Raw genomic sequence first — 63,110 nt, 5'->3', positions numbered from 1 at the left:
CCCCCCCCCCCCCCCCCCCCCCCGCCCAGGTCAAACTTGCAATGTTGAGCCATGCCTGAGACTTAAGCAGAAAAGTGGTTTCAGGAAGAGAGGTGTACGTGGTGAGGACATTAGAATGCTACCCCAGCTGTTTCTGCAAATTTTACCAGTGATCAGTGACCACCCAATCTTAGGCATTGGGATATGGCATAAAACTTGACTGCCATAAATCTTAAGTGTGGGGCCTATACACCAGTATTTTGGATCCAGATACAGCAGCCATATCTCATTTTGTTGCACTTTGCAGATACTGTGGGGGTTTGTTTTGTTTTGTGTTTTTGTTTTTTTTTTTACAAATTGAATGTTTGTATTTTAAACTTAATTATAATTGTTATGGCGACCTGGGATCTTTGATGTTACTGTAATTGTTTGGGGTTCCATAAACCATGACCATGTAAGAGGGCAAAATTAATGGATAAATGTTACATGTGGTCTGACTGCTCCCTAACTTGGCTGCTCTGCACCTCTCTCCAGGCTTTCTTGTTAGGGACTCATGCAGCTGGTGACTCTCGGTTGAAACTGGTGCTCACCAACCATTCTGAAAATCCTAGGGCCCTTTGGAGTAATGCTAAATGTACTCTGCCTGTGCTCTGTGCTCTCTAAGTGGAAGAACAAAGCCTGGATGACAGTACATCTGTTTACAACATGGTTTACTGAATACTGATGAGACCTGCTCAGAAAAAAGTTCCTTTCAAAATATTACTACTTATTTGACAATGTTGAATGCATCTGGTCCACCCAAGAACTCTAACAGAGATAGACAAGATGCATATTATTTTCATGTCTAACACAGCATCGATTTTGCAGCCCATGGATCAAGGAGTCATTTCGACTTTCAAGTCTTCTAACTTAAGAAATGCACTTCATAAGGGTGGCATAGTGATTCCTCTTACTGATCTGGGCAAAGTACACTCAAAACCTTCTGGAAAGAATTCACCATTTTAGATGCCATTGAAAACATTCATGATTAATGGGAACGGGTCAAAGTATCCACATGAACAAGAGTTGGGAAGAAGGTGATTAGAACCCTCTGGAATAATTTTTGAAGGGTGTCAAGACATAAGTGGAATCTAAAAATGTGACTAAACTGCTGCCATCTCCTAATAAAATCTGAACGGATGAGGAGTTGCCTCTTATGAGCAAAGACAGTGGTTTCTTGAGATAGAATCTATCCCTGGTGAGGATGCTGTGAAGACTTGAAATGACAATAGACTTAGAATATTCCATAAACTTAAACTCTGCTGCTGTGCATCAACTAAGATGGACTCTAATTTTGAAAGAGGTTCTAATGTGGATAAAATGCTAACAGCACTACCTGCTAACCTTTCATTGGAAGGAGAGTTGATGTGGCAAACTTCATTATTATAAGAAATTGCCACAGCCATCCCGACCTTGAACTACCACCACTCTGAGCAGTCAGCAGCCACCAGCCACCAACATCGAAGCAAGACTCTCCACTAGCAAAAAGATTACAACTTGCTGAAAGCTTAGATGATAGCATTTTTAGCAACCACATATTAAGGCATGTGCGTTGCTTTTTTAAACACAATGCTATTATACTACGTTGTAAATGTATGCACTAGGAAACCAAAATAGCCATTTGACTCACTTTACTACAACATTCACTTTATTGCAGTGGTCTGGAACTGAATCCCCAGTATCTCTGAGGTAGGCCTGTATACTGAAATAGGTTACACTATATTTATAAAAAGCTGCTCCTTCCTTGAAAATGGTCTTTGGGAATCAGGTCAACCATGTTCTATGAGCAAGTCCATCATTCTGCACTTGATTCAACCTCTTCAAATCTTTTCAGCTTGAGACTGCCCACTGAATTGGCCCACTAAAACACTAACAGAAGTGTTAATAAGGGCTGGCAGCTCCTTAGAAAGGAAATTTTTAAATATTCCTCAAAATGGTAGAACTAAACCCATCTACCACTCTTTAGGACATGCAGATCTTTAAAATTCTGTATGCTTATATATATAATTTTATACTTAAAGTGTAATTCTACTTGACAAAGATTTGAAGCCACTAAATTGGTAAGTCAATTAATTGGTTGGTAGGTACCAAAAACTAGTCAATATATATTGCTGTTTGTCTTCTATCACACACAGTTTACTTCTTCCCATCCCTAACCCATTAGCGCCAGATGCTATTAGGCTGTTTCTCTTCCTCTTGAAAACTTGTCTTTGGTGACTTTCAACAGTTACCTTTAGCCTTATATTTTTCTAAGTATTTCTTCAAAAATGAGGCTCCCACGCTTAATGGTGACTTGTTTCATGAAAAGAGCGATCATTCCTCAAGTTTTGTGTACATAAGACCCAAAACTGTTTTCAGAACCCAAGGTTAAAATGAGGTCAATCTGGAGGGGAACACAAACTCAAATTACTCTACAGCTTGTCTTAGACACTGAATTTTGCTGGACACCGATAGCAACAATTCCACATTTTGGGAAAGTGAGCAGTATTAGTAATACTTTAAAAAATCAACACTGAAAATAAAAATCTCAATGTGTGGGCAGATGACAAGTGATAGGAATTTTAGAAGAAATTTAGAAGAAAATTTTAGGAATTTTAGAAGAAATCTAAAGGAAAGAGATAATGTCCTAAGGAAAAAAGGTAAAAATCAAATGAGAAAATTGAAGAAATGGAAAGAAAAGACCACTTAAGGATTATAAAAGTTATATTTATTCACGATGCTACATTTATTGCATTCCCTTAGAAAAATGGAGAACTGTTTATGTACCCAATTTGCACATATAAAACTTTATACAAATTATGTGTAGCACATAAAGGCCTCTGGTACAGCTAAAATCCTGACACTACAATTTGGGTAAATCCTGCTTCAGGGTCTCCAGTTTATCAAGTCTGTTCAGAGAAAATAAACACTGGTATTATACTCAATCTTGCCATTCACACTTAGAAATTATTTTAAAATATAAAATTTTCACTCTAAAAACTCAAAAAAGGTAAACTGGAAGGGGACACATTTTGTTACCGATTTCAATTTAACAGTATGACAAATTCATACCTTATTTTGGCTGGGTCTTTTTAAAAAAAACTATCACCTTAGTTTTGACATTCTTTCTAAGTTGTGGCTGCTTCAAGAAGGTAGTATGTCAAAACATTTACCAAACAGTAAAAATAATATTCCTTTTACAAAATGGTACAATAACACATTACGGAACCAGAAAATACTAAATGTCTTTGGCTATACAACTAAAAGGCCAGTCTTCCAACAGAATAGGGCATATTCACACCTCAGAACCAACTACAGACACAAAGCATAACAGAAATATGCATAGAATTTAAGGATAATTTGTCTTGCCTTTTTTTTCCATTCTACCCATATAATAATCAAGGAGAATGCAATTTACATAATCTTCCCAGATGAGACTCCATATCGCACTACAAAGATACCCAAATTTCTGCAAAGGCAAAGTGAATTAAAACAATTACACAACTAAGACCAAAGGGACAAATGTTTGTTATCTGCAATTTTAGTTGTTTGCTTGTTTTTTTAAGCTTCTTTTTTTAAGCTTTGAGTGTAGAAATCATAGCTGATAAACAAAAAGTCACAATCTTCACAAATGAAACTATAATAGAAAAATAAATCAAATGAAACATTTATTAATAAATGAAGCCTGTTTTATTACTTCAAGTGTTAATGATAAAAAAAATTTCAGCACAGCTGTTGCATTTAAAAAAGTGAAACTACATACTATGTTTCTAGCTCAGTAAACAGATGAACCTGATGTCTTTGAATGACATAACAATTGAGCATTGTACAGTACATCTTATGAAGACCCGTAAATTAACGAACTACTGGTTTAAAGTTAGTGATTATGAAACAAATATGTATTCATAGTTTCAGCTTCTTTTTTCTTCCTCGACCATCAGGTGCTCCATCCATTTTACGTTTCTGTGTCTACAAATGAACAGAAGGATTGCTTTTCAGCACAAGACAACAAAGGTAAAACCTAGACTATTTTTACTTTAATAACTGCTACATAGTAATATGTATTTAGCCTTTCTTACCTATTATAATCTTAATACTCCAAATAGTCTTATCTACTCACTTTACTAACACAAATTTTATTGCTAATGAAATGATTTACAATAAGCAATAGTGAGTCAACACATCAAACCAGTATAACATGCCCTACCAAAAGAAAGCAGTACTAATTACTTTATGAAGTTACATAAATACCAAGGACATTAGAGGCATTCACTTATTCATGAATTTTTAAATTATTACATCTAAATAAAAATATGACATTTTTTTCTCTTAAAATATCTGTATTCACAGTGCTAAGATATCACTGGGACAATAAGCCAAACCTTGGAAGTTTACATATTCTAAAATTGTAACTTGTACTCCTCAATGTCAACTGTAAGCTCCTGGCATTCACAGGACATGCCTTCCTAGGTTTTCATGAATGCCCAAATTATGAACTACCATCCGATTACCCACAGAATGCATAAAAGCAGCTTACTTAAAAAAAGAAAAAAAAAAGGACTAACACCTCAATGATAGCTAATGTTCAAATTCTTACAAAGAAAAGTCTTCTAAGAATGTTATTTACATATTCATAAATACTTACAGAAGGTTTTGGTCCTCTCTTCTTTTTCTCTGCCTTCTCTTTTTCTTCTAGTTCCATGTTTTCTCTTTCAATCAAGGTAATTAAGGTGTTACACCTCCTCTGGAGTTCCTGAATTGTAAAAATAAATTTATATGGTAAATATGTATTTTCCATTGTTTTCGTGATACCCAAGTTATAAAGCTATAATGTTTTGGGGCGCCTGAGTGGCTCAGTTGAGTGTCCAACTCTTGATTTCAGCTCAGGGTCGGGCTCTATGCTTAGCACGGAACCTGCTTGAGATTCTTTCTCCCTCTCCCCCCCCCTCACGCACTCCCTAAAATAAAAAGAAAATTGTAATGTTTTAATGTAATATAAAATCATTTATGCACCCCCCATAGATAAAATGTATAAAACAGACCTAACAGCAACTGAATCACTCTTTAATTATATTTATAATGCATTTATAGTGCAACGTTTCCCAAACAAAGATACACAAGACAAGAAGATGCCCTTAATGAAAAATAACCCTTCAGAGGTCAAACACGAAAAGACTGTGCACCATCCTCCATCTTAAAGAGTGACAACATAAATACGCTGAGAGAAATCTTACTATGAAAGATGTTTAAATTTTGCTTATCCCTGTATATCCCAAACCTAAAACTACAGAACATTTTTAGCATTTTCATCCTAAATAAAACAAGACGGAAGTTAAAAGCTCAGAAGCAGTAAAATGCACAATAAAAAGAGGAATTAATTCGCTGAAGCCCAACTTTCCTGAATTATAACTTTAGGAACTTACTTATCAAAAACAGCTTTTTAAAATAATCCAGACTCGGGGCGCCTGGGTGGCTCAGTTGGTTAAGCGACCGACTTCGGCTCAGGTCATGATATCGCAGTTTGTGAGTTTGAGCCCCGCGTAGGGCTCTGTGCTGACAGCTCAGAGCCTGGAGCCTACTTCAGATTCTGTGTCTCCCCCTCTCTCTACCCCTCCCCTGCTCACGCTCTGTGTCTCCCTGTCTCTCAATAATAAAGATTAAAAAAAATTAAAAAAAAACAAAAACAAAAAAATAAAATAATCCAGACTCAACATTCAAATGGGCAGAGGCCTAAGTACAAGTTCTTTCTTTATAGAAATGTGTTCATTTATGGGAATGCAAGCTGGTGCAGCCGAAAACAGTATGGAGGTTCCTCAAAAAACTAAAAATAGAACTACCCTACAACCCAGCAGTTGCACCACTAGGCATTTATCCATGGGATACAAGTGTGCTGTTTTGAAGGGACACATGCACCCCCATGTTTATAGCAGCACTATCAACAACAGCCAAAGTATGGAAAGAGCCCAAATGTCCATCGATGGATGAATGGATAAAGATGTGGTATACATGTATGTATATGGATATATACATACACACAATGGAGTATTACTCAGCAATGAAAAGGGATGAAATCTTGCCATTTGCAACCACGTGGATGGAACTGGAGTGTATTATGCTAAGTGAAATTAGAGAAAGACAAAAATATGACTTCACTCATATGAGGACTTTAAGAGACAAAACAGATGAACATAAGGGAAAGAAAAATATAAAAACCGGGAAGGGGGACAAAACAGAAGAGACTCATAAATATGGAGAACAAACAGGGTTACTACAGGGGTTGTGGGAGGGGGGCTAAATGGGTAAGGGGCACTAGGGAATCTACTCTTGAAATCATTGTTGTACCATATGCTAATTTGGATGCAAATTTTAAAAAATAAAATTTAAAAAAATGTTCACTTAGAAAACCAAAATTTTCGGGGCGCCTGGGTGGCTCAGTCGGTTAGGCGGCCGACTTCGGCTCAGGTCACAATCTCGCGGTCCGTGAGTTCGAGCCCCACATCGGGCTCTGTGCTGACAGCTCAGAGCCTGGAGCCTGTTTCGGATTCTGTGTCTCCCTCTCTCTCTCTGACCCTCCCCCGTTCATGCTCTGTCTCTGTCTCAAAAATAAATAAACATTAAAAAAAAAAAAAAAAACCAAAATTTTCTGAACAAGTCAAGTTTTAAATTATGATCATCACATTCAAAAGGTGGAACTGATGGTGATGCTTCCCATTTAGAACCTGATTAATAATATCAAAAACTAGCGCTTATCAGACGTGGTGATGTTACAAGATATGTGATACTAAAGGATAGAACCAGGAAATTTTTTAAGTTATCCATGATAACAGTTTAATTTTTTTTAATGTTTATTCATTTTTGAAAGACAGAGCACAAGCAGGGGTGGGGCAGAGAGAGAGTGGGGGGGGACACAGAATCTGAAACAGGCTCCAGGCTCTGAGCTGTCAGCACAGAGCCCGACACAGGGCTTGAACTCACAAACTGCGAGAACATGACCGGAGCTGAAGTCAGATGCTCAACCGACTGAGCCACCCAGGCACCCCTCCATAACAGCTTTTTAACTATAGATAACTGTTTTCTCATGATCTGATTTAACCTCTAATACTTACAATACTGTAACTACAATGTACTCCAAAGATGGAATGAAACCACAATTTTACCTATTAAGCAATACTTACTCTGAATGGTTTGCTACGTTACACAAAAAGGCCCAAGCACTCACCATTGCAGTTCTGGACTTCAAAAACCAGTCAAATCTGAACTGAGGAGAGTTGCGAATACACTGTCGTAATTCATCATAAACGTTTTCTTTGTCGAATCCAAGTTTGTGAAGCATACAGATTAGAAAACGATCCTCTTCTTCAGTATAGTTTTTTCCTTTGTTAGTACCATACGATATTCTCAGCTGATGAAAAGGTGCTTTGTACCGTCCAATCTATCAAAGTTAAATTTTATAATATTATATAAATCCTGTATAATACATATTTCAAATCAACATTAGTAAAATTAGCTAAAAATGTTATGTTCCAAATCAGAATTTTCTACCCAAAGCATCTCAACTACGTTATATAACCTTTGTTGTGAAACAACCTTATAGTCTTTATTATTCTAAAGAGAAATATAGGCTGAGACTTTCTGATACTATGTAGGAAAGAGCAAAATCATAGGGTTGCTGACCAAGATCCATCAACTGAAGTACTAAGGTAAATTCTGTTGAGACTTCATTTGAATGTTGTTCTTTGAAGAAAATTTACATTTGAAACCATCATTTCATTTCCTTTTAAAAAGTTACTTTAACTCGCATATTCTCAGGGAGAAGTTATATTACTGACTGCCAGATTTATTAATACACAAAGTACCTTCGTGTCAAGTGCTTTTTTGATACTAATTCTTCTTTGAATTCTTGCCTCTCCCCTTTCAATCTGAGCCATAATCTTCTCTATGTCCTGGAGTTCATTGCATCTTTCCCAGAATACAGCTGGTAAAAAAGATGGACAGATGGGACAGATGGAGGAAGGGGTAAGATATAAATAATTTCTCACAAATGCTCTCATTTATTTAACTTGCTAAGGATTAAGAAATATTTCCATTTCTCTCGTATCTAATACTACAAAGTAAATAAGTCAATTATTTAATTTTCTTAACTGTAAAAAAAAAAAAAAAAAAAAAAAAAAAGATGAGCTGGATGATTTAAGTATCTCCCAACTCTTAAATTTCTATTATTGAATCCTAAGCAGACTCATCACAGCACAACCAGACCTATTGATATGACAATCCAATTGACTTCAGGAAACAGAGGCATATAATACTTGAGTCATTACAGAGAAAAATAAAATGAAAGCACAATTATTCAGTGTATTCAGTACCCTATTATTTTCTTGGCTATAGCCAGTTCACTAGGGTAAAAAATAAAAGTATCTTTTTTTTTTTAAAGGACATTTTCTAAATTGATTTTTTAAAAGACCTAACTTGATTTTTTAAAAACACAAAAAAACTAAACCTCCCCAACAGCTCTCCAAAGAACCTGAGAACATTCTTGTATCTATTAAAATAATAAGAAAATTACCTGAATATTCAATAACTTCTTCTGGAGTTTTTCCTTCTACTTCTCTTGCAATATTTTCAATATCATCACGACCCCACTTCTCATTAGCTTTGATAAACTGGTTAAAATCTCTCTTATTCCAATTGGTAAATCCCTTCAAAGCAGCAGAAACAAAATATTAACACACACTGAACATGGATAAGACACTACTACACTTTTCTGTAACACTTAAGAAAAATTGGTAAATTTTCAACTACTCCTTGTTTTTAAGTTTTTAAAGTGGTAACTTTTCATACACACAGATGTGCATTTTTAGCAATATGTCATATATTGCTTATATAACCAAGCAATTAAATCTGAGTGGAAGAGACTAAGGAATGCTGCATGCAAAGGTGACCTTTTTGCTGAGTGCTGAGGATTAGCAGGACTTTGCAAAAAGGAATGAAAAACATATAGCAAAGAGCAAAGACATAACAAGTGGGAAAACAGAAGAAAAACAGAGCTTCAAAAGTAGGCCAGATACTGGCCTACAGTAAGGCCAGATTCTGAAAGACCCTGATTAAACCCTAATGGTTGTTAAGTAGAAACTTGTGTTTGAGAATAGTAACTTAATACCAGTGTGGAAGATTCATAGGAAAAGAAAATGAGAATACTGAAAGAAAGGTGATCAAAAGGTTATCCACTCTACCAAGGCTGGTACAAATCTCTCCTCTTCTAAACTACCTCAACAACTCATGACAATCAAAATGTAGCATGCTTTATCATCTCCAATTACTCCATTTTTTAAAGAAGACTTGTACTTTGTATACCCCAACACAACCTAAACACAGTACCTTACAAAATGATAGTTATTAAGTTTTATGTTGATTGAAGACTATACCTGTGTTAGAAGCTTCTCTTTTTCCTCTAACTCTTCATCATTAAGGGGTTCAGCTTCATCAATCTTAAGCTGTTCTTCTTTTTGTGCCTGTGCTGCATTTGGTAGGTCAGGATTTCGAGGCACCTAAAAAAAAAAAATAATCCAACCATGAAAAAAAATACTGCTATATACCGTTTGTTAAGAACAAACCAGATTAGTTATGATCAAAGTGTTACTCCCATTACCTTGTACCCAATAGTTTTTCTGTAATACAGAATTTCTTTTTCCAATAATTCAAATAAACGCGGAGGAAAGAACTGGAAATCCTGAACGTTAGGTTGTTTCGGAGGTCGAGGAGCCTACAGACAAAAACAGCATTGTTCATTTAAAAAACCTGTTTTAATTAATGGTAACCTTCCCGTTTCCATACACCATGACAGCCAATTCTCTAAGCAACTGATCAATTATTAACATTGAACATTAATCAAATTTTTTATTTTTTTTTAAATTTTACTTTTTATTTTTAAAAGTTTATATCCAAATTAGTTAGCATACAGTGCAACAATTTCAGGAGTAGATTCCTTAGGGCCCCTTACCCATTTAGCCTATCCCACCTTCCACAACCCCTCCCGTAACCCTCCATATTTATGTTCTCCATATTTATGAGTCTCTTCTGTTTTGTCCCTCTCCCTGTTTTTGTATTATTTTTGTTTCCCTTCCCTTACAGTCATCTGTTTTGTCTCTTAAAGTCCTCATGTGAATGAAGTCATATGATTTTTGTTTTTCTCTAATGTCACTCAGCATAATACCCTCCAGTTCCATCCATGTAGTTGCAAATGGCAAGATTTCATTCTTTTTGATTGCCGAGTAATACTCCATTGTATATATATACCACACCTTCTTTATCCATTCATCCATCGATGGACATTTGGGCTCTTTCCAAACTTTGGCTATTGTTGATAGTGCTGCTATAAACATGCGGGTGCATGTATCCCTTCGAAAGAGCACACCTGTATCCCTTGGATAAATGCCTAGTAGTGCAACTGCTGGGTCATAGGGTAGTTCTATTTTTAGAACATTAATCAAATTTTAAATGCATACATTCACAACTAATTTTTAGAAAATTTCTTAACAAAAACTGAAGGAAATACACTGTAAGAAGCGACAAAAATACCTAATTCTCAATCTGATTTTACTGCAAGAATATAAGAAAAAAATTACATTTCCGGTATTTTTAAATGTTTTATTGCTCTGTCAACTCACCTTGGGTGCTTTAGGTTCACTGACACGAAGAGCTTCCCTAAAATAGGCATCAACAGCATAGTTGGCTTTTCTTTCTCGTTTTGGTGGTTCAATCCACTCTGTGAATGCTATCTAGTGTATGGGAAATAATTCATATTACCTATTTTTATTATATACGGTCACAAATCTTATATGAATGCAACTCTTACTGTGTACAATACAACTCTTGTTTGTAATGGAAAGACATTCGTAAAATGCTGGACTATAAGCTCTAGGAGGATAGGAACTATGCTACTTTGCTCAAAACTATGTAATCAATACATGGGACAGTGTCCAGTAAATAACATATATACACAGTAAGTACCTCTTGATAAAATGAAGAACATTCTATCAGGTAGGGGGAAAAAAATTACAGAATGTGCTACAACCCAAACTAGGAGAAAAATGTAGGTGTGTACTTAGCCCAGAAAACATTCAGAGGATATACAGGCCTAAATGTTAACAGAAAAAAACAGTGAGTAGAATTCTTTTTTTCTTCCAACCTGTAGGTATTTTTAAATTTCTCTACAATACAAACAAGTATTGTTTAAGGAATTAGGAAGTTTTTCCCTTTAATTACCAGCCAATTCTGTTAAAAAAAAAAAAAAAAATCTAGTAAGGTTGTGACAAATTTCTTTGCCAATTATTTTAATTTTCAAAGATTCCAAACTATAATCACCCCATATTTCAACTATAATAGTATATACAGTAAGCCTCATTAAATTTTTAAAACATTTCAGAGATTACTAACTGAAAATAATTTAGATGTGAATATACAGAAATGACTGCTTTGAGACAAATTTACAAGGCATTACACCTAACACTTAAAATTGCAAGTTTCAAGTAAAATAAAGTGTTCAAGTAACCAAAATGTCTTTCAAAATTACCTTTTGTTTTTCTCTATAATCCTCTCCTTCAAAGTTATAAACACTCGACTCTGTATCCATTGTGAAGTTTCTAAGGGAGCTTTCACCCATCTTGGAGAGCTTTTCATTCATCTCTGCAGTCTAGGGAAAAAAACAGATTAGAGACAAAAAAAAAAAAAAACAAAAACCCAGAAGAATTGTAGTCAAAATTAGGCTTTACAGTACACAAAAGCTTCTTTTTATGGTTCACATTAACAAGTACTTCCTCAAACAGTTCTGATTTAAAACAGTTTATATATTAAAAACATTATCACATTTAGGGGTGCCTGAGTGGCTCAACTGGTTAAGGGTCTGACTCTTGATTTCGGCTCAGGTCGTGATCTCAGTTTGTGAGTTCAAGCCCCATGTCCAGCTTTGTACTGACAGCGTGGAGCCTACTTGGAATTTTCTCTCCCTCTCTCTCTGCCCCTCCCCTGCTTGTGCATCTCTCTCTTAAAATAAATAACTTAAAAAAATAAAAACATTGTCATTTAATCTGTACCTCACCTTCTTTGCACCTCTTTCCAAAATACCATCAATATCCTCATCCGTAATCTCACTTTCCTTTGAAGCAAATACATGTGTTGCCCCATGTCTAATCATTTGAAGCATTTCATCTTTCCCAATTTTGTTCAGATTCTGATCCACAAGCCTTCCTGGAAATAAAAAACAAAAACAAACAAAACACATGTTATATAATGTTAAACTATATTTTACTGGAAACTTGGTATTTTAAATGTTAGATGTAATACCATGTATTCTGCCTCAAGCATCAATCATTTCTGTTTATTCATTTCTGATAATTTTCATTTTCACATAATGCCAAATTCGTAGCTGTAAGCTTTGAAATATTCTAAAGTTTATCTATTACATAATGAAGCCTACTGTATACCATCTCAATAAAATATTCTTATATGGGCTGAATAAAAGCAATTTGGGATTTTTGAAAATCAAATTAGCGAGGTTTTTAAGTATCAACAGATGAGATTATAAACACAAGAAATTTCTGATAAGCAGAAAAGCATTAATATTAACTCCCCAATCACCTTTTTCTACCTAGAAAAATAAAAAATAAAAAAATAAAAAAAAAAAGTGAAGTACTAAAAAACTTTTTACATTGCCAAACTTTATCTAAGGTCTGAAACATACATCAATTTCTGAAAATTTCCTAATTTTAAGAACTGAAACTCTTGAAAGTATTTTTTGATTGTAGAACAAATTCAACATAAGAAAATTAAGATCTTCAGTTGGTAGGAATCTGGCCAATACTGTAACTGTATTAAAAAATGCAGGCATCAAAACAAAACAAGCCAAAATACAAAAAGAATTACTTTCACCCAGAAGGGCCATTCACATACAACATACAAGCGTCAAGTTTTGTATTCCAATCAACTTGTAATAATTGAATAAAGATCCAAGTTGTTCTCTCAGATCTTAAATGCTTATGTATCATGGCTCTGGATCCCTAACAGAATGCACAAACATCTATGAGTTACAAAGTTAGGATAGACCTACAGAACTTGTTTCTTTGGACTGAAAGCTATCTCACTATCAAAATGTTCTTAGCCTTATTAAAACTACTTCCCTATTGGACAGGAGGGAGCTATTCAGACATAAAGTGTTCTATGGTTTCTTATATTTTTAATTATGTTCCTTACTCCACGAGATAGTAATACAAAAGTATACACCTGAGGCTTGCTGTTTGACTAATTCCTGTAAAGCTATTAGCACAAAATGTGCTCCAAAATTTGACACCCTCCCCCACAATAAACCCAACTAAAAAACTCAAACAGCTTTTCTGAGCTGACTTGTCAACTAATTTTTAATCTTTTTTAAAAAGTGTTTCAAAGATGAGAATTAAAAACAACACAAGGCAGGTGTTTTTCTAAAAACATGGATGAAGAATGTGAGGGGGGGAAAAAAAGAAGTAGCCATTACATTACCCATGAGAAAACTCACTGTTGGGCAGGCCCCAGAGACTTTCATAATTAAACACTTCACTCTAATAGTTAATATAGTTCTTGGTCCTCGATGAGTCACCTCCTAGCTATACGAATGGTAAACTAGTGACTTGCCTCTACTTATGCCAACCTCAAGCTGGCATGAAGACTACAGGAAGTAATGGATGCAATTTAGCACCTTGCTTGGCACAAAGCAAGCACATGATAGTAATTATTAATAAAAACAGTTAATAAGCCATCATTTATTGCCACATCTGCAGAGACATGACTAACACTATGGCTGGCATTAATGGGATATCAAAGAAATGTAACAGTCCCTTACTCACATGAAAATTAAAAGCTGGTTGACAAAACGAAGACAGGTAACATGGAATCATCAGTGAGCAGTATTAACCAGTGTATCTCTGGGCTTTATAGACAGATAAAAAGTACATGCTCATAATGCAAATTTGAGAAGGAAAGAAACCAATGTGATTCCAAGGTTAATGAGGTTTTCCCCCCTATTTTTCCGTGTTACACATCCCATCACCAACCTTACTGTGATATAGCTCCATGAAAATGTAAATGTCTTCCTTAAAAAGCTAATCTGGCACAAGAACTTCACTCTCTTCAATCAGCCCAAAATAAAATCCCACTCTTACCCTCTAGTCCTATTTACATTAATGTAATAAACATTACATTGTAACATTACATTACATCACCCACCCTCTCACTAAATTATAAACTCTATGGAAGTAAACACACTTGTTGCTTTCATTCACCACTGTATTCTCAGCAATAAGAACAATGCCTGGCATCTGGTGGCTGTTCAGTAAATAGCTGGCAGACTAGAAAAAAGAATAACATCAGATTCTTTGAGTTTCATTTGTATTTCTTCATTTTACCCCAGAGTAATTAATAGAGTGCTTATTAGTACACGTAAATCATACTCACCACAGCTCTATTTAATGTGTACCACACTAAATGCTGGGTTTTTTATATGCATTATCTCCTTTAATCCTTAATAGTCCTAAACAGTATTGCCATTATCCCCATCTAACAGATGAGAAAATAGGCTCAGATGGTATAAAAAAACTGCTAACTGACAAAGTCAACATGCAAACTTCAACCTTCCTGAGCCCAAACCAATCTTAATAAAACTAAAGCTCACTTTTCTCTGGAATATACATACTGTCCAGGCTGCTAGCTTGATTCCATAGGTGCTCAATAACAAGAACCTCCTAAAAAATCTAGGAAGCAAATGTGTCAATCCAACTTGGTAAATTTTTCAAAGTTCTAAGGCTCACCTTGTTGAATGACTATTGAATCCAGTCTGAGTTTCATCTCAGCACGTTCCACTATTCTTTCTTCCACAGTATTATCAGTTATAAAGCGGAACACTCGGACTGTCTTGGTTTGTCCAATTCTATGTGCCCGGTCCTAGGTAAATTACTATGTTACTTTGAATACAGTTAAAAATTCACATAAATAACATCTGATTATGCACACTGGCAAATAAAATATTCTCAAGAATGAAACCGTTTTTAAGGTAACAAAACTACTCTAAAAATAGATTTCTATTAGATTAATATTTTTTAGATTCTCAAAGATTCTCCATTTCAATAAGATTAATTGGTTATCTCACAAGGGAAACTTTTAAGAGGTATGGAATACATCAGATGCTAAATCTGTGAGAAACTACCTGGTTACTTTTACTAGGTTATACTGACATAAAATTCACGTCTCTAGCTAAAACAAAAAAAAATTATAATTTTTAGGTTGGATAATAAAAATCTTTCCTAAATCTATTTTTATGTTTACATTCAAATTGCCTTTCCACCTAAATCATATATAAATTTTCATTGCTTAATTAGGAAAAGAAGTAACATGAATAAAAGAACTCCACAACAATATAACCCAATTAACTACATATAAGTAGTCAAATTAATTTAAATTCCATTTCTGTTTAACTCCTGTTAAGTTCAACAAACACATTTTTATAAAACATCCCTTATTTCTAATTGATCAACATTCCCCATCTACCCTATAAATAGTATAGGATAAAAGCAACCAACATGAGTTATGGTCAACAACATTATGGGTCATTAATGGTACCAAACTTAAGAATTCGTAAGTTTTCGTATTTATCTACAAATCACAAATTTTCTCAACCTAAAAATGATCTTCCTGATCTAGCCAAAGTACTCCCACACTCCCAAACGGGGAGGTTTGTAGCTCACCAAACCTGTTTCCCTTTCCCCCCAAGGCACAACTATACTATCATTTATCAATTCTCTTGCAACCCAGTTATGCTATGTGATTGAGTGCTGGCCAATGAATGTGGGAACACTTTCAGGTCTGACTCAGAAAAAATTTCCTAGGCAATCCTCAGCTCTCTGTCATACCCCTTCTGTCATCAGTATAGACAGGATATAGCTGGACTCCAAGGTCCTAAGATATGGCAAAGCTATAAAGACAGAAATATCCTGCTTTAGATGAAAGATCTATAAAATACCCTCACTGAATTATTAAGTCAGAGAAAAATAAAATGCTACTGGGTTTAAATCACTGACAGTTGTAGACTATTATCTTGCGCCAATGAAAATGTTAAGCATGGAACATCTCTTACCATAGCCTGGAGATCTACTTGGGGATTCCAATCTGAATCATACAAAATTACTACATCAGCAGTAGCAAGATTAATGCCAAGACCACCAGCACGTGTACTTAACATGAAAACAAACTTTGTGCTGTTTGGTTCATTGTATGCATTGATGGACTCCTATAGATATAAAATAAAAAAAAAGTCAGGAAATTGTTTTATCTGATTATTTTTTACCTTCCCTCCTTGGGTTTTACTTACTTGTCTCTCATCATGGGGTGTCTGCCCATCCAATCTACAGTACTCATAATTTCTCCACATGCAATAATCTTCCAAAATATCCAATACCCTTGTCATCTGACTGAAGATTAGTACCCGTGAACCTGTTAGCAAACAGAATATCCTATTTTCAGAAGCTTCAAAAGTAAAAAAAATTATTTAAAAATTTAAGGCTAACCAAAACTAAGACTAACCAATTACCCCCCCTTAATTCCAAGTTACCTAGTTGGTCATAAGAAGAAAACTACACATTATTTATTTACCCAAGTCAGTCATTTCCACATTTTTCCCATTGTGGCACAAATGAAAAAGGGGAAAATCTGTACAACACACTAAAGTAAACAGAAAAGGGTTATCTGTTCTGGCATGGGAGGTCTTGCCATCCCAAGGCTGAGAGAACCATTCTTTTTATTCCACATACATTTAAAAATAACTTTCCATCACCACCACTGTAATTCTCCCACATGATGGCCCCAAACATCCCCTAACACATTCAAAACCATCTCCTTGTGGTTCTAAAGACCCAAATCCAGATCAAAAGACTAGAATATAAATGTGGCCTCACATCTACATCTACCATTGGTCATCCTTCACTTATGCCATGATTCAAGTTATCCAACTGCCTTCCATTTTTTCAGCCAGCTGCACAATGCCTTCAGTGGAATGTATGAAGATCAAGGGATCATTATAAAAAATGATTATAAAATTATCTTGTTTTGGAAGCTGACGCCAATAATCTGCTGTTGTCTCACCTTCTTACACCTGAAATACTAAGGATGTTCAGTAGGCCCCCATTTTTCTTACAGGGTTTAATACAGCTTACATTAATATCTGAGTATTCCTACCAAGTTCTTGCTATTTCTCTCCACCAATTCAATCCTTTAATTACTACTTAGCTTTCAAAGAAAGCATTTTTAGAAAATACATTTCCACAAAAAGGTATAAAAGCAGTAAGAAAAAGGCAAACCAATTCACTGACAACTCTTAGGTTTTTGATAGTCAATATCCTAAAGGAGACTGGTATAAAAATCATTCTTATCAAAACACACCGAGAAACACAAATTGAAAAACTTGAAATTTCTATTATTTCACATTACAGAATAATTTCTGTATGAAATGCTTTGATGTCTAGGGCTTCCTTCAAAATAATCTAGGAGAAAAGCAGATATGTATAAACAAGTTTTGCCATAAGTTTGTAATTGTTGCAGCTGGCATCATACTAAATTTGTTCTATAGTCATGTATTTTAAACACATCTCTACACATATACTACAGACATACTCATTTTCATATAAAAAGTCATGTTATAAACAAAACTGCTTTGGGTCCATGCACATATTTAATAATTTATAATTTATTAACTTGTTTAAATTTAAATAATTTATTATTTAATTATGCAAATACCCATATAAATAATTGAACAATACCATGAACACAACACTGTCTACCAAAGTATCTGGGACCTGTGTAAGGTGGAAAGCGTATTCGTGGCATTTTATAACAAAAAGCTGATATATGCAGGAAAGCATCCATAAAATGAGAACTCTCTCCCAAAGTCCAGGAATATAACTGCCCTAATTAACTACTGATCACTAAGAAGATTTATAAGCCTAAAATTAGGGGGTAGAAGTGAAGCTCAGATAATGGATAGAAATTTGTAAATGTCCCACACTTCAACTTTGCAAGTATCAGATTAGTAATTTCAAATTGTAGTGGTCCCTCATTTTACATTAGAAATTTTAAAACAGTTTTCATCACTTCTCAATTTGATACTAAGAACACAGATACCTTGTTCTTTTAATTTAGGGAGCAGCTTGTCTAACACCACCATTTTGCCACTGTTGGTAACTAGATGCATATCTGTTGTATAAGGTGGACCAGGTTCAGCTCCATCAAAGAGATATGGATGATTACAGCATTTCCTCAACTGCATCAGAATGTTCAATAACCTCATTTTGTCCATCTTCCCTGCAGAGTTTAGTATATCTATATCCTTCATTAATATCCGAGTATACCTATTGAGAAGAAAAACATTTTAAAAGGGCTCAAGTTTTCCCTGACCAGTCCCTGTTACTTTAGATACTTAATTCCCTCCCCCACCTCAACCCAAAAATATCTGTAAAGAACCAATCAACTTCTAAGATGTGGTTAGGAGTTTACCATCTATTATAACATCTTTCTTTTTTCTTGTTTTTCTTTATTGCCCCCACTGTTCCAATGTTCACTTAGGCTTTGGGCCTTGAGGTCCAAAACAGTGTGTCTCCTTGGGATGAATTAAAAGAAAGCAGTATGACACAACATTAACTAATCAAAACTAACACTTAAGCTTTAAATGTAATTTTAATTCGTAGTCTTTTCCTAATGGAAGAGTACCACTATTCAATGTAGCTAGTGTAGAATTTGGGTAAGAATGTGAGGATCTGGGGAGGTGGAAAGAATCATGTTAGGGTAAGGCATGATGATGAGAAAAAAATGAATACAATGTGATTTAAATATAAACAGAAGTACATGGGGGGGAGAAGGAGATATGAGGGCAGTAAAGCTATAGCCATATATGGATTGTAAAAAGCCTTGAATGCGTATCAAGAACTTAAACATCCTGCAGGTAAGAGTAATCTGTCTAAATACCAAAGTTTCAAGACCTTGAATCCTCTGAACAAAATAATTTCAATAACCTAAAGCCATCTATGCTTAACAATTCCAATTACGAGGCAGAAAATATTCATGATAGACCTTTCCATCACATTTCTGACTGATACAAAGTTCACCAAAGTTTTTAACTTAAAAAAAGACTTCTCTTCCCTTAACATGGACTCAATGTTGTAGTTATTTTAGAGCCACAAAAGACAAAGCCTAATAGCTTTGAACCTTATAAAAGCCTTCCAAAAGTTTTGAGGACATTTAGGATGGACTACCTTCCACAGTAGTTACCTCTTTCCCAGATAATGTGCCCATTTCTTACATTCTATCTTTTCTGTCCTTTTATCAACAACTCCAGCCCTCTGCAAATACTTATCAAGTACAGAATTAAATACACTTGAAATATACTGTAACCAGTAAAGAAAAGGGCGCTGTTTATTTCCCTCCTTTGAACACTATACTTATGTTAATATATGCTAAGATAATAATGTCTTTTTTTTTTTTTTACAGCCACTTCACTTTGTAGATTCATGGTGACCTATCTATAAAAAAAATTTTTTTTAATATTAAGTTAGTGGTTTATAGCCTTTTGGATTTCATACACACATAAAACCTAAGAAAAGAGAAAACTTACAAGGTTTTCAACATTTTTATTACGCCCTAGAGAGATGTTTAAAAATAGCTACCATGTATTACCACCATAAATTCACAAAAGGCCAATTTATCCTGCCTAAAATAACACATCAACTCAGAATGGAGTCTTATAAATTAAACATATGTAGCTTTACAAATTAAAAGAAAGCACCTGAATTTTCTATCTCTACAATCTCCAACTTCATCAGAGATTAGCACTAATCCACAATCCAGTATTTGTGAACCACCAAGTTAACTGTATGTCTACATCTGTGCCATCAGTTTCTTTTTAAAAAATCCAAGTAGAAGAGTTTATATATATACCCCTGTTTAGTTAAATGCGAAGTTTAATCCTTGGATTCATGAACCTCCCACTCTGATTCTGTCAGCTACTAGTTTCAACTCTTTGTATTATAAGTTTGATTAGCAAGTCCTAAGTCATATGACCAGAAAACTCTTCGGTCTGAGTTCAGAGAGCAAACAGGAATTCCTTGAAGACACAATTAGGAAAACAAGGTACAAACAAAAGTTAGTGAAGAATCAATAGTGATTTCAAAATGTCTAAGAACACATACCATTCCCTTTGCATTTTGCTGAGACCCACATAGATTTTTACTTCCTTCTTTGGAGGCAAACTCTTTTCAACATCAGCTTTAATTCGACGAAGGAGGAATGGACGCAAAACCTTTCAGATCAAAAAGAAATGGAGATGACCTTATTTATAAGTATTATTTCAGGATCTCAAGATTGTTTATTACATGGAAATTTATCTATTTTTTAGGACTTCTCCCTTCTAAATACGTAATTTCTTATTACCAAATTCCTCAAGGGTAATACAAGATCATTACTTATTCAACACATACAATGAATATATACTTGCCAAATTGTCACAAAATACTGAAAACATTTAAGTATTGATGCTTTCAATAGTCATTGACTTTCAGGTTTAAAACCAGTCATAGTACTCCCTTATCTGTGTATTAACCACAGTCTGGAAGCAGATGATCCTCCTCCTAACATATCATAAGGTCAGTAGTAGCCTAACCCTATAGCACAATACCTAATGTCCTTCATTTCACTTCATCTCATCATGTAGGCATTTTTATCATCTTATCACAACAGTACAGTAAGGTATTTTGAGAGACCATATTTATACAACTTATGTTACAGAATATTTACGATTATCCTATTTTATAATTACTGCTGTTAATCTCTTACCTTGACTAATTTATGAATTGAACTATCACAGGTATGTATGTATAAAAAAAACCCGTACGTATGGGGTTTGGTACTATCTGTGGTTTCAGGCATCCACTGGGAATCTTGGAACATATCACCTGCAGACAAGAGGTGGTGGGGAAGGAGGGGGAGGGACGGGACGGGACAGGACTACTGTACTTGCAGGTAGTTTGTTCAACAGTACTTAAAGCTATGCTCACATTTAAATGTTTTTATGGTTACAGTTTTTAAGTTTACCACCCTTTTGGTGGGTGGGCAGATGGGTGAAATAGATGATGGGGATTAAGAAGTGCACTTATGATAAGCACTGGTGATGTACTGAATTGTTGGATCGCTATACTGTACACCTAAAACTAATATAACACTGTATGGTACACTATACTATACCCTTAAAATAAAAACTTAGTAAAAAAATTTTACTACCCTATTTTTTACAGAAGTAGACCATACATAAAGTACACAAATCATGACTATACAATTGAATAAATTTTAATCAAGTAAACACACCCATGTAACCAACTACCACCTAGATAAAAATAGAATACTGCAGAAATCCCTCTTACAACCATCCCAGTCACTATTCTTTTTTGTCCCCAAGGGTAAACAATATTCTTATTATTTTAACATCCTAGATTAGTTTTGCCTGTTATTTTTAACTTTACCCACATATATACAATATATCTGTATTTTTATACATTTTATCTCATTTCTTTTATTCAGCATGTTTGTAAACCTACCCATGTTATATTGTATGTAGTTCATTTTCATGAAATTTAAAACATCTACAAAACTAAAGATTTTTTATTTTTATCTTCCTATGTTCTATTTATACTAGCCTATAAAAATATGTAACAAATTAAAAACTGGTGAGAATCAGCAACACTTCTCTAATATCATCATGTAAGGAAGCTAGTATAGTCTTAGCTGACAGCCAGCACCAACTGCCAGACATGTTAGTGAAGACCTTCAGCCCCACTGGCCCTTTTCTAGAATTATCCAGGTAAATGCAGCTGGACAAATCCAGGTAAAACCAGCAAAGAAACCACTCAGCCAACCCATAAATTCTGGAGTTACTAAAATATGTACTATTAAGGGTTTTTTTTTTGGGGGGGGGGAGGATGTTAGGAGTATTTTGCAATAATAGGTAACTAATACATCAAGTAAGAAAAATCTCATTTCTAAGTATACCTATGCTGACTCTGAATATCCTCTTTCATCATGAGACCACAGGAACTACAGTGGGAACTTCAAGACAGAGTACAGAAAGGTAGCTACCAGGCCCCAACTTGATAAGCATCTTCATACTACTCTGAACAAAATAGAGATGCCAAAAGTGGATGGTTCTGTTATGTGGATTGTTTTAGTTTGCTTTATGTACATGTACCTATTTATTAAAGCAAAATCTACATATATACCCCACACTCCTAGTAAGTAAATCTAAATTGGGTGCTTACATGCTTAAATGCCACCTAAATTGAAACAAAGAGATCTAGGAGATTATCACCTTCAAATACTTAATATAATTAAATTTCAGTACACGAGAATTTTAAAACACATAATTAATTTATATAGAAACAAGTATTTGAACATTCATAAACTTAATTATTCCTCTGTTCAAATATCCACTATGAATGAGGCACTGTGCTGGAGATACAAATATAAGACATGTTTCCTGACTTTGTTTACAATGCACAGCAGGAAAAACATTTGTAGATTAAACATTTCAAAACTCTATGCAAAGTCCTATTCTAGTTAGAATGCCATGATTATTAAAGATGGGATACAAAGAAATTTCTAGGCTGGCCTTGTCCTGGGTATTCAGTGGAAAAGGCGACATTACCACTGAGTGCTGGACTAGGTAGGGAAAGAGGGGGAGAGTAGGAAAGGGGACACTAGATGTAGCAGAAAGGATAGGCAAAGACAAAGAAACTGCCATTAGCACAATGTTTACAGAAAATTGACAGTGGGGTCAGGAATTTTAACAAATTAAATTGATGTAAAAAGTGTAACAGAAGTTAGAGAATGTCAGAAAAGTTAAATCATGGGGGTTGGGGAGGAGAGCTGCCCACACCCCACCAGGGGGCACCTACAATGCCCAGCAACACGTTTGGTTGTCACAAATAGGGACATGCTACTGGCATATAGTGGGTGGAAGTGTCAAAACTGCTGTTAAACAGGAAGACCACCTAAAACTATCTAGACCAAAATGTCAATATGAGTTGAGAACCCATGAGTTAGGTCATGAAAGGCCTTGTATGCCATGTTTACAAGGTCTGGCTTTATTCTGCTCGACACGCTATCTTAATCTGGGTTCTATTTGAGAAATTACCTACCAACTTTCACTTGTGAACCTTCATGAAGAAGGAACAAAGCTACATATCAAAACAAAAAATTACCAACTCTGCTCACAATGCACTATTAGCAGTTGCTTATACAGTCAATGGATTTAAAAACAAAAGACTGACCCCCTTTACCTTTGAGAACCACATGTCTTAAATTCAGATTACTTTTGCATTTATTAAATTAGGATTTCATCCTAGGTTCTAACATTAAAAGCACCATACCTCACCCTGCTCCCCCTTACTGTAAGATCAAATGGTTAAGTGATAGGATTCAAATAGATCTGATTCTGCAGTGCACCTGGGCGGCTCACCTGGTTAAGCAACCAACTCTTGATTTCAGCTCAGGTCATGATCTCACGATTTGTGAGATTGAGCCCGCACTGGGCTCTGTGCTGTGGGTGCAGAGCCTGCTTGAGATTCTTTCTCTCTCCCTCTCTCTCTGCCCTAGCCCCACTGGGTGTCTCTTTCTCTCTCAAAAATAAAGAAATAAACTTAAAAAAAAATAAAAAGAAAAACAAATAAATCTGATTCTGGTCACTATGTTTTGTTTGTTAACAGAAAAATAATCCACTAATTTAAACCTCTCTACTCATGTTTCCCATTAGAAATATGCTTTATTTAACCTTATTCCAAAATACTTACCATATGAAGCCTCTCAACTAGCTTTTGATCCCCAAGGCAATTGTTTGTATCAAACCATGAATCAAAGTCCTAGATTAACAAACCAAAAATATATTAAGATCAGAAATATTAACTACCAGTATTAACTACAAATAAACTATTTATGCTAGAGATAACAATGATTTCTAGAATTAGTTGAGTATTTGAGTTGTAGATTGCAAAAAATCATTTGGCTCAATCCCATACATTTCACGTGTCACTGTTAGCAATTAATTTTAGAACTACTTTGAGAATCAGATTACTTCCTAAACAATTTTCTCAAAAACAAAGATGACAAGTTTCACAATGAAAAAAACAATAGTTGGAAGAGAAATTCTGTAGAATTAGAGAATTAATATTCTTGAAAAATATCTTTCTTTAGAAAAGCTTAAAAATTAAAATCACTTTAGTTTGTTCTCTAAGGCTACTCAGACTACTCAAACACAAAGTTTGCAGAGCAATAGTCAATTTTAACTAAATTAATTTAAATTACCAACATTTCATTAGTATTTGGGTAGGATCTGAAAAAGGGTAACATTTCCATATTCTTACCTCTTTAGCATATCTGGTATATATTTGTGCTCTGTTAGTAAGCATAATCTTAGAATTAACGGTGTTAACTACAAGAAAACTTTAACTTATTGCTAAACAAAGTATCAATGCACTAAGAAAAAGAAATGATCTCAAACAAAAGCGTCTAAATACATAAAAGCAGAACTAAAGTATTTTTCTGAGTTAAATGTCTTCCAAGAACACAAATTTCTCTATTCTTTTAAAATGATCCTTAACACAACAATCCAAAATTACCCCTTTTGGAACTTAATTGAGTTCTTCAAAGCCACACACACACACACACACACACATGCACGCACGCACGCACACACTAGCGCGCACGCTCTCTGTATCTCTGTATCTCTGCTCTGTATCTCTTGCTCTCTCCAGCCATGGAAACAAAGTTAAAAAATGAACAAATGAACTCTGGTTCAGCAAAACAATGAAATTACAAACGGTATAGACTTTCAATATACATATTATATTCTTAGGTACAGCCAACAGTTTGAGTACCTAACCATTTTTATGAGTGCAAATAATCTATTAAAAGGTAACGTTTAGGTTCAATGTTTGTCAGACCATAAAAAAAGATGGCTAGACAGGTTTTACAGAATTTGAAGACAATCTTGGGAAGAGTACATTTATGGGACTTAAAACACAAGCAATGTGAAGCTCACAAATTCAACTGGGGTATAACCTGAGCAGTACTTAAGAACACAGGCAGTCTACTGACAGCCGCTGAAATTCAGGCCGTGACTACCTGTTTGGTATATGAATCTATGATATTCCAGAGGGGGAAAACAAAGGTTTGTAAAATGATATTTGTCTGGGTGGCTCAGTTGGTTGAGCATGAGACTTCGGCTCAAGTCATGATGTCACTGTTTGTGTGTTTGAGCCCCACGTAGGGCTCTGTGCTGACAGTTGGGAGCCTGGAGTCTGTTCCAGATTCTGTGTCTCCCTCTCTCCCTCTGCCATTCCCCAGCTCGTGTTCTCTCTCTCTCCCTCCCTCCCTCAAAAATAAATAAACTTTAAAAAAAGAAGTTAAAAAAAAAAAAAAAAAAAGAAAAGAAACCCAAAGACACAAACAAGTAACTCTCAGGAGGCATAGAAAAATTTGGTAGGTTATACCAGGCCATATAAAAGATGAAAAATTAACAATTATCTCAAGCAGGGCTGAAAGGTCAATTTTATTATAAAAATGTATAGCACTAAACAAAAACACTAACATTCCAACCAAACGGTAAGACATACTTACGTCTGCTGAATTAAAGACATCTGGCAACAAAAAATTAAGAAGTGACCAGAGCTCGTGCAAGTTGTTTTGAAGAGGTGTTCCAGTTAATAATAGTCGATTTGTAGTCTTGAATTCCCTCACTATTTCTGACAACTAAAAGAACCAAATTCATCATTAGAAGATTCTACATATTGATCAAATTCTAAATGAAGGTACAAATGATTTTCATTTCCAAATACTAAATTACCTTGGATTTTTCATTTTTGATCCTGTGAGCTTCATCTATAACTAAGTATCTCCAATTAAATTTTTTGAAAACAGACTTCTCTTTTATAAGCATTTCATAAGATGTTACACATACATCCCATTCTCCTGGTAATAAAACATCTCTGACAAAAGCAGCCTGTGCAGCAAGAGAAAAAAATTACATCAGGCAGAAATAAACTACACATTAAATTTATTGATGACAAGTAATCTAATACATAAAAGAGGGTAGAAATATTAAAAAGAGATAGTTACCTATAGTATGCAAACATCCAGAAATGGCTCAAACTAACTTCATTAATCATTTTCACTAATCATTTTTAAGTGTCAGAGCCATTTAGTAAAATAATTGACAAATTGATCAGTGCAAAATTCAATAAACTAAGTAACTCTTAAATGTCTTTTTTCATTTCCAACAGGTGCTAAAATTCTTAGGAGAGACAGGTTTAGGCAAAGGAGTGTACAGTTTGTGCCATAAAGTGAAGACTCAAGGATGGTTTGCAGTAACCATTTTCACTCCTTTCATATTTACAATCTATTAAGGCTTTGCTATTGTAAGTCTTATTTTACAAGAAAGTAAAGCAAGAAGTGGTTTAAATTGGGCTCCAAAACATAAAAAGCAATTTGGTAACTTAAAATACCCAAAATATCTATACAAGGAGAAAAAGAAATCTAGAATCATCACTGATTGCTAAATGAAGAGGAAACAAAATTAAGTACATTTACTTTTAACATAGTACACTTTAAAATCTGAACTTTATATTCTCAAAAGTATCATTATTCCCTTCCAAAAAATTTCAACTAACCAACATTTTAACTTATTTCAATAAATACCACACCAGCTAATCAAAATACTGTGATTGGCTCAATCCATCTTTAAAAAATACCATGACTATTAATTACCATTATGCATATCAATCTAAACAAAATCTGGCTCCTCAAATTTCCAACTTCTCAAACTTAAAACTTCTTTAAACAAGGATTTTGCTTCTAGAATGAGAACATGCCCTTTGATCTTATACAACCAATCTCAAAATAAAAGAAACTATATTCATATGGCATCATACAGTCTACAACTCCTTTTCCCCAGTAGGATTCTTGACCACCAAGATAATATGACATCTGTAAATTATGAATATTTGTGAAGACCCAAGTTTACTATTGGACTCCTTCTCTTTTATCCTCTTCTAGTTACCCCCCTCCCCTAAACCTAAACTCAAATTGTTTTAGTATCAAAAATGTAAAGGAACATGAAAAGCTTACTCTTTGTTCTTTATCTCCTATCAAGCAAACAGATCTAAGTGTTGGTACCCATCTCTTGAATTCACTCATCCAGTTGTGTAATGTAGACTTAGGAACCAAAACCATATGAGGACCAGGAATGTTTCTATAGTGTTTCATGTACCCAAGAAGAGAAATTGTTTGAAGAGTCTTTCCCAAGCCCTGAAAGAGTAACCACAAAGCAATGAAAAACAAAAACAAAGTAGACATCCATATTTGTATTTCCTGACATACAAAAATATTCAAAAGCAAAGCTGTGTTTGCAATAAGTAACAAATTGCAAGCACATGGTATGTGTCAAGTTCAGCAGTGTTGTTTTTTAATCTTCAGAGGTCTATAAGGAGGTACTACTACCATGCCCATAAGGCCCAGAAGTTTAAGTGACTTTCCCAAAGTCGCATAGCGGGGCTAGAAGTAAGACCCATTTCTTTTGACTCCATGCAATTAAGTGTTTTAGCACTATCGCTGTATAGAAATTTTGAGACGTTTCACTACATAACTAATAAGTAGTAAATGAGGTAAATGTTTTGAGACAGAATTACACAAGCTGCCACATTGAGAAAATATTCATTGATGAGAAATCAATGAACCTCACTTGTGTTTTACAGAAGTGGAGGGAAACAGCCAAAACATTTTATTATAAAAGTCTGTCAAAAACATGTTTCTCAAAATGTATTACTTTTAAATTTATTACACTTTTATAAATAATAATTTCTCACAACTGAAGTATAGATTCTGCTTCTGCAGCTAAAGCAAGTCTGACAGAGTTTAGTTTGCTAACAGTTCTAGATTGTAATCAACAAAAATTATGTTCTACTGTCTTAACTTGTATAAATTTCATGGTACAAAGGATTTTCAATTACAAAAATATGGCCTTCTAAAAAACTATGAAACACATACCATTTCATCTGCAAGGATACCATTGATGCCATTCTCATACAAAGAAATGAGCCAATTCAATCCTCGGACCTGATAATCTCTCAGTTTACCCCATTTTACATCTGAGAATAAGAAAGAAAACACAATGCACGTTTTAAAGACACAAGAAATAAAGAAAGGCTGTCCCTTTCATCTGATACTTGGGTTTAACTTGGACTTGCACAGGTTTACTCTGTGACTTTCCTGTCTTCAATTTGCAAGTCATTAGAAACAACCACTGTGATCTGGAGCCGAGAAGGAGCGGACGGATAAGGAGAATAACCAAGTGCAAAAAACATGACTGTAAAGCATCAGATTACCTACCCCAATCACTCAGTTCTTACGTTACCAATATATATTGGTACTAGAGACTCTCTTTGCTCTTTATATCCTTTTTTTAATGTTATCACAAATGTTTTTAAACCAAGTGTTTTCACCTTCCATGAAAACCCATAGACATTCTCTGGGGATTTAGTTTTCCTCCTAACAAAGGGGAAATAAGACAAGATATACAGAAATTGTTTTTCCTTTACCTTTTATAAGTTACTTTTTTAACAGGCTCAAAAGAGACAATATCTCTTCTGGGGAATACTACACATTTCCCACCCCAGAAAAATTACTAAGTATATACATCATAATCACCAGATTTTTTTTAAAATATGCACATCTATACCCTATCGTCTTTCAAAAACCACTGCTTTCTGGGAAAACTAGCTACAACGTAGAAATGTGAGAAAGAAACAACCCAAATAATTCAAATTTCCTTCTCCCTTTGGACGAAACACCTGGCTCTATTTTCTAACTTCATGAAAAGAAATGGAAACTGGGTATTCCACAGCCCCAAAAAACCCCTGAAAATACATACTTTAAACAGATCGCTGAATTTCTAACCAGATCCTGTCTTGTCTGAAGTTCAACTTGCTAAGAGTTAAAATTACAGTTAATTTAAATAACAAGTCCAAACTGTAGGTCCTATAGTGACCTTTATAAAGTTTTGCTGTTGGTTAACAACCATTATGACCACACAAACAAGTTATCCAGTAGTAAGAGAAAGGAGATCAGGAAAAAAAACAAAAAAACCCAAAAAACTATCAGGCTTCAGTAAAGACAAACATGCCACCAGACAAAATTATATATATGTAAAACTTACATCTGGTTAACCAGGTTTTCTTTAGGAAAACCATTAAAAAACAAATGTTTCAGAAAAAAATTTAAAACTAACTTAATACAAAATCCTGAGATCAGTTAACCAAAGTGTTCATGAAGTGCTTTTCTTTACACATTAAGTTTTCTTATCTGGGGCAAAAACAAGGCAAAATCCATTCCTAGTTTTACACATACATTCAGGCAACAACAAACACAATGGCATTTTATGCCCCTTTGAAATACAGCATCGCTATTAATATGCTACCACTCCCATCCAAAAAAAATCTGAAATTTATTTCATGTTCAATAAATTTCAAAAGATTACTAAAAATTCCCTTTATAAATTACAGTCAAAACAAATCCAAAACATTAACCAAAGAATGTTTCAAAGGGGATTCTGGAAAAAATCAAGTAGTTATAAATGTGTATAACATACATGATGGAGAGTCTTCAAATCTAGTGCAAACATTGGTTGCTTTAGAGCTTTCGGTTAATAGTTCTTCATCCTCCTCTTGCTCAGTTCTACGATGTCGGTAGCTGTCAAGTTCATGATAAAATCAACTGATTAGCACTTTAGTTTTAACTACCAGCTACTATTTCAACATAATAGTCAAGTGGCTGACCAAGATTCCACAATAATTTTTAAGAGGCATTTACATTAAGACCAGAAAAGTGGAACAATAGATATTAGTAAATTTAAACCTGAAATATTTTACATGGCTTTCTAAAATATATATAATGCAATTATTACAACAGTGTAACACCTGAAGTAATGTGATAATCTCATTTCAAGGAACTACGCAGTCAGAAAAATTTCATAATTTGTAATTTGAAGTTATATTTTAAAGTATTTCCACCAGGAAAAAGAAAAAAAAAAAAAGCTTCAGAAATCACATTTTAAAAACTACAACTTTCAAAAGGATAAGATTGTGCCATCTGAGACAATATGGTTGGACCTAGAGAGTATTATGTTAAGTGAAATAAGACTGAGAAAGACAAATACCATATGACTTCACTCATAAATGAAACCTAAAAAAATAAATAAGAAATAAACAAACAAAAAGCAAAATCAGAACTGTAAATACAGAGAACTGAGTTGCCAGAGGAAAAAAGGGTGGGGCACTGGACAAAATGGGTGAATGGGAGAGACATATAGGCCTCCAGTTATGCTGTGAGTAGGTCACAGAAAGAAAAAGCAGAGCACAGGAACACAATCAATAATATTATAACAGTGATGCAATGGAACCGATGGTAACTATACTTAAGGGGAACACAGCATAATGTATAAATCTGTCCAATCATTAAGCTGTACACCCAAAACTAATGTCAACTGTATGTCAACTATACTCAAAAATAAAAATTAAAAATATAACTGTGACTTTCATTGTGATAATAATATAGCATAATGTATAGAGTTGTGGAATCACTGTTGCACACCTGAAAGTAATGTAACATTGTATGTCAACTATGCTATTAAAAATAAATATACTTAAATCTACAACTTTCAGCAAAAGCTGCAGAATATGCAGAACAGAAATTTAGTGCTTAAGCAATGACTCTTCATCCAAGATTTCATCAGAACTACTCAAAGCCTATTACAAATGCCCAGATCCTACATCCCAAGAGAATTGGATACAGCCCCTTAAAAACTGATTTTCTGCAGTTTTAATATTGCCAAATTTCTTAATCTCTAAAGGGCTCAGGTTAGAAGTACTTCAATTCTCCAATTCTGAAGCTTCCAATTTTGAACCTTCATACTTCCAACAAATATTTTCATTTAAGTTAGAAAACAGTAGATTATGCACTCTTGTAACTTCTAAATCTAAGTGCTAGTTTGATCTGTACCAAAACTACATGCTTGAAAGAAGAGGATAATTAGCTTTCTCAGAAGAATTCTTCAGAAACTCAGACCAAGGCAGTAAATATATGCAAGAATATTCTTGTTTCATGTGCTTCAAAGTAGAATGTCTTAGTTATTTTTCATACTTCTCCTCCTTTTAGCCCTATAAATCTTAATACAAAGATCTACCCTCAATTCCAATTTATTCTCTAAACTAGGAAAGAACTTTTTTTTTTAAACGTTTATTTATTTTGAGAGAGAGAAAGGGGAGGGGCAGAGAGAGCGAGAGAGAGAATCCCAAGCAGGCTCTGCTGTCAACACAGGGCACTGCATCGATCTCAGGAACTGGTTCGTAAGATCACGACGTGAGCCAAAATCAAGAGTCAGATGCTTAACTGACTGAGCCATCCAGGCACTTCCAACTAGGAAAGAACTTTAACTTTCTTATTTTTTTTTTTTTTTAAATAAAATCTCCTCACAGGCTATTAAGATGATTGATTATTATGGTCATAAAACTGAAGATAAAGGCTGGAATGTGCTTATTACTTCAAATTGAAGGTTAACTGAACATAACTGTGGATGATGGATTAAAATAAATAAATACACACACACACACACACACACACACACACACACACACACACATCCTTATACTTAAGGACAGTACCATCACCCTAATTAGTTCACATAAGCTAAATTTCCATTTAAGATGGTCTAAAGGTTAAAGAAGAAATGTGCTAAGACTCCTTGTCCCCAATAACACTAGTAAGACCAAGCTAAACAATATATTATATATTTACTATAGAATACCTTTATGTTATATAATCTTAATACAAGTGTTTCTTTCCATGACATATTAACTACACTATAAAATACCCATTATAGTAGTTCACATTTCCAGAGCATGACATCTGATGCTATTTAAATAGCTGAAACTTCTCAAGTCAGAACAATTTAAATACACCTGAAGTACAAGGGTCTCTTATAAAGTTTCATAAGTATTAAAACAAAAGCACTCTGATTACACACAATGGGTAAGAAGATAGATTAGATAACTGGAATATCCAAGTAAAATTAAGGTATTATGCTTATGCTTTTTGACCATAATCCCTTCAAGATATAGCTCACACTTCCGTGTTTCTGTAAATTGTGTGGTAAACTTAACGTTACTGGTGAGTTTGTAATTTCCTCTTTTAAGTGTATTTACTGATTATTTTTCATTTTTCACCTTGGGAATTACATGGTCATTCCAGAGAACAGAGATTGCCCTAAATCTATTAATATTAAATCTATTAGTTATTACTAATTAAACATCCTAATTATCCAACCAGCACAAAAATTCCAAGGCAGTATTTATAAACCAAACATGTTAAGAGGTATTTTACACATTGTAAACAACCACCTAAGAGCAGGATACAATCTGGCACTTTCATTTACAGAAGGACAACCAAGTATAATAAAAAATTTTAAACAAACTGCTGTGTTATAAATCATCACTATATTCCATACACAAGCACAGACTTCAGACAAAAGCAATCCACTTGATGCATGTTTGAGGATTATGACTAGGGCCTATCCCAAATCAGACCGAAAGTCAGGCTTGGACTATTCTAATTACTTCTAAGGGATGTTAAACAGGTTGCTTACACTCTGCATTTGTTTTCTCTCCAAGGAATGGATGACATCTGAATTCCATAAACAGTATAATGCTGTAACAGCTAAGGCATTATGCATTATTCTTAATTATTTATACACGTATGGCTACATCTTATCAAGCCAACAACTGGGGCCAAATAAGTAACAGCCCTAAAACAATTTTCTTAATGAAGTAAATTCTTAATGAAGTGATTTTAATGTTTCTAATAAAGATTATCAAAAATAAGTTTGTTTCAACTATGAAATACAAACTATTACTCACTCGCCAACTGATAGCAAGTTTTGTTTCTCATCCTTTTTTATTCGTGGGCGCCCTGGTTTCATCTTCAAAGGTGAGGTTGGAGTCTTCTGAGCAGCAGGCTGAATGAAATGTGCAAACAGTTCTGTCTGCTTTAATAAATACTCAAATCTATTTGCTCGGTCGGTTTGCTGCAAAAAGTTTTTAAGACACATTTTATCAGAATATTAATACAACTTCAGAAATCAAAGCTTCAACATTCCCCTATACAATAAACTCAGCAAAAAGGAACTACTGAGACATGCAACAACATAGATGAGTTTCAAAAGCATTATACCTTATACATATATATATATATACACACACACATAAAAAACCATTATACTAAGTGAAAGAAGACAAACACAGACTGTGTACTATGACTTTACTTACACGAAATTATAGCTAGAGATAGAAAGCTCATCTGGAGTGTTCAAGGGGATAAGGACAAGAGCTCATTTTGGGAGGGATAATAAAAATGTCCTACATCATGACTATAAGGTGGCTAACTAATTGCATAAATTTGCCAAACCTCATTAACTTAAAATTAAAACTGTTGTGTGTCAATTATACAGCAATTTGGTTGACCAAAAAACATTAAAAAATTAAAACAGTTTTTAAAGAAGTGAATTTATTCAGAAATGGAAAAAAATGTGTTGGTCATTCATCAGTTAAGCTGTGCCAAATTTTAAAAAGGCATCAGGTTGAAATACATCTATTAAGGTGCTCCTGACCAGGGGTGCCTGGGTGGCTCAGTCGGTTGAGCACCTGACTTCGACTCAGGTCATAATCTCACGGTTCGTGAGTTCGAGCCCCACGTCAGGCTCTGTGCTGACAGCTCAGAGTCTGGAGCCTGCTTCCGATTCTGTGTCTCCTTCTCTCTCTGCCCCTCCTCCATCCATGCTCTGTCTCTCTCTCAAAAATAAATAAAACATTAAAAAAGAAACAAAGAAAGAAAGAAAATGTTTAAGGTGCTCCTGACTGGCTCAGTCAGTAGAGCACGAGACTCTTAATCTCAGGGTCATGAGTTCGAGCCCTATGCTGGCTGGGCACAGAGCTTACTTTAAAACAAAAACTATTAAGTTCATGAAATACTCATTAACCCAATGCAGTTATTAATACTATTTCTTCCTTTCATTTCTAACACCTGCCATTTGAAATCTTCTCTATTACCACACTAAGAGAATGGAAGAATTTCAACCAAAAAAACTTAAGATCACTGAAATCAGCATACTTCTCTCCATGATAATTTCCTATAGAAGACAAGCTTCAGTTTTTTGTTTTTGAAAATTACAAACTATTTTATAATTTTAAGCTTACTTATTTTGAGAGAGAGAGAGAGCATGCACAAGAGAGCATGCAAGGGGGGAGGTGGCAGAAAGAGATAGAGGAGACCGAGAATCCCCACCAGACTCTGCACTGTCAGCCTAGAGCCCAACGTGGGGTTCGATCTCACAAACCATGAGATCATGACCTGAGCCGAAATCAAGAGTCAGATGTTTAACTGACGGAGCCACCCAGGTACCCTATGAAGATTAAAAATTATTTTAAAGTACTGATAATATACGTATTTTACAGTATTTCATTTCTTTATATGTATATAATAAAAAAGGCAAGCAACTAGTAGATGTTGGGGCTGAAAAAAATCTATTCACTTATTGTAATTATATTTGGAATCAAGATAAATTAAGCTATGGAAATTAATTCAGATAGGTCAGAGCTAGACATTTTAAGGGAAGTGCTATTCTGCAGTATTTAAAAATCACTAAGTATTCTTCACTTCTTCCAAAGTTTTCAGTCAACATTATCTTCTTAAATAGCTTTTCAATTCAGCAACTACTTTTGTGTATCTGCCAGAAAAGGCACATTTGTTCATCCAATTCCAGTATCAAAAATAAACATAAGGCATAATTTAAGATGGTCAGAAGGTAAATGCTTGGAAAATAAAGCAGGATAAAAGGAACTGGGAATGGCACTAAAATTTTAATGGGGATGACCAGAAAAGTCCTAAGACATGATGTTTCAACAGAGAAGAGGGTCCCCTCCACCCCCATTCTTAGATCTTATCACATATCTCTAATGCTCAAAAACCTTTAATGGCTCTAGATGTCTCAAGATTTTCAAAGTGCTTCACAACCCATCAGAGCAAAAATATCCAAAACTTGATCTGCATGATCAAGTTTTGAAACTACAGCCTTAAGGAATTAAGTACAGACTTCACCATAGTTCTACACATGATCAACGACTTCAAAATTCTCACTACTCATTCATTCAAGTGGTAGTAGGATTATAAACTAGTTGCAAAGAACCAAGGAGGAGTTCAGAACAGCATTTACAGAATAATTATGGCAAACACTGAGGGAAAAACAGGCCAAGACCTTGGTTGTGAATGAAAATATTAACATAAAATGATGTGAGATCTTAAAGGGAAAAAACAGATCCTTAAAAAGTAAAAATAGAGTAAGATTAGGAACCTGAAGGACATGAATCATAAAATCAAATGGATGATTAAAATCAATAGCTTTAAACCAGTTTATCTCTCTGAAACAAAAGGAAATGACACAGGGTAGCAGAGGCCATACATGTTTGGAAATAGGAAATAAACTGAAGAAAAGCCTGTAATTCTTTGTGGAGGAAGACTGAAAATAAGGCTGTGGCAGAAATGGAATAGAAAGTTTAACCAGAATAGTAAGTAAAGTTTTAAAATGGCTAAATGGGATTGTTGAGCAATAAATACCAAAAGCCTGAGAGTAAAAACCATAAATTTATTCTGGTACCAATCAGCACTATTATTCAGTTTTCTCAAGTAGTATTCAGTATCCTTGGTTCAAGAATAAAGCGTGGATACTGAGACTTACTTACCTATAGTTAGGAGCTAGCAGATGACAGGGGAGCTTGATTAAAAAAAGAAAATGTTAGTCAAGACCATGATGTTGAAAAAGGAAACGATTAGGAGACTGAAAAATTTGGAAAAATGTATGAAGAGATCTGGAAGAGGCCTGATCATAAGAAAGGAAGCAAATACAGAAGCCAACGAAATAACCCATGCAACAGAAGAAAAATGAATTAGGGCAATAAGGGAAAAAGAGAAGTATTTATGATGTTTAACTTGCAAGATTATTAAAATTATGAAGTACTGCTATAGACAGCTTGGGTATATATTAAGAGGAACTGTCATTGATTGAGGTAACACTAAGTATATGTGTGAGGCACAGAATAAATTCAATTTTGGATATTCCTAAGTAAGAGGTACCAAAGGGACTTAAATGTCCAACAAAAAATGAAAATACAATGGTTGGAAGCATCTGGGCTAGAGGTAAATATTGAGAAGAATTCAGTTTAAAGAAAACCAATGATGAGGTCACCTGACTGGCTCAGTTAATACAGCATTTGACACCTGATCTTGGGGTTGTGAGTTCAAGCCCCACATTGGACGCAGAGATTACCTAGATATAAAACCTTAAAAAAGAAAAGAAAAGAAAAGAAAAGAAAAGAAAAGAAAAGAAAAGAAAAGAAAAGAAAAAACCAATGACAAGGATCGAACTATTCAAGAAGAAATGTTAGAGTACAATGGTAAATAGATGCAGAATACACACATCTTGAATAACTACTTCTCTGGTCTTTTACTCTCCCCACTCTCTGATACTAAATCATAAAATAAAGGGAGATAAAATAACCCAAATATGTATATGATATTATTTTGTGCGTTTATGTAGTACTTCTATATTTGTATAGAAGTACTTTACGTATGCAAACAACAAAAGTTACAGTATCCTATGTTACACACACTTCAACTGAATATCTGTACCTCAACTATAAAAATTAAATGCAGAAATTTGGTCCATTCAGTTACTTAATTTAAGTAATTATAGACTCTATTCATATACCTAGAGCATACCATTTTTTCTTCGTAAGTGGGATCTGGTTCTTGGATTTCTTTTTGCTTTCCAGGAGATGCATCATCAAATACTTCCTGGTAGGAAAGAAAAATCATGGATTGTTCTTCAAAAATAGTCAACACATCATTATTAAACTAATTTCTGCTGAAAACACATTCTAAGTAATACATTTCTACTGCAAACTTGCTAGTTACTCAAATGGCTGTTACCTAACCTGATAGGATATCTTGATGAAATTAAACGCCATGATGAAAACAACCTATTTAACCCAAATATGTAAACTACATGGCTACTGGCCAAGATTTATACAAGACTATTATCTACATCATCCTAGAATAAAAGAGTAACCTTCAACAAATCTATTTTTTTACTCAATACTTATGAAACCAAATTAAATAGTATATACTATGAAGAAATCATGTTCCTTTTTAATTATAAAACTGCAGTATCTACCTTGCTTGTATGTAACTATAAACTTGAAATACAGCATCATTAGTCATGCTGATTTCCATCTTCTGGAAAAATATAAAAAAATTTCATGCATCCTAAATCAAATACTCTAACAATCTGATTCCTAAATTGGTAGTAAATATCCTATCTTGTGAATTTATTCACCCTGACATTCAAAATGCCACAAACAAAAAACAGCAACAACTATACTGCAAAGTTCCACTCACCTATCAAAACAGCAACTAAGAATAGTTGGTAAAAGAATAATTTTCATTAAAAATGTACAAATCTGGGCTTGGTACTATGTATTATAATAAAGCTACCTGTGATTAAAAAATTGGGAGGGCTGGAGATGGTAGAGTAGTAAAGAGGTCAAATGACCTAAATTCTAGTCTAACTTCATTGCTAAGAGTTTTACGTACCTGTGTAACCGTAACTTAAGCTCATCACAAATCTCTGGTTTCCACAAGTAAAAAGGATAAAGCCACCTGTAAGCCTACTTCACAAAATATTGGATGTCATGAAAGGCCAAATACACCCTAAAAAAATAAAATGTGGTTTCCAACAGTAGTCATTATTTCTTCCATAGTTAAAAAAAAAAAAAAAAAAAAAAGGGATTTGGACTCCAAGACTCTTGAGGTCACATGGCACACATACACAGTGTGTCTATCTGCCTAGTCTGTCGGCATTTAGTGTACCTATCTATCAATCAGTCTAGTCAATAGCGAAAAAAGGCAAAGATAGGCTTAATCTACAATGCCAAAAACATCATAATAAAAAAAAACTGGAATTACTCCCTTGACTTATCAGTATCCAAGCAAAAATGAAAACTTTACTGAATACATGTGAAAGCTAACATTTCTGGGAAGATCAGCCTTGTCAAAAAAAATTCGTGAATGCAAGATTTCATTTGTTTTCTAATTTTGAAAAACACCCACCTTAAATTCTACTTTCAAACAAGAAAAAGGCATTTAAGACTGCCAAATATATTACATATTTTTGCTCAAATCTGTTTTTTACCAGGGAACCTCAATGACTTACAAATTCAGTTCAGAAAAGACTGAAAGTACATTTACTTAAAAAATTTTTTTAATCACACTATAACATGCAGAGAAAAAAAAAATCCAGGCTAAAATTAGTCACTGAAGAAACTTATGAAAGATGAAATTACTGATGTTCCTGTACTGAGAAGGTTAAAATAACTGTCATTCTTCAAGAAATGAAATTGTCAAACATCCTTCTTGAAAAAATATGAGAGTAAAATATGTGGGAAATGGATCAGTTTCAGAGTCAGACCTGGGTTCTACCACAGGTTCTACTTATCAGAAGACTAATTTCCTCATAGAGCAAATAAAAATACCCTGGACTTCATTTGGTACTGGTTATCAAACACGAATGTCCATACTTAAATTCCATTTTAGTTTAAAAACAGCAAATAAAAGCCAAATTAGGCTTTATTACTCTTTCTGATATTTAAATAACATCTCTAGTGAGACATTGGTTGTTATTCCAAAATTTGAATGGAGACTCTTTTGAGAAGCTTATAGAAACTATGGACAGCACTGTGCAGAGAATTGTCCATTTACACACAACTGCTTTTCAGTGTGACGGATCTTCAAACCCCCACACCATGGAGCTGGAATCCAAGTTAAACAGCCCTAGTAATCCGAAGAACCACTTTAAACCTTAAGTAAGAAAAGTAAGGCAACACTAGTGAGGAATTTGAAACAGATCTAAAATCACTTGAAAGTACAGGATATCAATGTTCTATTGCACCAAAACTTACCCTCACCACTAAAAGTTCGCTCATAAACTATTAACATGTTACTTCACTCTAGATTAGACCTTGGGTGCCCAAATAGAACTCTGCTGTGCCAAAACCGCTTCAATGGTAAACTGCACTTCCATTTACTGATTTGTTAATACTGCATAAAAGATCATTTTTTTTTTAGAGCGGTATTACCTTCACCCCTTGTATCTTAAGGATGGAAAAATCCCAGAAATCTTTGGGCTACGACTTTAAAATATCTCAAAACCGATCGAAGGCCAGGAATAAAATTTGGAAGGAGCAAGCAATCACTTTGTTCCCAGACATCGCACAGTCTTGGAGCATACCCAAGAGACCCGCCTGGCAACTCCCCAAACTTTCCACCCCCGCAGCACTGTCACCATACCCTGGCCAACCCCAGTCCTTAAAGCAGGCTCGGCAGCGAGCGGTACTAATGTTCAAAAAATAAAAAAAATAAGTGAATAAAAAAGGCCAAGGCCTCAAAAGAGGAATTGCGCTGGACTGAAAGCTAACCGCGCCAGATTCATCAATTCATCCATCCTCCCATCCATCCCCCGACTCAAAATTAAATGGGCGTCCACGACGGCTGCTGCTACCTCGGTCGCTTCTCTCCCAAAGGAACAGTGCTTGGGAGGAGCCTCCGTTCCCTTCACAGGAGCAGCTGCGCCCCGCTTATCCCCACTGCGCACTCGGCCATCCAGCTCTAGCCATTGTTTCTGCCCAGAACAGATACCGCCCCCACAAGTACTGGGATTAAGAAAAGGAGGCCTGAATCCTCGGATGCGCAGCTTTTAAATGCCTTCCCCACCCGGTGCATCCTTCCCTGACTACTAAGGGGCATCTCCCTCGCCCATCCCGCAAGTTTAGTGGAAACTAAAACCAAGAATCGGATGGGCCAGAGAATTATGGGAGTCCACCGGGGGGGGAAAAAAAAACCCAAAAAAACAAAAACGGGTAGATCCCTCTCTGCCTCAGTAATCACTAACATCTGTTTAATAAAAGGGTTCGAGGATTTGGCAAGGTTCGCTAAAGAGACAAGTAATGTAAATGTGAAATGCCAGAAATCCATAGGAGTCGGCGTGGGTAGGTTAAGCACAAGGGCGCAAGGGTGAAAGAATCATTCCGGTTCCAAAGGGTCTGAGGCCGAGTTTGAGTGCCGAAGGGGTGGAGTACTGCTCTGCGTCTGAGCACTAAAATCTGGGCGAGGGAACCAGCTCCTCGCCCCCCTGCACGCTCTCCCCGCGCCACAAGCCACCCTCACCTCCATCTCGGAGTCCGCGGGGCCGGAGCTGGCCGCAGAGGGAGCCGCCTGGGCCGCGACACCCTCGGGGCCGCCTTTGTTGCTGCTGTTGCTCACGCTGCCGGCGGCCGAGGCTGCTGGCTTGGAAGGCGCGCTCTCGGGAGGCGGGGGTGGCGGAGGCTCGGCCGCGGACGACATGATGTTCCGTCTGCGTCACCCGCTGCTGCCAGAGGCCCGGCAGAGATGAGGAGGCCTAGGCCTGGGTGGCTACGTCGCAACGAGCTGACGGAAGTGCGAGAGGACCACCCGAATGCGCCCCTGCGCCGCGGCTCAACTAAGAGCCTAAGCCCTGCCCAGCAGCCTCCCGGTCTCGTCTTCCTCCTCTTCCGCGGGGCTCGGGATTCGACCGGCGCTTACCTCACGGCGGGAATCACGTCGACGAGAGTGGGCGGGGCCACCTGGGTCACCGAGGTCAGGGAAGGCGGGTTAATTTACGGGAGGGCGGAGGGCTGGGTAAGGGGAAAGGAAAGCGAAAGAGACCGAAGCAAGGAACTAGCTTCGCCACCTCCTTTTCTTCCTCTGGTAGAAATCATCTATCTCGCCAGCATCCAGGACAACTACCTACGCCACCGACTTTCAACCCTCGCGAGATTAATAGTTCGCTAATTGACTCGGTTCTGAGTGCGCTTGCGCGGTCTTCTCGCCTCACCCTTGGCCACGCCCTCTCTTGGCCCCCGCGGGCTCTAGGACGAGGAGTGGGCGGGGCCCCGAGGGAGAGCTTGGGGACGTAGCTTTGTGCGTCGGTTCCCTGGCGTGACGCGAACGCAGTTCCTAACGGCTGTCCTCATCTGCCCTGTCTTCTGGGCCTGGCCGGGGGTCGGTGTCACCCCCTGAAAACTTGCCCAGGTTTTGCGGCGTCTGTTGAAACGTGGAGGCCTGTGCTGACTTTAACACTTGTACCGCCTCCGCTTATGGCATGACACTGTAGTGTTGACGTTATGGTTATCCCAAGTGACATCTTGTTTGTTTTCTCAGGAAAATTGTCCGTTAGTGTGATTTTTTTTTTTTTTTTTTGTCTTCCCATGTTAGCTGTATCAGTCATTTATAAATTTCTTCTACTTCGGTACATTGCCTCCAAATTTACATGCTAAAAGTAAGCAAACTGTGCACGCTGCCTTCTGAGTGAGAAACATGAGTAATCAAGGAAGAGGTGGTGGGTTGTATTGTTCCTCAACCACCAAATACTTAATAAAAAATACATTCTTTTCTCATTAAGAAATGTTGCAAGTAACCACTGTTTTGTACACTACCTTAGGCTCTCAACACAGCCTAAGGGTCTTAGTGCATCCATCCAGTACAGATTTTAAGCACATTGTATTCTATTTGATAACAAATATGCATATTACAGTAAATTATTACTTGCACTGCACAAGGTTTTATTCATTTTTGCATCCCCCTGTCAAGTATTCCATCAGTGAATGGAGGAGACATGCTTTTCAAGAATTAAGGTTTCAGCTAACTGGTTAATTATGTTAAATTCCACACACGAAGGACCTCCTTAGAACGCAAAGACTACAAACTTTTAACTGATAATTCTTTGAGATCTAGAAAATGTCCACCAGTCCCTTAGAAATGCTATTTCTAAGACTGTAAAAAACTGCCTAAGGATATATGACAGAAATACCTGCAATGACATTCAACATAGTCTTCACATATAATTACATAAAGCTAGCAATAGGCTGAATTCAACATTGAACTGTTTTTAAAACTATGCTGTACACCCACAAAATTAATCTTTTAGCAATGATAAGCATAGAAAATGTTTATTACATGGTGTTAATTGAAAAAAATTTAACAGTTCAAAAACATAGATAAAAATTGGAAGGATATACATAAAAGTATTGAAAGTATTGCTGGTGTATATTTCCTAAGTCTTCTTTGTATTTTTTATTTTTCTAAAATGGGTTTCTATATTATTATACTGAGAAAACTTATTTTTAATATTAAAAAATGTTCTTTGGGGTGGCTAGGTGGCTCAGGCAGTTCAGCATCCAACTCTTTTTTTTTTTAATTTTTTTTTTAACGTTTATTTATTTTTGACACAGAGAGAGACAGAGCATGAACGGGGGAGGGTCAGAGAGAGGGAGACACAGAATTGAAACAGGCTCCAGGCTCTGAGCTGTCAGCACAGAGCCCGACGCGGGGCTCGAACTCACAGACCGCAAGATCATGACCTGAGCCGAAGTCAGCCGCTTAACCGACTGAGCCACCCAGGCGCCCCGAGCATCCAACTCTTGATCTCAGCTCAGGTCATGATCCCAGAGTCATGGGATTGAGCCCCAAGTCAGGAACCTACTTAAGATTCTCTCTCTCTCTCTCTCTCTCTCTCTCCTCTCTCCTCTCTCTCTCTGTCTCTCTCTGTCCCTTTGCTCCTTTCCCCTGGTTGTGCACCCTTTCTCTCCCTACAATAATTTTTTTTTAATTTTTTAAAATGTTCTTTTACCTAAAAAGATTTGGGTGGAAGAGTAAAAGGTAGTAGTGTTTAGGGTGGTACCTGACATATATAGACATGCAACAAGTAGTTATTGACAAAAATTTATTTAGTATTGTTAAGTAGGAAGAATATAACATTTGTTTAGTATTCAGTATATTTCTCTACTCTATAGTGATGGTAACTATCTTGGGTCCTGGTTTGAAAACTCTAAAAATTATATACTGAAGTATATAAATGGGAGGTTCCTAAGCCAGACAGCTGTTTAAGGAAAGCAGTAAATAGCAAGAAAAGCAATAAACAAAATTTCCTTTAAAATGACAATTGTATTTTAACATGTGCATTTATACTGTTTCTCATATGAACATATGAAAGCTATATAAGAATCTTAAGAATTGTAGAGGAAAGATACTTAGAAGAAAGGAGGAAGAGAAGACAGAACGTTTAAATCCACTAATCTAACATTAGGGACAGAGAAATTTTGAGCAGGATCTAGAAGCAGAGAGAAAGAGGAGAGAGAAGCTGCAGAAAACACAGGATGCCTGGACACTGAGCTATAGGGACATTAGCTAAGTTAGGCATATAGTACTTATCTGGTGGCCAAATCACAAAGACCTATTTTTCTTCAAAGACTAGTAGGTTAAAGTAATAGCTAGTTCTGGAACTGATAGTATAACATGGATTAGCATAGTGGTAGGAGGGTAACTGGGGAGTCAGGCCAACATAGATTCCAATGCAGGCTCAAGAACTTAGTAGCAGCATGAATGACCGCAAGTTATCTTTCAACTTCTTTGAAATCAGTCTTCTCATCTTTTTATTATTATCTCTATATTGGGGTAATATTCTTGCAATGACATCATAAAATTAAAGAGATAGTGTGTGTAATGTGTTTAATACAGTGCCTGACATGGAGTGAGCTCTGTGTTCAAGTATTAGGTATTCAAATCCTGAAGAATCATAAGCCAAAGCATCAGTCCAGTTGGAGGGATGGTAATCTAATTTTTTTTAATAAGAGGAAGGGAAGATGAATCATGTCAAGAAAATTCCAGAAAAAAAAATGCTGCTTTAACCATGTTCCCGGAAATAGAATGTCATAATGTGAAAACATGTCAGTGTTCTATCTCAAATATGCAAATATATATTGTTTACACCTAAAATTTCCTCTGTTAGATTTAGTGTACCCGAACAGCATGCTCTGTGCTGGAGAATAGAACAAAGAGATGTTGCCAGAGGACAAAAGATTCTCAAGAGCCAGGACTCAACATTTTGGCCTTGAATGATAACAGAAAGGAGTTACATTTATCAAGGACAAAGTAGGAATGCTGAGCCTCTCTTCATCACATACTTATTTTATTTTGTGAAAGTCTAAGAAAATAAAGTCTGTTACTACATGACAATAATAAAACAGTATGGATTGAGTTTGTATCTGTGGAGATTTCCAACACTAGATACCAATGATCACATCTTCTATGTATCTTTTTTCAGAATTCTCTTACATGGGTCATTTGCCATGTAAGAACATTTTGATTAAACAAAAACATTAGCTCAGCTCTAAATAAAAAAGATAAATAAGGTTTAAGTATATTTTCCTCATATTTGGTTACTAACACACAGTGGGTGACTTTGTATCCATTAGGTGTTTATACATATACTTATGTGATCATTTAAAGTTACCTTTTCCTTACTGTATACAAGTTAAAAATTCAAGTTCCCTGCACATATTTTCCTACTTGTGAAAAATATTTTCTTCTTTATTGAATTTGCTCTAGGTAAAATACTCCTAGGAAGCTAAGTATAATCCAAAGTTAAATTTTAACTACTACCACTCCTGAAATATTTTCAAAAGAATTAACTATGGCCAAAACTATGGTTAAGAAATTTCGGATACCTTTGCTCAAAATATTGAAAGTAATGGAAAAAGATATGCTTCCAACATTATTCAAAAGAAAGCAGGAGTGGCTACATCATTATCAGGTAAAGTAGACTTCAGAGCAAAGAAAATTACAGAGAGTGTCAATCTACCAAGAAGTGTCAATCTACCAACAAAATACAACAATCGTAAATATGTATGCATGAAACGACACAGCAAAATATGGAAAGCAAAAACTGACAGAACTGAAATAAAAAATAACAAATCCACAATTATAAGTGAAGACTACAGCATCTCTCAATAACTGGTAGAACAATTAGGCAGTGGGGCAGCTGGGTGGCTCAGTTGGTTAAGCATCCAACTCTTGATTTCCGCTCAGGTCATGATCTCACAGTTGGTTTGTGGACCCAAGCCCTTTGTAGGGCCTCCTACTGACAGCCCAGAGCCTGCTTGGGATTGTCCTTCTCCCTCTCTTTCTGCCCCTCCCCCACTCATGCGCACATTCTCTCTCTCTCTCTCTCTCTCTCTCTCTCTCTTTTAAAATAAATAAACTTTTAAAAAGTGTTAAAAAAAAAAAAAAAAGAACAACCAGGCAGCAAACCAGCAAGGATATAGAAGAGCTCAGCAACACTGCCAACCAGCAGAATCTACCTGACATTTATAGGACATTCCACACAACAATAGAAAAATACACATTTTTTTCAAGAACCCACAGAAAATATAACAAGATAGGCCATGAAACAAACCTCAACAAATTTTAAAAATTGAAATCATACAGAAGTGTGTGTTCTTCACCCCCAGAATTGAGCTAGAAACCAATAACTGAAAGTTACAAGAAATATCTCCAACTAAACAACACACTTCTAAGTAATCCATGGGTCTCAGAGGAGGGCTTAAGAGAAAAAGTAAATTGATATGAATGAAAATATATCAAAGTTTGTGGAACACAGATGAAGTGCTGAGAGGGAAATTATAGTACTAAATACTTATATTCAAGAAAAGGGAATAGTCTCAAATCTAAGCTTCGCTCTCTTGGGGCACCTGGGTGGTTCAGTCAGTTAAGTGTCCAGCTTCAGCTCAGGTCACGATCTCGGGGTTTGTGAGTTCGAGTGTCACGTCAGGCTCTGTGCTGTCAGCTCAGAGCCTGGAGCCCACTTCAGATTCTGTGTCTCTCTCTCTGCCCCTTCCCTGCTCATTCCCTGTCTCTGTCTCTGTCTCTCTCTCAAAAATAACATTAAAAAAAATGTTTAAGCTTCCATCTCAAAAACCTAGAAAAACAGGAGCAAAGTAAATCCAAAGTAAGCAAAAGGAAGGAAGTAAGAAAGGCAGAAGCAGACATTGATGAAATTAAAATCATAAAAACTTAAATAAAATAAAATGAAACAAAGAACGGGTTCTTTGAACAGAAAAAAATGACAGTTTCTAGGAAAACTGACAAAGTACACAAATCACCAATGTTAAGAATGAAACAGAACTTACTTATTGCTACAGATTCTGAAGACATCAAAAGGATAACAAGGGACTACCACAAACATAAATTTGACAACTTAAATAAACCATTTTCTTGAAAAATTCAAGCTACCATGATTCAGACAATATGAAATTGGCAATTTGAATAGCACCATAAATATTTAGGAAATAAAATTTATAACTTAATAATTTCCCAAAAGAAATCTCCAGACCCAGATAGTATCCTGGAGAATTCCACCAAATATTTTTGCACAATTTTATACCAATTCTACACAATCTCCTTCAGAAAATAGAAGAGGGTACACTAGCCAATTCATTTTATGACACTACTATAACCCTGATACCAAATCAAACAAAGACACTATTAAAAAGAAAAGAAATATCACTGATGCATATAGACACAAAAATGCTTACCAAATATCAGCAAATACAGTTATGCAATATATATAAAAAATTGTGCACCCTGACCAAGTAGAATGTATTCCAGAGATGCAAGACTGGTTTGATATTTGAAAGTCAACTAATGTTATTTGCCTATAAAACTCAAATGATCATATCAACCAATGCAGAAAAGGCATTTAACAAAATCTCAACACCCATTCATGATAAAAACTCTCAGGAAAAAAATAGAGGGAAACTTCCTCCGCTTACTTGACAAAGGACATTAACAATACCTACAGCAAACATTATGCTTGATGAGACTGAATGCTTTCCCCCTAAGATCAGAAATTGGCAAGAATTCTGCTCACACCACTAATATTCAATACAGAACTGGAAAGGAAAAATAAAACTGTCCTTATTTGCAAATGACATGATTATTGACATAGAAAAATCCCAAGAAATCTACATAGAACATCTTAATGCCTGGTAAGTGAATTATGCAACGTTCAGGATACAAGATAAACATTCAAAACTCAACTGTATTTCTATAAATTACCAATGAACATGTGGACTCAGTGCAAATAGGCTTTTCAACAAATGGTCCTGGAGAAACATCGATAAATAAAAACAAACAAACAAAGACAACACCTTGACCTAGGTTTCACAGTTTGTACCAAAATTAGCTGAAAATGGATGATACATTTAATGTAAAACAGAAAACTGTAAGAAACTTTTAGAAAAAGAAAAAAGAAAATACTAAGGACCTAAGGCTAAGCATAGAGTTCCTAAACTGAAACCAAAAGTATGATCAATGAAAGGAAAAACTGATAAACCAAATCACAAAATTAAAAAGATTTGCTCTTGTGAAAGACTGTTAAGAAGATGAGAAGACAAGCTACAGAGTAGGAGAACACATTCGCAAAATACACATCAGGCAAAGGATGAGTATCTACAATATACAAAGAACTCTGAAAACTCAACAAATAGAAAAGCAAAGAGTTTATTTAGAACACAAGGAAAAGAAATGAAGAGACAATTCACCGAAGAAGATATACACATAGCAAATCAGCACATGAAAAGATGTTCAACATCATTAGCCATTTGAAAAATGCAAATTAAAACCAAATGAGATATCACTTCACACCTAACAGAATGACTAAGATAAAAAATGATAACACCAAATGCTGGTAAGGATAGAGAGAAACTGAATCACTCATACATTGCTGGTGGAAATGTAGTGTAGAGTTTATAGACCAAAAAACTCTGAGAGTGGCTGCTTTTGGAAAAAACTTTTCCTTGAAAAACAAAAGCATGTGCACAATTTTATGTCTCTGAAACTATTGCTCCTAGGTATAGTTTCAATCATTTATATTAATTGTAACTTGTATAATTTTATTATTTTAACCAAAGTAACTTTTATTTCACTCAAAACTAGAAGTAAGTAATTATAAACTGTATGTCATACACTGACGTTTTAGCAGACCGACAAAACTCATGAATACACATAACATGATATTTTACAGCCATATACATCCTTTATAAGGCTTCTCTAAGTGGCAAAAATAAGTACATTTATTAACAAGCCCTCAGTGATAACCTCTTTATAGCACTTAAAATACAAATAGAAGCATATAAACTAAAAACTATGCTTAGTAATCAATGTTTTAGTGTTGTATCTTAGAAATGATTTCAACATCCAATGAAAAGTAATTTAATATAAGTCCAAGGTTTTTTTTTTAAGTTGTTAATGTTTTTATTTATTTTTGAGAGAGAGACAGAGTACTAGCAGGGTAGGGACAGAGCAAGAAGGAGACACAAAATCCAAAGCAGGCTCCAGGTTATGAGCTGTCAGCACAGAGCCCAACCCGGGGCTCGAACCCACAAACCACAAGATCATGACCTGAGCCAAAGTCAGATGCTTAACCAACTAAACCACTCAGGTACACCTAAGTCTGAGGTTTTAAGTCACCTAAAGAAATTACCACCAAGCTAAACATACTATACAATGTAACTACTATTGAAAATGAGACTAATGATTCAATTTGGCTAAACACAAATTTGTATTTTTTTATAATCTTAAAAATTAAGTGGAAGTAATGCTAGCTTATTTGATCAATAAACCAGTGTAAATTTAGAAAGAACATTCCCAACCAGAATAAGATACAGACTTGTACTATACTTAACAGTGATAAACCAGAGAAGACATAGCTAAACTTATTAAACCCAAAATATTGAACTACTTTTGTTTGCTTGAGATTCTCTTAAATTTTGTGAACTTGCCTTCCTCAAAAGTGATCTGTTAGTTTTGCTAAGAATACTTTTTCTTTCCTTTAAGATTCTAACACATTTAAAGTATTAGAATTTCATTGTTTCCTAGGAATTTTAGGAATATTCAATCCATGTAAGTGCTTCTTTACCTCTATCCACCAATCAGAACAGGACTGTTTCAGAGTTTATGATCTCATCTGTCAATAGCATCCTGAGATGGAAAAGATTACATACTCACATGATGAAAAGTAAAGATCTTTCTGAATTATAGACAAATAGCGCTTAAAGTTTCAATTCTAGAATTTTGGCCTCAAGGCAAGCAAGAATAAACACAACATCACAGTAAATGTCTGGTCCAGATATCAAAGAGGTATTTTTCCTAGTGTTGGGCAGGAAATTCTTTTTTTTTATTATTTAAAATTTTTAAAATGTTTATTCATTCTTGAGAGAGAAAGAGCATGAGCAAGGCAGGGACAGAGAGGGAGAAACAGAATCTGAATCAGGCTCTAGGTCTCTGCACTGTCAGCACAGAACCCGATGCAGGGCTCAAACTCTCAAACCATGAGATCATGACCTGAGCCAAAGTCGACGCTTAACCCACTGAGCCACCCAGGTGCCCCAGGAAATTCTTAATTGATTTGAGCTCACAATAGATAAATATACAAAACACTACCAAACCTAATACTCTGTTGTCTCTCACCCAGCAGAGAATAGGTCTCTACAAAACCCTAATTCTTTTAGAGAAATCATCAAACGATCAGACCATAAAACCAAATCAGCAATCATTGCTGCCACCAATAGAAAGAAGTTTCTCAGATGCAAACGAACCAAAACAAAGCACAAAATTAGTGGAGAGGTAAATTTTAAATAGAAAAAAACAGCACCACAAATTTATTGTTTGGGATCCACTTCTAAGAACCAAGAAAAGACATACATGTGCTTAACCCACCCATGAGGTGCACTTCTCCAGGAACCAAGTTACCTGGTCCTATTAGGGAATTCATCGGACATCATGGTGGAAGACTTTTGAAACTGATTAAAGAAAAAACTTTTTAAAAGTAAAATCATGACTCTCATATAGATCTGAAAAAGAATGCATGTTAGATGTGTGCTTTATTTAACTTAACAGTGAAGCAATTAATGAGGTGTTAGAACCAGTTTAAGGAAGTCAAAACAGCACAAATTTCTATGGAGTAAAGGAATGATGACAGGAACATACAAATGGAGGTAAAACTAGTTTCTTTCACAGTGGGGGTGGAATGTCAGTTTACTCTTTACTGAATAGGACAGGATTTGCATTGCTCTGGATAAGAATTATTTTGCATTTGTATCAGTTATTTGCAATTTAGAATTCTAAAATAGTCCCATAGAATCAGAATACCTAGAGTGTTGTCCTCTACACCCTAGATAATTCATAATTGTCACTGAAGCACATTTTTCCCTATATACCACTGCCTTAGATTATTATAAATATTTTCATTTGGACTGTTAAGTAGCCTCCTAACTGGTTAATTCTTCTTCATTTTGCATTAAGTGTAAGAACTGAAATTCAACTCAAGTCCATGCTGGTAACCACTATTTTTGCCATTCTCCTTCATCTCTCTAGGATAGCTTTCTCTACTTTCTTTTTGTTTCCCTGCCCCCAGTTAAGTGCATTCCAATGGGCTATGCATTGTAGTACCTCATAGATTACTATCTGTATTCCAATTTCAAATGTTTATTTATTTTTGAGACGGGGGGGGGGGGGCAGGGAGTGTGAGCTGGGGAGGGGCAGAGAGAGAGGGAGACACAGAATCTGAAGCAGGCTCCAAGTTCTGAGCTGTCAGCACAGAGCCTGATGCAGGGATCGAACCCACGTGAGATCATGATCTGAGCCACAGTCGGAAGCTTAACCGACTGAGCCACCCAGGTGCCTCAGGAGGCAGGTTTTCTTTAAAAAGAGACTGGTCAACACAAAGTCTGGCATCTCCAACATATGTCTATAGTCTATGCCACAGAAAGTAAATTATTTTTTATAGAAAAACCTACTAATGTTCCCATTTCAGCACTGTGGTCTTTTTTTTTTTTTTTTAATTTTTTTTAACGTTTATTTACTTTTGAGACAGAGAGAGACAGAGCATGAACAGGGGAGGAGCAGAGAGAGAGGGAGACACAGAATCTTAAATAGGCTCCAGGCTCTGAGCTGTCAGCACAGAGCCCGACGTGGGGCTCGAACTCACAGACTGTGAGATCATGACCTGAGCCGAAGTCAGACACTTAACCGACCAAGCCACCCAGGCGCTCCTGTGGTCTTTTTTTTTAAATAAACTTTTATTTATTTTTATTTTTTTATTTTTGATTTTATTTTATTTATTTAAAAAAATTTTTTTTAATGTTTATTTATTTTTTGAAAGAGAGACAGAATGTGAGTGGGTTAGGGGCAGAGAGAGAGGGAGACACAGAATCCGAAGCAGGCTCCAGGCTCTGAGCCATCAGCACAGAGCCCGACACGGGGCTCAAACCCACGAGCTGTGAGATCATGACCTGAGCCGAAGTCGGACACTCAACCGATTGAGCCACCCAGGCGTCCCTTTATTTTTGATTTTAGAGAGAGAAAGCACAAGTGGGGAGGGGCAGAGGGAGAGAGAGAGAAACCTAAGCAGACTCTATGCTTAGTGCAGAGCTCGATGTGGGGCTCAATCCCATGACCATTGGATCATGACCTGAAACAAAATCAACAGTTGGAAGCTCAACCAACTAAGTCACCTATTTTTCTTTTTTTAATTGAAGTATAATTAACACACAGTGTTAAATCAGTCTCAGGTGTACAATATAGTGATTCAACAATTGTATACCTTACTCAGTGCTTATCATGATAAGTGTACTCTTAATCCCCAGCCCCTCTTTCACCCATCCCCTCACCCACTTCCCCCTGACAACCACCAGTTTGCTCTCTGTATTTAAGTCTGTTTGTCCGTCTTTTTCTTTGTTTGTTCATTCATTTTGTTTCTTAAATTCCACATTTGAGTGAAATCATGTGGTGCCTGTCTTTTTCTTACTTTCACTTAGCATATTATCTAGCTCCATCCATGTTATTGTAAATGTCAAGATTTCATTCTTTTTTTTATGGCTGAGTAATATTTCAGTGTGTGTGTGTATACACATTACATAGCACTATGATCTTTTTAATTTTTATAATACAGTTTAAATTTCATTAAAGGTGTCAATTCTAAGCTCATTGGTACTTGAAAGACATTCAGCCAAATTGTATTTGAAATATGTTTTTGTGGGGCGCCTGGGTGGCTCAGTCGGTTGAGCGACCGACTTCGGCTCAGGTCATGATCTCGCACTCTGTGAGTTCGAGCCCCGCGTCGGGCTCTGTGCTGACAGCTCAGAGCCTGGAGCCTGTTTCAGATTCTGTGTCTCCCTCTCTCTGACCCTCCCCCGTTCATGCTCTGTCTCTCTCTGTCTCAAAAATAAATAAACGTTAAAAAAAATTTTTTTTTAAATAAAATAAAAAAAAGAAGTATGTTTTTGTGAGAGCTAGAGATTAATTTCACCCATTTGAAATTTGATTCTTAACTTTTTAGGTATGAAGTTATTATTCTATAATAACTCATCATGAAAGACAATAAGAACTTAGTATCTTGTAAATTCTAAAAAATTCTTTTCAGTTTTTGATGTATCTCAAAATAGACGCTCTTTATAGTGTTGAACTTTATCTTCTGTCTATAGTAGATGTCCCAGGGTGCATGTAAGGGGAAAAATTCTGTTAAGTCTCTGTTACCAGTCAGAAGACCCACTGAGTTGCATTCTTAAGAAAATGGCACAACTTTTGGTTCTGCCCTAGGAAGATGGGCCACTTCAGATCCTACCTAGTGGAAGGAAGTGGAGATTTTGTAAGTCTCACATTCAGAAATAAAAGAGAAGGAGGGGATGTCAAAAGAGGCTTCCACTTACTCTTTTGCAAGAGAGTCAGGAATTACCGCACAAGGACCTTGACAATAAGAACTTTGCAGGCTGCTCCTGCTTGATACTTTGGTCACTCCTTTTCATGGCCATTAAAATCCAAGTTCTTTTACCATTGAATTTTCTTGTTTTACATTCTTTCAGTACTCTGAATTGATGAACCATTATATTTGGAAATAGACTGAATTTTAATTCCGGATTTTAGTTAAGCTCACAAGGAAGTAGTTATTTATGATGCTGTAATTTCCCTTACTAAACTAGTAAATCTTAAGTACTTTGATTCCAAATCAGAACCTTAAGGTGGAAATTGTGTTAGGAATGGTATCTTCCAGCTGGTTGGCATTTTATTTACATATTGTGTCCATGTCCTCACAGAAGCAGACACTAGGATAGGATTGAACATGCAAAAGATTTATTGGGTAGGAAATACCTGCTAAGGGGGGAAGTAGGAGCAGGCGGGGAGCAACTTCAGGAGAAGATGCAGAGCTAATACTTGTGCAGAAGAAAGTAAAATGGAGGGCTGGGAAGGAGGAATTCCATTTATAGCAGATCTCTAAGAGAGTTTTGACTACACCGTTGTGGAGTCCTCAAGCCATAGTTTCCTGTTAGATAAGTCCCATGTTCCATGGTAATGCTCCTGTTATAGCACCACTGCCTGCTGGAACCCCCTGGAAAAAGTGTGCTTTAAGCAGAACACAGGGGTGAGGTTTTTTATGGGGGTTGTAGTGAGGAGAAGATGGATGGGTTATGAAGTTTGATCCAGAAGAACAGAGGTTGGGCCTACCACAGTAGAGCTGAGGTCAAGGTGTCACGGTGAGGTAGGAGGCCAGAACATGACACTTTAAAATACACCACTTCAGCCTGAGGATTATTTTGAGCTAAAGGTAAATGTGAATCAAGAGATGCACAAAAAAGCCATCCCAGGGCTTCTCTTCTCTGACTAAAAGCAGAAACATCTGAAAAATGAGGAGTGCTGCAAATCCCCTCTCTCCAGGGAAGTCTTATGGCTATAAAAAAGACTAAAGGTCAGCACCCAGATGGATCTACACAAAAAATATCCTACTCCGTTAGTTTCCCCTATATATTACCTTCTCACAGTTTGCCACACTTGAAAGCCTAAAACACTTTTTCTTTGTCTTGTCACTTCTCTACAAATGTATTGTTCTTTGGTTAAGATGCTATATAAGCCCAAGTTCTAACCACCCCTTTGAGTTACTCATCATTGGGGTTTCTCCTGCATCACGTGCCCTGTGCATGTTGATAAATTGTTTGTTTTTTTTCTTGTTAATCTATCGTTTGCCAATCTAACTTTACAAGTGTCCAGCCAGAGAACCTGAGAGGTAGAAGGAAAAAGAACTTTTTTCTCCCTACAGTCACCACAAATATATATGACATATTTTGGAAAGAGAATATGTACTTTTAATAAATTTGTCTTCTAATTTTAATTGACTAATTTCAACTGATTTTGTTTTTTTTTTAATTTTTTTAACTTTTTTAAATTTATTTTTGAGACAGAGAGAGACAGAACATGAACGGGGGGGGAGGGCCAGAGAGAGAGGGAGAAACAGAATCTGAAACAGGCTCCAGGCTCTGAGCTGTCAGCACAGAGCCCGATGCGGGGCTCGAACTCATGGACCGCGAGATCGTGACCTGAGCCAAAGTCAGATGCTTAACCGACTGAGCCACCCAGGCGCCCCAAATTTCAACTGATTTTGTACACACATGTATATGTACCCACACACTACACAATCTTCAGGATGGAAAAATAAAACATAAACTTATCATTGAACCCTTATTTGTACTCACAAAGATCCCTAAGGTACTCAGAGTTAGAAAAAATTTAGATGAAAGAAGACTTGGACTTTGATGATGATCATGATGACGACAATTAACATTTATTTGTTATCACATGTATTGTGCCATGTAGTGGTCTGGGAGTTTTGCATGTACTGACTTATTTGGCCCTCATGTTAGCCCTTGTGAAGTGGGTAATATTTGTCCCCATTTTGCAGAAGGAGAAACAGACACAGAAGGTAGAGTGGCTTGCAGAGCATTGTACCACCAGTGTGTGATATTGCCAATTAATTAGACCAAATTGCATAAGAGTAAAGACGAAACCTCTAGCTCAGGGCTGGTAGCTTATTTTGAGTGAAGTAAATGAAGGCCACCCAGATGAGAACACCCAGAGGCTATTTATTCAGAGCCTACTCTCTACCAAGGGAGAGTTAGGGAGTTAGGTACCATCACTTGCACTTGGCATGGCGGGAAAGTGGCAGAGTGGGAGTGGAAAACTTCACGGTGATAAGCTCTGATTAGAGACTGTCGGCAGGGAAAAGCTAGAGGAGAACTAACTAGAAGCAGGGCATCTTATATGATTGGTTTGGGGAGAATGTTTGCCTTTCTCTGGTTGGTCCTGAGTTTGAGGAAAAAAATTAAAAAAAAAAAAAATAGGGAAGCTGACAGTCATTGACCAAGTCCTGATCATTCTGGGCAGATTACTGTAGAAGTTGTGGTTTAGCTTCTCAGACTGGTTGCTACAGACTTGTGGGTCAGAGTTACATTGTCATATTTGATCAGTTCATATATTCAGTCTCTCAGGAAGTCACCCAATTTGTGTTATTCCGCTAATAATAGTCTAGTTCTGTTTAATGGTAATGCTGATAAAATGCTATTTACATTATCATGCTATATATGCATGCTGTGAGGTTTCCTACAATAAAAAGTTAAATAAATACTACAAAGTATATGCATACACACACACACACACACACTTGTAATATTATACATGTATAATATATACATGTATGTGTGTGTGTGTGTGTGTGTATATATAATTGTGGGGAAAGGCTAATTCTAAGAAAAATGAAAAGGTTGGTACCTCTACTAGTTCCTATATAATTTTTTACCTGAGAAGGTTCATTTTAAAATGTGTAATTATGATGGACTTAGAGTTCTTCTCCAAAAACCATTCTCCAGTACTCTCATTTTAGTTAGGCATGTGGTCATGCTGAGTGAAGACAGCATTTCCCATCCTCCTATGCAGCCAGGTGGCCATGTAAGTGAAGGATGAGCACAGTTTCTCATGTTCCACTTAGCTGAGAGAGAAATAAACTTCTATCTTCTGTAAGCCACTGTTATGTTGAGCCCTTGTTACACTCCACGAATCTACACTCAATAATACAAAGTTTAATTTTTCTTTTGTGCACGGTTCTGGCCTTGATACTGTGATTTTTTGTAACTAATTGAAATCAAGGGAAATAAAGTTATTTACAGATAAATACTCAAAAGTGTTTTTTTACATGGAGCAGGTACCCTTTAGTAGAAAACAAAAGATACTTTTCAAGTGTCTGAAAATTAATTTCTTTTTAAAATTTCTATATAAATGTGTATGTGTCACCTATCCAGAAAAAAGGTAAATGTTTGGTTAAAATACATTAATAATTATAAGTTTCATGATAAACTTCAAGAAAAGAAAAGAAAAAGGACAAATAAGATACCAGGAATGAAAAAAGAATATCACTACAAAGCCACTTGGCATTGAAATGATTAAAGCTTATTATGAACATTTTGTCAGTAAATTTGAAAATTTTATTTGAAATGTACAAAATCCTAGAAAAACATGAAATCTAAAACCAACAAAAGGAGAAATAGAAATAGGAATGTTGAATAATTTTAAGTCTACATGAGGTATCTCTGCTCCTATCAAAGTCTACTTGGGCTCTGAATTCCAGCTGTAGCCGTTTCAAAGAGTTTGTTCCTAAAGTTATTCTTTCTTTTCCCAATATCATAGCTATTTTTCCTGGATCCTTGCTATCAGCATGTAAACATGGGCTCATGTCTAATACTCTTTCTTTTCTTTTTTTTACTTTTTTTAAAAGTTTTTTTAGTGTTTATTTTTGAGAGAGAGAGAGAGACAGGGTGCTAGCAGGGAAGGGGCAGAGAAAGAGGGGGACACAGACTCTGAAGCAGGCTCCAGGCTCTGAGCTGGTCAGCACAGAGCCCAAGGCAGGGGCATGACCTGAGCCAAAGTCAGATGCTTAACCAACTGAGCCACTCAGGCGCTCCATGTCTAATACTCTTAAAAAAGGAAAACCCCACATATTTGATATCATACACTCCCACTCCTCAATATTTCTGAGTCTTTTCATAGAAAAACTCCTTGAAAGGAGCCATGATACTGATGTCTCTACTTTGGCCCCATCTGGACCGCCATAACCATGCTGTTGTCTTCAACGCTATACTAAAAGTGCTCTTGACAACCAACCATTTTCATGGAGCCAAATCATCTGGATGCTTCTATGTTCTTATCTTACTTTAAATTCTCTGTAGGATTTCACACTTTCAACCACTCCCTTTTTCCTGAAATACTCTTCCATGAGACCACACAGTCCCGGTTTCCTTTCTACTTTACTACCTGTTCTTTCTCAGTCTCCTTTACTGATTACTTGTCCTCTGCTTGATTTCTACATGTTGAATTTAGTTCTGTGATGAATTCTCTTTTCTAACTATGCATTCTCCTTAGGCACCCTCATCCATTTTTTAGATTTATACATCTATATTTTGAGAACTCCCAAATCTCTATCTTGATCCTTGCTTTCCCCCTGAAACTCTATCACATTCAACAGCCTATTTATCTTTTCTATAAGAATATTTAGAACATATCTCAAACTTAAAATGGCAAAACAGAACTTTGTCCTCAAACCTCAAGTCTATCCTGTCCCATAAATGGGCGCACAATCTAGCCAGTTAATCACACCTGACTTCTAATCTCTCAGGACCTCCTGTTGAATATATCCTAAATATATCCTGAATCCATTCACTTCTTTCCATGTACTAGTCCAAGGCAACATCATCTCTTGCCTAGATTACTGAAACTCCTAACTAGCCTTTTTACTTTGGCTCTTGCCCTGTAAAACTATTCCCCACATAGTACCCAGAGCAATCATTTTAAAACTTAGATCTTGTCATTTACATACTTAAACCCCATCCAATGACTTCTTTAAATTTAGAATGACATCCTGTACGATATAGTTCTTCCTGCCTACTTTTGAACATCCTCGTATGCCACTCTCTAGCTTATTCACTACACTTCACTACAAATCTCAAATTGATTGCATCAATTATCTATTTCTGCTTAACAACTTACCACAAGATCAGTAGCTGTCACATTTATTATCCCACAGTTCCCATGGGTCAATCTCATTTATTTGATTGCCAGTGGGAATGGGGGGTAGTTAGAGTAGGGGGGAGGGTACAGAAACGTGTGAAAGTGGTCCAAGGAAACAAACTTCTGGTTATAAGATGAATAAGTTCTGGGTATGTAATGTATAGCATGGTGACTACAGTTAACAATACTGCATTCTATACTTGCAAGTTGCTAAGAGAGTAGATCTTAAAAGTTCTCAAGACACACACACATACACACACACACACGGTAGCCATGTGAGGTGATAAAAGTTTTAACTAACCTTGATGCAGTAATCATTTCACAATATATACCTATATCAAATCATCATATTGTACAGCTTAAACTTACACAATGCCATATGTCAATTATAATTCAATAAAGCTTGAAAAAATATCGCTTAAGAGATTCCTACATCCCAGTACATGGAGAAGCAGTTCATTCATTTTTGTTTCTGTGTAGTATTCCATTGGATTAATATACCACTGTTTTCCTAAACCATTCTACTGTTTATGAACATTTGGGTATACCCAGTTTTTTGGCTATCGTGAATAATGCTGCTGTGAATATTTTATCCATGTGTTTTGAGCAATACACATATGCATTTCTATTCTGTAAGTATCTAAGGAGTAGAATTGCCGGGCTTCAAGGAATGCATTGCTGAGCATTAGCAAATACTATCAGATAGTTTTCCAAAGTGGCTGGGCCAATTTGTAAGAGCATTCATTATGTGACAATTCCAGTAACTCTACTCCTTGCCAATACTTGATATTGTCAGTCTTTCTAATTTTAATCATTCTTATAGGTGTATAGTAAATCATAATGTGATTTTAATTTGTTTTACTTGAAAATAATAAAGTAGGGAAAAGTTGAATGTGTTGCCATATCTCTTAAGTGCCAATTCAAGTCTTTTGTCTACTTTTCTATGGAGCTGTTTGCCTTTTCTAATTGATTTGTAGGAGTTTATTATATAGTTTAGATGTGAGTCCTTATCATTTACATATATTTCTTTTCCCTCTAGTGGCGTGGCTTTTCATTCTGTAATAGTATGTTTTAATAAACAAGAGTTCCTAATTTTAATGTATTGCAAGTTAACAATTTTATCTTTCAGTCTTTTGTTTTACAGCTAGCACTTTTTGAGTTCTATTTAAATTATAAAAGCTCTGTGATCTGGCACAATCATTTTTCATCTGAGCAAATTAAGATTAATTGTCCAAAGTTCTATGGGCAATTAGTGATCCTCTCAACCCTTCAACCTTTTGGACTCCAAGTCTAGTGCTCTTCTCAATTTTTAAGTTATTATTTCCCTCTTCAAATTTAGTAATATAGATTTTTAAATCCTAAACTTTATTGGTAAATCACTAAAACTGTCCTTTACTGTTACCAATACGAGTTGTGTTTATTTTTTTTTATATTATTTAGTATAGTCTAAGTGATTCACGTTATACTAAGTATTATGTAAGACTTTATGGGGTTTGGGGATCACAACAAAAATCTCATTGGGCAACTATAGTACAATGTCACAACCAGGATCTTGACATTGATATAGGCAAGATATAGAAGATTTGCATCACCACAGAATCATCTTGTGTCTTTTCATATCCACACCCACTCTGTCCTACCCCCAACCCTTACTGATGTCCTGGCAACCATGAGTCTCTTCTCCATTTCTATACATTGCTATTTTAAGAAGGTTGTGTAAATGGAATCATACAGTAAGTAACCTTTTGGGATTGGTTTATTTCACTCAGCATAATTCTCCAAAGATTCATCCAGGTTGTTATATGTACCAATAATGTGTTTTTTGTTTGTTTTCTTTGGGTAAATATCCAGTAATGGAACGGTAGTTCTATTTTTAAGTTTTTAAGGGACATCCGTACTTTTTTCCACAGTGGCTGCACCAATTTGCATTCCTACCAACAGTGCATGAGGGTTCTTTTTCCTCTGCATCCTGGCCAACACTTGTTATTTCTTGTGTTTTTGATCTTAGCTATTCTTACAGGAGTGAGGTAATATCTCATTGTGGCTTTAATTTGCATTTCCCTGCTAATTAATTAGGTTGAGCATTTTTTCATTGGTCCATTGGCTATCTGTATGGAAAAATGTCTATTCAGGTCCTACACCCATTTTTAATCAGATTGTTAAGTTTTTTTGATGTCGAGTTGTAGAAGTTCTCTATATATTTTGGGTATTAACCCCTTATCAGATATGTCATTTGCAAATGTACTCTCATTCAGTAGGTTGACTTTTTGTTTTATTGATGGTTTCCTTTGTTGTGCAAGAGCTTTTTATTTTGCTATAATCCCAGCAGTTCAATTTTGCTTTTGTTTCCTTTGTCTGAAGAAATATATCTAGAACAATGTTTCTACAGCTGATATCAAAGAAATTACTGACCCTATGTTCTCTTCTAGGATTTTTATGGTTTCAGGTCTTGCATTTAGATCCTTAATCCATTTTGAGTTTATTTTTGGGTATGGTGGAAGAAAGTGGTCGTTTTCCTAACACCATTTATTGAAGACACTGTCTTTTCCCCATCGCATATTCTTGCCTCCTTTGTCATAGATTAATTGATCATATAAGTGTAGGTTTATTTCTGGGCTCCCTTTCTGTTCTATTAATCTATGTGTCTATCTTTGTGCCAGTACCATAATGTTTTGAGTACAGCTTTGTAGTAATTTGCTTTTTATTGTTACAAACTCTCCTAATTATTTTTGACACGAAAGGAACAATGACAGTAATCAATAGGTGTCATACTTTAAGGAATCACGCAACAGTGGTTTAATGATAACAGTTGTAACTTCTGTTTCATGTATGTCTGGAAACCAGTGTTGAAAAGTCATTTAGATTAAACTGAGATCACTTTAGTAGAGGAGGTGTATGACAACAATCAAATCCCCTTGGTAACAGTTTACAACTTTCCATGTATACTTACAGAACTGTAAATTTTAGAAAATATAGCTTTTATTTGACATAATTGTCTCATCATTTAAAAGCCCTCATATATATAATAATTACCAAACACACAGGCTCCCCTGAAAGTCTGAGCACTTGCAGGAGCCATGATGATGTGAAGCGCTATACTGAAGAGATATCCTAAATGCTGTGTGCTCTAGTTCCTTGGAATTGCTTTGTTCTTTTTTGAATGAGAATCGTATCCTAGGATTCTCTGACCACCTCAGATGCATATTTGAGTGCATTTCTTCTCTCCCTCCGTGCCATCTAAATCCCAGCCTCTGGGTCAGGTTTGGATGGGACAGCCTTCCTAGGACACCCACAGCCTGCAGTTCATCCCAGGAAGGGCTGAATAACCCTAGAGCCCCAGGAAAACCAGGGACACCTGGGGCTGTATTAAAGTAGAGAAAGAGAGAAGGGCAAGAGCATTTGGAGACATAAAAGAAAATGAGGCCAGAGAGGAAACATATTTGTATTCTATTACGACATTAAAACACACACACACACACACACACACACACACACACACACACAAATTTGTAGCCTTACAACAACATATATTTATTGTCTCACAATTTCCATGGGCTAGGATTGTTGACGCAAAATGAACAAACTTTTTAAAAATTTTAAAGAGAAAGGAAAAGAGTTTTATTCCAGCCCACATTAGGACAGCTGCCAGGGATACACAATCTTCACAAAGAAGAGAGTGCTCCAGGAAAGGGACATTTGATGCAGGGTTATATATATTTTTTACATAAAGAGTTACAAATTATCATGATGAAGGACATTCTAGAAAGTTACAGACTTTATCCTACGTGTTTAGTATATGCAAGGCTGTATGACTTTAATCTGATGGGAACAAGAGAGTTTTCTTCGTTTTTATCATCTTTATGTTCAGAAAGCCCCTTTTTGGTTATTTTCTTTTTTTAACGAAGCAGATGAACAATGTGTGCTTGGGGCAGAAATGGAGCCCACACTTTGAGGTTTTGCTGAGTCATTTTGTCCTTGATAAACATTAAAGTGTAGCTTCTCTAAGAGCCCAGGAACAGGTCCCACACACATTAAAAGTTGAAAATGTCCTTTATCATTTCCCCTTGTTGACCAGTAATCTTTCCTCAGAAAGCATTGATGATCAACCTTATGTTTTTATGTCCCTTGGTGACAGGGTGACTGATCTTCCCCGAGTCCATCGAGCCCCTCATTGCTAGATATGAATACATATATTTTTTAACCTAGTATTGCTCATTGGGGGGAACTTAGTGTAACACAAATGATGGAAAGCTTAAAAGTGATATATATTCTCTGTTAAGTCCCATTGACAAAAAAAACTTGTTTGTGTTTGTCTTAGATCATCTGTTTTTGCATTTGGTAAAGCATTTTTAACAGAGTGCACGGATAACAAAAGAATTCCAGTAAGTACAATGTGAAGGAACAATGCAACATTGGAATAGACTTGAACAGACAGGAGAAAAAAATCCAAAGAATCCTTTACATACATCTTGATAAAGGGTAAGGAAATTTATGATTATTTATGAGGAAAGATGGAGTATGTGGATTGAACAAACATGTATGTAATGTATATTCCCATGTTCATTTTGGGGTGGAGACTTGACATCAGAACAAGGCAAAGTTCAGTTCCTGACATCAGGAGATTACTTTAGAACGGAGAAGGGGCTATGGACTTGCTCCAAGAGCTGGTATAACCTGGATGGGTCTTAGGCTTGTGGTCTAGGTTAAGGCATGCAGGGCCTTGCTTGTTCCTAGGCTGGAACCGTATCAGTGGACCTTGAGTCCAGGCCCTTGCAGAGACAGCTAATGAGTTTGTGGGTGGGGTCTGAAAAGACACAATAGCTGATCATGGGGAAACAGTTATCTGAAAAACAAACTTTAAACTTTCTGGTAGTTTAATCTCATTAACTCTATGGGGCACAGTTTCAGTTTCCCCCTGAGTTTTGATCACTTTTCAATCTTGAAGAATTGGGATGATGACCTCTCTGGCTACTTCCTCATTGCCTCAGATAAGGTAAGTTTTGGGTAAAGAGCATTTTTTGTAAGTCTTTTTTTTTTTTTTTTTTAATTTT

General features: G+C 35.9%; 1 protein-coding gene across 2 annotated transcripts; it reads right to left on the bottom strand.

The window, feature by feature from the left end:
- Nucleotides 1-2,703: 2,703 nt before the first annotated feature.
- On the bottom strand, nucleotides 2,704-41,092 carry SMARCA5 (SWI/SNF related, matrix associated, actin dependent regulator of chromatin, subfamily a, member 5). Of its 2 annotated transcripts, XM_049632217.1 has the most exons (24): nucleotides 40,486-41,092; nucleotides 36,985-37,059; nucleotides 33,072-33,238; nucleotides 29,750-29,850; nucleotides 28,150-28,250; nucleotides 27,232-27,411; nucleotides 25,952-26,107; nucleotides 25,726-25,857; nucleotides 23,901-23,969; nucleotides 20,253-20,362; nucleotides 18,193-18,419; nucleotides 16,388-16,509; nucleotides 16,154-16,306; nucleotides 14,832-14,964; nucleotides 12,092-12,240; nucleotides 11,567-11,686; nucleotides 10,662-10,772; nucleotides 9,644-9,757; nucleotides 9,420-9,542; nucleotides 8,561-8,693; nucleotides 7,854-7,972; nucleotides 7,217-7,429; nucleotides 4,643-4,750; nucleotides 2,704-3,966 (listed from the first exon to the last, which is right to left on the bottom strand). In XM_049632217.1, the coding sequence occupies exons 1-24, from the start codon at nucleotides 40,660-40,662 to the stop codon at nucleotides 3,901-3,903; spliced, it is 3,159 nt and encodes a 1,052-aa protein (XP_049488174.1). In that variant the 5' UTR covers nucleotides 40,663-41,092; the 3' UTR covers nucleotides 2,704-3,900. The 2 variants fall into 2 exon arrangements, with proteins under 2 accessions (XP_049488174.1, XP_049488175.1); XM_049632218.1 differs by lacking the exons at nucleotides 29,750-29,850; nucleotides 33,072-33,238; nucleotides 36,985-37,059; nucleotides 40,486-41,092 and adding an exon at nucleotides 29,033-29,706.
- Between the last annotated feature and the right edge of the window lie 22,018 nt (nucleotides 41,093-63,110).

Source organism: Panthera uncia, chromosome B1 (genome assembly GCF_023721935.1).
Source record: "Panthera uncia isolate 11264 chromosome B1, Puncia_PCG_1.0, whole genome shotgun sequence".
In the NCBI taxonomy this organism is placed as follows: domain Eukaryota; kingdom Metazoa; phylum Chordata; class Mammalia; order Carnivora; family Felidae; genus Panthera; species Panthera uncia.
Note: the sequence above shows the minus strand (reverse complement) of the source record. Positions and strands in the feature narration are given on the sequence as shown.

What these genes read in the sequence shown, in the direction of transcription:
- SMARCA5 (XM_049632217.1), bottom strand. Translation starts at nt 40,662, where the DNA reads ATGTCGTCCGCGGCCGAGCCTCCGCCACCCCCGCCTCCCGAGAGCGCG. An exon ending in CCCTAAATTAAAAGAACAAG is followed by an intron (nt 16,510 to 18,192) that starts GTATCTGTGTTC and finishes GTTTGCTAACAG; the next exon opens with GTTCACGGGTACTAATCTTC. An exon ending in GTGAACCTAAAGCACCCAAG is followed by an intron (nt 9,758 to 10,661) that starts GTGAGTTGACAG and finishes TTTTGTCTGTAG; the next exon opens with GCTCCTCGACCTCCGAAACA.